This window comes from Ascidiella aspersa, chromosome 2 (genome assembly GCF_963924565.1).
Source record: "Ascidiella aspersa chromosome 2, kaAscAspe10.2, whole genome shotgun sequence".
Classification (NCBI taxonomy): domain Eukaryota; kingdom Metazoa; phylum Chordata; class Ascidiacea; order Phlebobranchia; family Ascidiidae; genus Ascidiella; species Ascidiella aspersa.
Window position 1 is genome coordinate 20,872,612 of NC_139448.1, and position 72,089 is coordinate 20,944,700.

The 72,089-nt window shown below is 36.1% G+C and overlaps 1 protein-coding gene across 1 annotated transcript; it reads left to right on the forward strand.

The window, feature by feature from the left end:
* The first annotated feature begins 5,179 nt into the window (after positions 1-5,179).
* Positions 5,180-36,605, forward strand: LOC146164292 (dynein axonemal assembly factor 11-like). The gene is made up of 9 exons (XM_083381728.1): positions 5,180-5,581; positions 14,633-14,718; positions 17,184-17,316; positions 18,148-18,256; positions 19,896-19,993; positions 22,693-22,846; positions 27,734-27,879; positions 35,948-36,131; positions 36,326-36,605. Exons 1-9 carry the CDS (start codon positions 5,413-5,415, stop codon positions 36,528-36,530), a joined length of 1,284 nt encoding a protein of 427 aa, XP_083237854.1. The 5' UTR covers positions 5,180-5,412; the 3' UTR covers positions 36,531-36,605.
* Positions 36,606-72,089: the final 35,484 nt, after the last annotated feature.

A 72,089-nucleotide genomic window follows, 5' to 3' on the forward strand; every position in this document is an offset into this window, starting at 1 on the left:
AATATCGGCGACACATTTATAATGCTTGCTTTAAATGCGGCGTCAGCATTTTTTGGGGCGACCAATTACTTCGCGATAAGCTTCGCCTAATAATTAAGTGTCAATAGGGTGTATTTACCGCCGCAAGTTTAAATGCGAAATCTTAAGGCAGTCTACGCCTCTCTGTTAGCACCTGTTGTGCATCTTGCTCCAACCAGCATACTACCAACATCAGGCCTAAACTTATCTAGCAAAACTTTCGATTTAATAGTTTGCGTATTAGGCACCTAATAGTGTTTTTCATATTGTTTGAAACGACAGATTTAAAGCCTGTTTTAACAGTGATTGCTCGGACCAAACTATGGTAAAAAATTACCTAGTGAAAGTTTGCAAAAGTATAGCAAACCATAGGCGTTAAACCATTTTTAGTCTTTAAGAGAATGATAATATTTGATTTTCAAACACGTAAGCTGGTCAAAATTTAATAAAATAGCCATATGCATTATCTAAGTAAATTCTATTTATCAAATATATGTTTCGATCATTCCCCAAATTCTACGCCATATTTGAACCCCTTTCGCATCAAAGGCATATTTTAAGTGGGAGAGTTTTCGGCCCATATCTGTTTTTGCTTGCAGAAACAAGTTAAGGAAAATGAAAAACAAAATATATAATATAAAGTACACAATACAAAATATTAAAAAAAAATTAAAAAAAAAAAAAATTAAAATAAAGTAAAAATTGAAAATAAACACTAAGCCCTGAAAATATATCCCCTGACAAAATATACAACAACCGCACCCCCGTCTAGTTCTTTTTTGGTTTCCTATGGTTTCCTATGGTATGTTTCAGACCGATTTTTGTCCGAAGCTTTATAGAAAAAGTAGACATCGTAGAATCTTCAAATTTTCAGACATGGCGTAGAGTGGTATGTAGGTGCTTTGTAAAAGTTTATGAGGCTGCACCCCCAGGGGCCTTTGCTTGGGGGGTAAAAACGTGAAATATTGCGTTTTAGCACTTTGTAGCTAACGACTGCCATCTAGCAGCAGAAAAACTTTCATATAGAATTCGTTCATATTCGCTTGCTTTGTCCAGCTTGTGAAGTGACGAAGCGACTTACCGCCTGCTGGGCTTTATTGTCCCGCGCGTGACACTTTCATTGTGCGAAGTGGCACGTCCTAAACTGGGCTAGTGCGACTTGCATTTTAAAACGAGGCTTCTCTTTAGTAAAATTACTTAATGCTGTTAGGAAAAAAATTATTTTACCGCCGCAAATTTAAATGCGAAATCTGGTGGCAACTCTAATCCAACATATCAACACCAGGCCTACACAACTTAAAATTGTGTGTTGATATGTTGGATTGGAGTAACATACTATACAGGTGCAAATAGCAAATATTATCCAAATACGATTTTTCCAATATTCTCCAAATCGTATTTCATCGTATTATCGCGGTAATACACAAAGAGGTAAGGCCGTGAATAAAGTTTCACCCACCGTACAATTAACGGAGGGAAGCATTGCGAGTAGGGATGTTCAAAGCAGAATATCGGCGACTCATTTATAATGCTTGCTTTCAATGCGGCGTTAGCTTTTTTTCGGGCGACCAATTACTTCGCGATAAGCTTAGCCTAATAATTAAGTGTCAATAGGGTGTCATTGGGTGAGCGAGCGTCTAGCGCTGGGTTGGGCATTTAGTTTGTTACCGCAGGGCGCATGAGAAACATAAAATGTTATGGTAGAGGGTGACTTGAGGGGCGGGTGGAGAATTTATTGGCAAATATGAAATATTTAGTCGCTGTAAACAAAAACCTTCAAATTTTATAATAATTTTTAATGTATAGTCTAAATTAAGTTTTAAGAGAAAGGTTACATTTGCTTTTGGAGTCCGCACCCTAGTCACCTCTAATTGGGGGACAAAAAACAATGACGTCATCGTGTTAGTCCTTTACAGCTATCTACTCTTATCTAGCGGCAAAAAAACTACAACAGAGAATGCGTTCATATCACTTGCTTTATTCAGCTCGCAAAGCGACGGCGGCTGGCATCTTGACGCGCTTTATTATCCCACACGTGCCACGTTCATTGTGCGAAGGGGCTGTCTTAGTAACAGTGGGCGCGTGCGACTTGCTTTTTAGAAAGAGGTTTCTCTTAGCAAAATAACGTATTGCTCTGACTAAACAGCATATTTTACTATCTCAAATTTAAATGCGAAACCTTAGGGTAGTGTACACCACTCCGTTTGCACCTGTTTCGTAACTTACTTCAATCAAACATATCAACACCAAGCCTACACGACTTAAATTGTACAAGGGCGCAGCGAGCAAAATATTCAAGTTTATTGCATTTTTAGCGACGACGTTACACAGTCACGTCAAAACATCGTGCCTTACAAAAATAAGTCATAAAAACACTGCGTTGCGCTTATTTGGTCTAAATTGGCAAAATGTTCGATTTAAAAGATGGCGTATCGGGCACATAAAATAGTTTTTCGTATTGCTCGAAACAACAGATTTAAAGACATGGTAGAAAATTTCCCGAGTAAAAGTTGGCAAAAGTATAGGAAACCATAGGCGCTAAACCATTTTAAGAGAATGATAATGTTTTCTTTTTGATCATGTTACCTGGCCAAAATGTAACAACATGGCCTTACGCATTATCTAGGTCAATTCTATTTATCTAATATATGTTTCGATCATTCCCCAAATATTATCACTGTTAAAAAATTTTACAGTAAAAAACACTGGCAGCAGTTTTTACGGACCCTAAAGTATTTTTTACATCACTTTGCCGTAAATGTTTTTACTGTTTTATTCAGTAAAATAACAGGTGAAAGCACTGTACATTTACTGGATTTAATCAGTTAATATTGACGTGTTTTTTACCGTACTATTTACGGTAAAAACCCTAGTTAATTTACGTAAGCCACTGGCAGCAGTTTTTACGATTCAAACGTATTTTTATTATACTGCGCAATAGACAGTAAAAGTCATACACCGTGAAAGTTGTACACAGTAACAAATGCGAAATACACAACACAACTGTCCACATAATGCTGCTTTGGTTACACAGTTTGATCACATGTCTTGCATCATGCGACCCAAAGTTAAAACTTTAGGATGTACTGCCATGGTTCTTCTCTTTTTACTTTCACCTTTTGTTTCCGGTATGTTGATTTTTGCAAAGTATCTGAAAATATTAGATGCCTATCAATCGAAGCAAAGATTTTTCTGAGTGTTTTTAGAAAAAAATCGTACCTTTGAATGATATCCGTTTTAATTGCCTTTGGAGGATACTCCATATTAAAAGTGCAATAAAGAAATCAGCACATGAGGCAATGTAGACCTTTTCCACTGTAACTTTATACTGTTTGGTAGCAGCTGATGTATCCCCTAAAAACAGATACAATTGTTACTTAAAAACAAAAACAAATAAAAAACTCTAAACTATTGGTGAGTTATCTAAAACAACATATTTATTATCTAAAACAACATATTTTTGCAGCAAAAAGTACAAAACCTCTAGTGGTTTGCCAAATTCATTAATGGTGACAATTAATTCACCGTACAAAAAAACCTTTAATCATCTTTTATAAAATATACATATTATATTGTGCTTACCTACCAATGATTATGATACATGGATTTGGGTTGATTTGAGTTTCTTCAAGAAGCTGCGGTCACCCTTTAAATACAAAAACAGGCAGCTCTTATGTTTATTTTTTTATTTTTTACAGTGGTCTATAAATATGGTACTGTTCTCATCCTTTTTGTCTTTGGGATCACACTATGTCTTTGTGATCATTTTAATTATATAAGCAAGCAGGCTAAAAAAGACAATAATAGGCACAAGAAACACCCCCTTATATTAAATAATAAGTTGTCTGGCCACGGTCATCTTTGCTCTATTTTGGGTCTGTGCAAACCTCTTTAAACAAGGGTCACATTGGCATGGGGGGGGAATGTTAAGAGAATCAATTGTTAGAAAATATCGTTCCAAGGAGTCTTAAGCAAAATTATGTATTATATATTAAACTGTAACCCATTTTGGTTGGTGTTTTTTGGCAAACTTTGTTGCACACGATTAACATTTTATGAAAATAATTGTGTGTGGATGGACAGAATTACTTGGTTGGCCACACACTGTACAACCAATGAATGAAGTTCTACTGTGGGTAATTTCAATAAGACAATTTTGAGATTGGTATTTTTTCAGCATTCTGTCTGTCATATATTTTCTATTGTTAAATCTTGCTCATACATAAATATTTTAGTCCTCACCTCATTTGTAAAAGCGTCCAGCATATTGGTGTTTTGAAGACATCGAGATAAGTGTGAAGAAAATGAAGAAAGGACTGTATATTGCTTGGTACAGTTTTGCATAGGACAGCGAATTTTATATCCTTTTCGAAGATGCTGCTTTAAGTGCTGAATAACTTGTTTCATTGAACCAAATTTTGCTTTACAAATTTCTAATGGACATTCAAAACTACCAATATCTGACATTTTTATAAGACTGCATAATGAAAAAACAAATAGCATTAACATCTTAGTATAATAGTAAATATCCTATTGTAATTTGAACTTCAATACTTACATTGTACTCTTTCAGTTCTAATTACTTAACCCAATACCTTGCTGCCAACACAAACCACCATGTTATGAATGTGAGTTTGTCAGCGGCTTACTAATGTCACAGCCACACCTACCTTATGTTGAATGGCAGTCATAATGTAATTAGCAGAAATAAATGTTAACTTTATTTTCATACGATAACAGCGCTATTAAATTAGACGCAAAAGCCTTTCCTAAACAAATGTAAAAACGGTCGCAGTTGACAGTTGACACTCTCTAAGTCGCACAAATCGTTAAGAGAAAAGAAAAAAATGATTTCGAGGCTTGTGATTGGTTGCCTGTCTGGATCGAGAAAAACATGCTCGATTAACGGGTAATATTAACGTAAATTGTGCTTACGGTTGAGCAAAGAGATTACCGGAACTTTTAAATTGCTCCGAATCGAAACCGGAACAGAACCGCATTCCGAAAAAATCCTTGAACCCGAACCGAACCTGAACCGGAAAAGTCAAACGGTTCGACTCCTTGCTATACAATGAAAAATATTGTGTAACTAAGGCGTAACCAAGGCTTTCTTTATATGCAGCGAACCGTATCGTACAACCAAACCAAAAATATTGGAAAAAGGATCACGTGACTATTGGGTTGTTACTCTTATTTTTTAAATCTTTTTGTTATATATTCATAAAATACTGTAATTAGTATTCTGTGATATAAGAAAGAGCTAGTTAGCTGCGCAACTTGTGATTTCTATAGACTTCGATCTTACCAAGCCGGATAACTTTTGATCGTTCAAAGTATTTTTCAAACGATTAAGGTACAATAAAAGTGTTTCAATTCTCTCCGTGGATTATAACCATGGTTAATATAACAGAGGAGCTTGTCCGTAAAAGAGCAGAGCATAATAACTGTGAAATTTTTTCACTTGAAGAACTTTCACTTCATCAGCAAGATTTAGAAAAAATTGAACATTTGGACAAATGGTGCAGAGACCTTAAAATTCTTTATCTTCAAAACAACTTAATTGGTGAGTTGTTTTGAATGTAATTAACTAATCATTAATATTTCTCATACAACTTTGAGTGTTAATTTAATTACATTGTAGAATAGATAAAAAATCGCTCTTGTGGTGTAAACAAAGTTATAAACCCCTATTTCAGCAGCAGATACTTCAGCTAACCTCACCAGGGTTAGTAATTCAAATGAGAATGTGTTAGCCAGCGTATATACTAAGTATAAAATAAAAATAGTATAGATTAGATAGATAGATTTAAATTTATTTCGGAACAACGGTACCATGCATGCAAAATTTGAAATAATAAAGAAGCGTCCGTAGTTCCCAGGGGTCAGCGAAAGACTGTTAAGTCATCTAGTCAGCTGCCCCCTATAGATTTATAGATTAAAAATATGGCGCTGGTCTAGAATCCTACCACAGTTCTAAAATCAACGCACAAAATTTGAGTTAGGATGCGGGTTAGCGTTTGGGTGTGGGTGGGTCAAGTATTATTATATTCCTAATTTAATAATAATACTTGACCCACCTTAACCCAAACGCTAACCTGTAGCCTAACTCAAATGATGTTTCGTTGTGGTAGGATTCTAGACCAGCGCCAAAAATATTAAATAGTATGTGATTAACTGTGACAAGTTGGGGGTCCATATCTTGACCACACTCACCCAAACACTAATCAACACCCTAACCTAAATAATTCGCAGTGCTTTAAAAATTATTTCAACACAGGATTCTAGACAAGCGCTGATTTTTGGCCTAAAGGCACCCTAGGTGTTTTAAGTGCCAAGATTGCAGAAATATATGTGTAATTTACTTCTTCAGGTGTGCGCACCAATTGCATAAAAAATTTAGCTTTAGGTGTAGTATATTTCATGCCCAATGTAGCAGGCCCTTAAAATACCTGTCCTTTTAAATTTTTTAATTCTATACAGAGTCGCTTCACTTCGTCGTGGATATTGCTTGCTGAGTATATTAACAGTTAAATCAGCAGAAACTGGTCGCTTCTCATATAAGTCACAGCTTAGTAGAAACCCAGATTGAAAATTTCATATGGCGAGGGGGTACGTTTATGCAGCTTAAATATGCGTGGCTGGAATAAACTTTGTAAACAAAATTTGCGCTTAAACGGTCACATAAATTAAGTCATCATACTAGACAGTGCAGTAATGCTAATATTAGGTAAGTATTACTTGTAGGTGCTCAGCTTTTTCCCTTCAAAATATCCCAAATGTTGGAAGGGTTGGAAGAAAAACAGATAGTTGATCATTATCTGGTCATGGCCGGGGACCCAACAATTTGTGGTACACAAAGAAACAATGTCATTCAAAATTGGCAAGCAAAATACTGCTGCAGCATACACAAGTGAAATTTATGTAGAACTCAAAAGAGAAACATTGAATTGGTGTTTTTTACTTTTTAATGAGCAAATTGTTAATTTTATTTCCTAAGATAAATATACACAAACAATTAAAAAATACATTACACAAAGCAATGGATTGTCGGCAGTGATCTCTGGTTATGCTCAAAAGGCTAGCCTAGGTCTGTCGTTATGTATACAAGAGTGGATGCCTATTTAACCCTTTATGTCACTATATTTTGTCAGCATTGCTGTAGATTGTGGTGTGTTAGTAGTAGGGATGTTCGAAGGAGAATCCCAGGGGAGTTTAGAACTTTAGGTTTAAAATCTAGAATAACGAGGTTTCGAATCTAGAATAAGGAATATCGAATCCTAGTATATTTTTATTAAATTATTTAAATTCGATTTTGTTTGGAGGAGGGATTAATCCTAATATACCCTACAGCAGTGGTTCTCAACCTGTGGTACGCGAACCACTAGTGGTATTTAAAGTCATTTTTGGTGGTACGTAGTATGTTTTTAATTAAAATTACAGTTTTACCAAAAGGTTAAGCATTTTTTTCTATTGTAATAAACTGTACATTCATTGTAATGATTGTATAGTTAAATATTTTATGCCCCATCAATGACAGAAATTATAATCTTTCCGGAAAATAGTTGTGCAAATTACTTTTATGACATTATAGCAAAACAACAAAGAATCACAAAACTTGACTACCGATATCTTGCAAAGTTAAAAATAGGAAACTTTTTGGAAAGTAGTGGGCCGCGTTTGTTTCTAAATTTCCGGGCTAACTAAAAACCTAATCCGCCCTTGTTAATAATCCTATCTATACAAGTTAAGTTTTTTGATAATTTGTTGGTACGCAACAAGACCATAAAACCTTGAGGTGGTACGCTGTGTTAAAAAGGTTGAGAACCACTGCCCTACAGGGCCCACAGTCCCGGCAATAAATCGCAAAGCAATTTGCTAACATGTGTATATTGTAATAAAAAAAAATAATCTCCCAAATGTTTAACATTCTTAACAACTGTCATTTGAAGCAGTTGCGTAAACTGACATACATGCCCAGGTTGTTGCCAAAACTTAGTATTTTGCCAATACAGTGAGTACAATGCAACAATACACCATGTACTTTTTTTTCAGTGATTAAGTCCTTATTTTTAAATCACTGTTGTGTGTCAGTTTTACTTTTTGGTGGCTAACATGATCTGTTATGCAGTCAAATATTGTACTGCAAATAATACAGGAAGGGACAGAGCAAAATATGCAAACGAGGCGTCACAATAATCCTAATTAATTTCTACCAGACATAAAAATGAGTCTCTTTATTTAAAGTATTGCACTCATTTGAGACGCTATTTTGCTTGGTAGTTTGTGTGATAGGACATAAGGTGTAGCATGATTGAACTGCCCAACGGTCAAGGCAATTATCGTGCCAACGCAGGTTTTAACAGTCAGCAATTTTCACTTTTAAACAAATTACATATTTTTCTTGTAACGTTGATAACTTTGAATAAATGAGATTTCGCCCTTGCGTCTTTCTTGTTTATAATGACATAAATTCAGGCTTGTCAGGACACAACCCACAACATTTTATGTAACAAGGACAAAATATTTTGGGAACTCTTTTGTCCACACGTAGCTCAAATAAACTGAACTGATTAAGGCACCCTTTTGGTCATATGTTGCTCGAATAAAACTATTTTGGGTACATTTTTGGTTGTATGTTGCTTGGAAACAACTAATTTAGGCACTTTTTTCTCCGTACATAGCTGAAATAAAACCAATTTGGGCAATTTTTTGATTGTACATAGTTAAAATAAAACCAATTTGGGCATTTTTTTGTCCGTGCATAGCTCACATACAACTAATTTGGGCACATTTTTGTCCATACATAGCTCAGATAAAACTAATTTGAGCAGTTTTTTTTGTAACCAAATAAATTTATTTCACACTTTATAAACTAATTTTGCACCGCATGTTTGCATATGAGTTCGCCCAAAAACAACTTACCTGTGTAACAGTGTTAGAGTAAGAAAAGCAGAAATGTGCACCCCTAGGCCCCAGGTTGTACTTTTGCATGCCCCTTCTGTATTTATTTGTCACAACATTTTTTTAACTTTTTGTCAACTGATTTACTTGTTTATCGCCTAGCAAGGTTGATACATTCGTTAGGCGAACACATTATTTAAGTTTTAAGGGCACGGTTCAAAAAAACGAAAAATTCAGGCCAAACTGCACCAGAAGGCTGGCAAGATACTGACAGCCTGGGTGCCAACAATGCTCAAAAAAGCCCCAGGAAAAAAATTGTGTCCACAGGGGCTATTGTTTTTAGCTAAAAATTAAAAAATTTTAACAAAAAATAATTTTGCGACAAAATTTAGATCTAGTACACCGAAAAGCCATCGCAGACTCGCCGAATCTGTCGATCTATGATGCAAGCAGAGCAAGCCAGAAAAACAACTGGCCTGCAGTGAGGTTCGAACTCACGACCTCCGGTCAAGCCGGGACCGTCGCTCTACCAACTGAGCTATGCAGGCTCAGAGAGGAGCGAGTCGAGAAACAACCATGCGCCAATACTTGCACATTTTGTTAGTACAAGCAACTTCACACTGGGGGATCATCAGTCCGTATTAATCAATGAAAGACACACACAAACATATGTGTTTAATAACATCTGTGATCTAGCCCCTCGGAAGTTGCTTTATGACCAACGATTACGGCTTCCGTATCAATAGTACACCGAAAAGCCATCGCAGACTCGCCGAATCTGTCGATCTATGATGCAAGCAGAGCAAGCCAGAAAAACAACTGGCCTGCAGTGAGGTTCGAACTCACGACCTCCGGTCAAGCCGGGACCGTCGCTCTACCAACTGAGCTATGCAGGCTCAGAGAGGAGCGAGTCGAGAAACAACCATGCGCCAATACTTGCACATTTTGTTAGTACAAGCAACTTCACACTGGGGGATCATCAGTCCGTATCAATCAATGAAAGACACACACAAACATATGTGTTTAATAACATCTGTGATCTAGCCCCTCGGAAGTTGCTTTATGACCAACGATTACGGCTTCCGTATCAATAGTACACCGAAAAGCCATCGCAGACTCGCCGAATCTGTCGATCTATGATGCAAGCAGAGCAAGCCAGAAAAACAACTGGCCTGCAGTGAGGTTCGAACTCACGACCTCCGGTCAAGCCGGGACCGTCGCTCTACCAACTGAGCTATGCAGGCTCAGAAAGGAGCGAGTCGAGAAACAACCATGCGCCAATACTTGCACATTTTGTTAGTACAAGCAACTTCACACTGGGGGATCACCAGTCCGTATCAATCAATGAAAGACACACACAAACATATGTGTTTAATAACATCTGTGATCTAGCCCCTCGGATTGTTTTTTTTTTCTGGCTTGCTCTGCTTGCATCATAGATCGACAGATTCGGCGAGTCTGCGATGGCTTTTCGGTGTACTATTGATACGGAAGCCGTAATCGTTGGTCATAAAGCAACTTCCGAGGGGCTAGATCACAGATGTTATTAAACACATATGTTTGTGTGTGTCTTTCATTAAAATTTAGATCTATTAGGAATAAAGGGGAGAAACTGATAAAAAAATGCCACGAAAAACAAGATGCTGTTTTTTTTAAGAAAATTGTTGAGTCAAAGTTTAAAAGAATTGCAAAAAATTATTATCAAAGACCTGGCAATATTAAACCAGGTCAAATGTCTTATTTCTTGCATAAACTTTTAGAAGTATTTCAAAGCAAGTTTGGCAAGCTGATTTCAAATCTGTTGTCAGATTTTCTTTATCACATTTAAGTTTTGGCGACATCCATATGTGCCATTTTTGCAAAATGCTATATTGCAACTACAATACAAACCTTTACTCTGACCGGACGTTATAAATTGATTTTAATTAATGGGCCTACGTTATACTACAGGCAGATAAGCTCAAAAGATTCTGTGTGGTTAAAGTGCAGTAGGGAAAGGGGGGTCGGAGTCATCACTTAAGCACCTCAAAAACGCAACATCGCCACCTTCATCCAGTGTGTGTATCTAGCATACTTCAAAGTCCCGGACCAGGACAAAAACAGGAGAGAACCTAGAAATCACGTAGATGACTTCTACCTTGCTTTGTTAATGTTATACATTTGGCTTAGAGCCCCATTCTTCATTGTTGTTATATACCCATCCCAGTATTTGCATGGATGCCTGGGATTAATGCAGAAGGTTTTTCTTTGTTCACAGGTTTATCTACTGATTCTGACAAAGAAGAAAATGTTCACCAGACACTGAATCTTTGTCAACATTTTCTGTATAGTTAATGATCTTGTCTGTTACTTCAATTTTCTTTTTTCAGAATGCTAAATTGTTAGTTTCCAGACTGCAAGAGAAAATTTTTCTGCAATGTGGTACAAGTTTCTTATTCCTGTGGGTCCCACCACTCAGTAATCACGAATGGTTGATTTGTGATATGTACACATAAAAAAAGTTAATTTTATTTTTGGCCAACAAGGAGACTTTCCAAATACTTATACTTCTTGTCGTACTGTGATAGTAGAATATATAAGGAGCACTACATGAAAAAATAATAGCCCTCAAAGATCAATTTGATACCCAAGGACAAGAACGTAATTAACGAACCACTTGACCACAATAACATCACTCTCCCACTAGTCCCAACTTTGCACATCAAACTCGGATTGATGAAACATGTTGTTAAATCTCTTCAATCTAGGATTAGCAAGACCAATTTAAAAAAAGCTAGATTTAGTTTTATTTGGGTCACTATATTTAATTTTACAGGAATAATGGCTTTGGGAGGAATTACAAAGGAAAGTAAATTTATTGTTCAGCCGCAAGTATCTCACGAATGCACGGATGAATAAATAATGTGTTTTAAAATATGTTGTGTTCTAAACCTACTTTACAGTTTTTTTTTTTAATCACGAATTAACACAGAAAGAGAAATGCGTGTGGCTATTTCAAAAATTCTCCCAAGATTCAATGAACTTTGTAAAATCAAACAAGCCCACATGCCACATTCAATAATATACATTGCTTTTTGTTGTTGTATCAATAAAACAACTTAAATAATAAGTTTTCTCATTAACTTTTATTTTCGGGTGCGTCGTAAGTCCAGAAAACTTTTTCAGAGGCGTCGCAACAAAAAAAGTTTGAGAACCACTGCTTTAAGGAAGCACTGATTGTATTGAGGGTAACTTTAAAATCGTCCATTTTTATAGAGATGTCCTTAGAGATGTTATTGTACTGCCACAAATGAATTGTATATCTAAACAATAAAAACAAATAGTGCTTTAGAGTTCAAGATTAGTATGAATTAAACTATACTGAGTTGTAGTCATTTGGCATTGCATTAAGTAGGTCTTGTGTATCCATCCGCTTTGACTTGCTTTTTGACGCGCTCATGTGGAGAGGTTATTTAAATAGAAATTTTGTTAGTGTTAATGTTTCCAGCAAGTCGAAGCGATTTTTTTTTGTTAAATTCGTGGATATCAGACAAACCTTACATATTCCCACAAATCTATCGACTTATTTTTTTAACCAAAATTGTAGTGTCTTGGATCATGCAGCCACAAATCACCGTTTACTCAAATATAGAAGTTACTGTTGTCGATAAATTGTGCAGGGGAGGTTGTTTCCCAAATTAATTGTTTTTTCGTTATGAGGCTTGGAGATTACTTGGCTCAATGACAAGTGAACATCTTAAGGAAACAACGATAACAAGCGGTGATTAGTAGGTGGCAGCAATAAACACCAACCTGACGGTTATGCTTATGCAAAGAGAAGTCGTGTTTTCAAAAACTGGTGGACACTATGCAGGCGCAACACCCAAACCAAATGCAATTTACTGTTAAAACAAATTAAAATTTATGTATTCGTTTGTGTGCTAAATTCAAACTCGTAATTTAAATAAAACCTAAATAAATCATTTTGGTGCACATATGTAGCCACAGTTCTCTCGAGATGTGTGTAACATGGCTATTTGTTCATGATATTTATATTCGCCATTATACAAATTATTTTTATTCCTATCTAAAAACAAAATGGGTCGGAACGTAAATTCTGATTTCATTTTAGTTAGATTGGGGTTGCTTATTAAAAAGGTTGGAGACCACTGGTCTAAAGTGATAAAGGACAACATATAGTGGCAATCTACTTTCATAACAAAGAAATGACCTAAGCGCTGTCTGTCAGTAAACAATATAATCTTCCGCGATATACGATTAATATTCACATTACTTAATTACAACGGCGTTTAAGTTAGACTTGCTGACAAAGTTGTAGCATGTACCTGAAGACATGGTGAGCAAAGCAAGCTTGGATTTTTGATGGCAAACCAGTATGTTTTTTCTTTTCTTGCAAATTTTTATCACATAGATCTTAACGTTAAGTACTATATGACAAATTTGTTTTATGCTGGTTACGATTAAAAAGAGGTAGGCTATACATGGCGCCTTCGGGGTGAAAAAATTCCTCAAACGATTCTTCCTGGATGCATAAATAAGATTCAGAAAAAAAAAATGCATTTACGTACCCACAACAGCTGGGGAACGGCCTTGTCTTTTGCCAAAATGCCAATTGCTGATATTAATAATTATATAATTTGCACTTTTTCCTAATAATTATTCATTGTTTTCAAATTACATAATAATTATGACCCATTTATTTTGTGTAAATAACTTTTTCAAACAATGGACCCTTAAATATATTCCTCGCGTGACGCCTGAAGACTGTTGACAGATGTTTAAAATGACTGTTACTTACAGATGTTTACAATGAAACAAGAGTTCATGTACACATTATAAAAAAGTTCAGTATTCACAACAATAAAACAATAAAAGTGTATTACATTTTTATCCTGATAATGTCAACCTCTTTTTCTGTGAATAATTGCACTTGACGTTGAACATTCAGTGCCGAAGTCATTCAGCCTTTCTTTACCAATCAGGTTTTAGGCAGTATGTTTTCTCTAAAAAAATGGGTTTACTTTGACTGACAAGCACATTTAGGGTCTCAATTGTTCTATGAAATGATGGTTACTGCAAAAATTCTCCTCTCTAAACATTTTTACTACCATGTGATTTATGTACAACTGATGCAATTCTTTTTACCCAACCTTAGCTCGGATAACTATATATATTTTTCCATTCACGAATGAGTGTATGTTCATATTTGGACATAGTCCTGTGTATTGATTGCATTGCATATACCCAGTTTGGCAGCCGATGACCTAATTAAAGAAAATTCTTGTTCTACAGTAGATCCACCCCAGGTAAAAAGAAGAGATAAATAATAGTGCTTTGCATTAGATTTTGGTTTAAACTAGCTTCAGACACTTACTTCAAAAAACAGTGAGGTAAATCCTGACAAAAATGATATTAATACTAAGAAAAAGCGAGTGGGGAGCTCTATTCCCTACATGAGTAACACAGAAAACACAAGACTGCTAACAACATGTTTTTTTATGGCCCTTAGCACGCATAAGTTATTCGTCTAGTTATTAAATTGAACTCATAATATTAAAAATTTGCAAACAGGTTTTGGTTTGAACATGTAACATTTATATTCAGGTTTAAGATATTTATTTATAAACAGAACTTTTATTATTTTGTATAATTGGGCATAATGAAATGCATTTTACATCTTCAAACATATAATCTTAATTTGTTTCAAACATAGGAAAGATTGAAAATGTCAACAAATTGAAGAAGTTGGAATATCTTAATCTTGCTCTAAACAACATTGAAAGAATCGAAAACTTACAAGTATGTTTACTTAATAATTATACGTTTATAGTTTCTGTATTGCTTTTTTAGAAAGGTTTTAAATACCTTGGGTTTAATTGAAAAAAAATTGCACCGATCAGTCTGGCAAATTTATAACAATTTACACTTACGCAGTCAACCTGCCATTTTTTTTTTTTGTTAAGATTGGATTTCGACACAAGATTTCCCAAAAACAAACACAGAAACATGGCTTGTAATAATTAAATTCAAATTTATTTTTGCTAATGTCTCCCTTGTGTCTTGTTCACTTACAAAAAGTTCAGTAAAGAGTAGGAGGTTGTCAAATCTTTGCCATTATACTTTTGCTTAGTATTTGGGTGGCCATGAAAAACAAGTTGAGAAGCACTACCTTATTATGTTTGATGCGATTCTCTGAAATATGGCAATATTTTTTGCAGAAAGGCTTTTATAGGACAATCATGTTTTATGGGAAAACCATGCAGAAATTCAGAAAATGGGACCGTATTAGCTGTGACAAACAGTTTTCATTTGCAAAAACATGTGGCGTCACACCACAACACTACTTTGTTGACAATCAAGTACATTTTTTAAATTGTTAAAGCATAGTACACCTGTAGTCTTTCAAGGGGCCAACTAAACTCAGTTGATTTATTAAGTATTTCTTCCAAGCAAAACCAGTGGTTCTCAAACTGGGGTTCGCGAGACAATTTTCTGGATCCACGAAGCACCTAACAAAAAATCATTACAAACAAAATTTTTTGTGCAATTACATTTTTAGGCAACTTACTTTTCCAACCCAAGCCTAACAAACACAATAATAATAAATATGCTGTATAGGCCCAATTTTGAGACAAAAGAAGGAAAGTCAAACTCCGGCTTGACCTATAATCGAAAAGTGACATTACGCTAAAGAATTCCAACATATTTGCGCTCATTATCAAAATCTACGATTAGGATGACTCCAGCCATAAGACTGAGATAAGAACAGCATCAACATCAGAATGAAACACGATTCGGAATATGGCAAAAATAGGCCGTACCATCTGATTCAGAATAAGACCTAATTGGTCAGAATCAGGCCTAAACAACACTTTAACTACATCACTAACTCTCCTAATAATTTCAACACTAACCCATTTTCTAACCCAACCCATTACCCATCAATAACTCCAAACAGGACCAAAAATCCGGTGCCAAAACCGCGGCGCCGGACTAGGGTGTCCAAATGTAGTCACCAAAACGGCTGATGCCGACCGACGGCCCCCAATCGTCCTATACCCTCTACATCAGTGGTTCTCAAAAATTTTTGAAGATTATGCAACGGTCCCCTAGCAATTTTTTTAAATTACTCACCGTCTCCTTGAAAATATACAAAGTAACACGTTGTTCATACTCAGTGGCGTATCCAGGGGGGTTGGGGGTTTGGACCTTCAATTTTTTTTGTTTTTTCTCCAGAAGTTCACGATTGCACCCATGGCGGTTTTGCAGCTGGTGCCTGGCAGGAATTTAGATGACGCATGTGTTTGGTTTGCGTCTAAAAGATGCTTTTGCTGGACGTTAATTCGCTGTTTCTGATGATTCTTTTATTACTTAGACTTATGACGTCATTACCATCGCCATTTTATGACGTCATATCCGTCACTATTTTTATGTTAGACGAATAAATGGGGAATTCTAAGTTATAAATTCGGGACCCCCCACCGGGAATGAACAACTAATGGTAGTCTCAGCTTGTGATGAGGATCGTAGATTTTGATAATGATCGCAAACATGTTGGAATTATTTTAGCTTAATGTCACTTCCGCGTATAGATCGTGCCTGAGTTTGGCTTTTTTTTTCTTACAACTAGGTCTATTTATGGCATTATAATTATTATTGTGTTTGTTAGGCTTTATTTGGAAGACTGAGTTGCCTGAAAATTTATTTGTACAAATTTTTTTTTTTTTCGCCAAGTTGATTTTTTGTTAGGTGCATTGAGTTCCCAGAAAATTGTCTTTCGGACCCCAGTTTGAGAACCTCTGCTCTACATATAGGTTTAGGCGTCGTTTTGACCATTTGGGTGTTATTCTGATGAGTTTAGGACTTATTCCGACAGATTTAGGTCTTATTCTGTACTGGATATTACTGCATAATTGGGCTGTATTGTGTCGTAGGTCTTAACACTATGGTTTTGTAGATTTTTCTGCTTTAGGTATTGTTGCTTTATAGGTCTTATTTTTTGCTTTGATGTGGCCTGTCTTGCACCAAAATCCTTAATAATTGATATCTGGTTGCCAATGGAGAAACACCTGTCCTACTAAGTTATCAAATTGATACTAAGTTATTAAATTCGTCCAGCCAAAAATTAAAAATATAAATATCTCAAAAAGTAGACCCAATTAAAAAAAAAATGAATGTTATTTTTAGACATATATTGCAATGACGAAAATCATACCTGTTTAAACCTGTTTTTATTGTTTCAATCGTATAACACTTTCTATTAGGAATGTGAATCTTTGAAGAAGCTGGACCTTACTGTTAACTTTATTGGGGAACTAACCAGTCTTGAAGTTTTAAAAAAAAACTTGTTTCTGGAGGATCTTTACCTCACTGGAAATCCTTGCACTCAATTTGAAGGTTTGAGGTGATTTTTACTCCAAAATTGTTGTAATTTTTTCCTGTTCAATAGGCCAATTATTTTTAAAACAGAAAATTTTTGGCACTGTTACATAGATAAGCTGTTTTCAGATGAACTTGCAGGGTCAAAACCACATTGAAAAGGTGAAAAAAATTTTTTTGGATAAATTTAGAGAAATTTTTAATTTATGTTGCTCGAAATAACAATATTTATAGTATATATAATTTAATAGATTGTTTTCCGAGGTTATTATCTGCTTAAATCAGAGAAACAATCCTATCAAAAGTAGGTCAAAGTTTGCCTGAGCGCGAAAATTTTTGCAGTTGTGTAATTAAAAAGCCAAAAATATAGTTTGAGCCTTGGGTGGAGAAGCATGGCTTTGAACATCCTCGATATGTTAATGATGTGAATGTGATACCTGTCTATTTAAAAGGAATGGCAACTATCAAAATTGCTTTTTTAACTTAATATAGGGGTACTTCCCAAATCAATGTAAAACTGCAAACACACAACAAGTCTATGCTTCGCACTTCTGTAAATTCATAACAAAAAGATGAATTTATTCACAGATATTTTGGTTTGCCAAATATAAGATATCACATTCGAAAAGTATTGTTTGTATATATTTTGGCAAATAATCCAAAGCTATTTGCTTACCCTATTATAATTTTTAGATAAACAAACACCTTTATGTTCTCTACCTTTTTTTTATTTAACACTGCAAATATTTGACTTTTTTGCATTTTAGTGCTTGAAAAAAATGTTCCGAAATGTATAAGTATTCTGATTTGTTTTGTAAAACATCTACGGTACTAAATCAATTTTTGCAGGTTATGAGCAGTATGTGATTGCATCTTTGCCACAACTTAAAAGAATTGATGGAACTGACATAGAAAAATCAGGACGAATCAAAGCTATTCAAAACCTGGACAAAAACAGGTAAATTGCCTAAAATGTAGAACAGACCTAGGCAAAATATGGCCAGTGGGTGAAATTCTGCACACCAAGGAATCTAATTTAGCCATGGCTAGTTTTTTTTTTAAAACGTTTCAAGTATTTTCTACAATATTTTAAAAACACATCAAGAGTTCAAGACTCTCTATCCTAACATTTAACCTGTCCCATGAAACACTATTTAATTTAGTAATGGCCAATTTTTGCATTTTGCTAATAAGGCACAGTGATTGTCTCCCATATATACACAGAAAACCTAAAGCATATACCAAAAAACTGGAAAATAAACTTTTCCCTAATTGTTTTTGATAGGGTGGTGTTATAATTTTAAACATTACAATTTACTATTTTGTTATTCTAATATGTATAAGGTGGAATGCTTTAGCTTTATTTTATTAGATGGTACCTTTTTTTACATCTCTCATCAAAACTTTTGATGTGTTCTAACCCTACCCAAAATAAACCAAATTTTGCCACAACCCCTCCACCTTTACTATCTGCCTTGTTTTGTTGGTTAACTTGTCCACATTAAGTAATAGTTAATGTTAGGGATGTTCAAAGTAGAATCCCAAGGTATTCTAGAATAATAGGTTTCGAATCTAGAATAACGAATCCAGAATAGCGAATCCTAGTAAATTTTTATTAAATTATTTAACCTCGATTTTGTTTGGGGGAAGGGATTAATCTTACTCTACCCCACAGGGCCCGCAATCACAGCAATAAATCGCCCAAACAATTTGCTGACATGTGTACATTATAATAAAAAAATCTCCCATATGTTTAACATTCTTAACAACTGTCATTTGAAGCAGTTGTGTAAACTGTAATATGTCAACTGTACAAGTTGTTGCCAAAACTTATATTTTTGCCAATAGTGAGTACAATGCAACACTGCGCACAGAACACTTTAACAATTCGGTCCTGGTTTTTAAAGCATTGTTGGGTCTTAGTGCTTCTTTTTTGCCTAACATGGTCTGTTATGCAGCCAAATAATGTACTGCAAAGAATACAAAGTTACTATTGGCATAAGGAATACTTGACAATCACGCTGTGAATAACTCCATAACCTCACTGAATATTGGCCTAAAGTTGACCTTAAGTAACCCCATAGCGCATTATGTCGACGGCCAGCACGTTTTGCAATGTATTGTTACTTTTGAAACTTAACGCATTTAGGGAAATTTGGAACCCCGCACCTGGCATTACACGTTAGTCGCTCGCCCAATAACGCTTGATTGACACTTAATTATTAGACGAACGTTATCGCGAGACGCGAAGTAATTGGTCGCCCGAAAAAACGCTGACACTGCACTACCAGGTTACATTTAAAGCAAGCACTATAAATGTGTTGCCACAGCGACTGGCCAACTTACCACACACGTTTGTACAATTAGGCGCAACAATCGGCGGTAAAACATTAAATTATATCGGTTCCAATTACCCGAAATAAACGGCAGAATTGGATTCGAATCCCATCTGGATTCGAATCCAAGGATTCGATATTCTACTTTGAACATCCCTAGTTAATGTCCAAAATATTTTAAAGATGTTTTTTTCCATTGAAACAGAACAATGCAAATATATGCCTGGCTTTAATACTTATATTGTACTTTTTTCATGAAAGAAAAAGTATTGTGCAACAACAAGAACAATATATGGAAAAAAGGAATCAACAAAAAAAAGAATCCCTAAAAAATGGTGTTGATCAATCACCTGACCAAAGTATGTAGAAATATTGTAATATATAAAAATAAAAACTAATATTCAGTATATTTGTTTGGTAAAAATCAGTTGTTATAAAACTTGGTTAGTTTGTTATAGTTCCAGGCAGGGCTGCAGTGTCGGTTAAAAATAATCCGAGACCGACTCCGGCCAAAAAATAAACCCGAGTACAACTCGCGAGTCCAACTCCGGTCAAATGTGCGATTTCAGCGAGTCCCGAGTCAAGCCCTGACTCTACAGTCTGTATTTTACCAATTTACATACCTAAAATGTTGTGAATATTCAGCAATCCACTTATAGTGGTGTCGCATAATTTATTCACTCACAATACATGGTTGCAAAATATTCCACTATATGCCACCAGTTGGCGGCTATATCAGTTTTAAAATTTGATACTGCGCATGTCTGACTCGGGACACGGGTAGTTTTCTTACTCGAGTCCAGACTTCCAACTACGCAGCCCTGGTTCTAGGGCTGGGCCCTTAGACAGGGCATGCCATACGTGGCCAGCAAATTAAGGTCTTGATCTTTGGACTGCGACACAACTTCTGGCCTGCGCCAAAAATATGATAACTGTTTACTGTCCCTTTAAATATTACATATTGTTAAGTTTCTCCTATTTTGGTATTTTTGTTAATTAAAGACTGCTCCTAGTGGTCGCCTTTGCCTCACGCAAAACATATGCCTTGTACGTCCTTTATTTCAAATATGACTCTGTGCTGTTAACTGTAGAGTTGTTTTATCTGATACTGTGTTGTATAGGATTGTTGTGTGCAACCTTCATGACGTATTCTTGTACCTGTATATAAGTGTGACTCTCGTAGTAGTGTGTTATTCATTACTTGTGTTTTAATACGTCGCGGTGTGTTATGTACCCTGCGGGTAAATACTACATTAACAACTTATTTTGTTGTTGTGTAAGTTGAAGTATTATAATTATGTTTTGTTGCTTATTATTAGTATTGGTAACCTTTATTTATTGATTTGTGTTCATCATTCAAATTAAGGAAAAGTTGTTGTAATCAACACTTGTATTTAATAACTTTTATCTGAAGACTTTAGGAAACTTAAATTTGTTAAGCTTTTTATCTGCATATCTACCAACGATAACAGTACTAATTTCTCTTTGATATGTTTTTCCTCACTTGAAATTTCTGCAGTAACTGGCCTTAGGAACTCTTGATAATGCCAATCAAGTGAATCAGTGCCGACCGATAAATGACCTGTTATCTGTCTTAATTTACCTAATAGTGATACAAGTACGCTTTTAAAATGAATATTTAACTAGCCTTAGCAACTCCCCGAGCAGTCTTTTCACAAATCCAACTCAAGATTTTTTATCCTTACATTAGACCATTATATAAGGAAAGGGTCGCCAATCTATGGCTGGCAAGTTAAATGCGATCCATGAAGTGTATATTCTGTTGACCTGCAGCATATTGCCTTAATTTGTATAAAATTCAATTGCAATTTTCAGACGAAGTTTCTAACTAATACTTATTGTAATAACCTGACTTGACAATTTCATATTGCTCACTATAAATTTTGTTTAGTCTTTTTTATCATTTCATTGTAAAACAGCCTGCTATTGTCAATCCTTAATTTACCCAACCCTTCATGAAAATCGTTTGGTAATCAATGGTCTAGGGCAGGAGTGTGCAACCTTTTTAACAAATAAACACTAATTTATAATTACAGCTTTTCTCATACGGATCGGCTCGGTACAATTTAATTACCAGCCTTTATTCAAAACATAACCTCTCTGTTAAACATAACATATCAGTCAATATGCATAGCAAAAGTCTGTTACACCTTGACCGTACTAGACAAGTGTAATTGTTGCAAACCAAATTTTTATCATAACACTTGTGCGGATCTGCATCACTCTGTTCAACAAAAATGGTGGTTTTAGAAAGGTGTCTAGATTAAGCTATAAATCAATAAATTCTGTGGATAAGTGAAAACATATTTTAGGGAGGCGCACACTCTACTACAATAAGTTTTTATTTTGTTTTTAATGATTCAATTGTTTGTTTAGTGGTAATATACTGTTATGCCGACACTTTGCGTCATAAGTACACATATGAAGTTAAGTAATTGGAATATGGTTCTTTATTCACAATTGGGCAAACAAACATACTAATCTTGATAGTTGTTCGGTGCTTTTATTTGTATTTCATACTATTTACTACTGATTTGAGATGTGTTAAGTCCAAACAATCTGGTACAGTTGATGGTGATCCAGGTTGTTCACAGGGGGTGGACACCAGGCCATGTCATAAGCAGTGAAGTTATCACGCTTCCCTCAAGTGTTTTCCTTACATATTTTTTATTTAGCAACTGGGTAGCACAGCAGACTTTTTTCCATTCGCTCAAATATTTATTGTTTTTGTGTGTAGCCCCTTTTGAAACAATTTATTTTTTTTTATTTTACAACTGAGTAGCACAGGGGACCTTTTTCTATTCACTCAAATCTGTATTCTTTCTGTGTGCAACCCCTTTTGATCTCTATTGTTTTTATGTGTAACCCCTTTGGAAACAAGCTCCGCACAATTTTTTAATGTGATTACCATGCACCTTACAGTTGTGCAATTTATGGTCCTCACACATGATTGTAAAAATTACCTTGATAAACACCTAATATACAGAGCAAGAGCAGTGTGCAATTTTTGTGTCCAATTTTTTTAATGGTTTTGCAGGTTTAAATGACAAAACTAAAGAAGAAATTGAAAAAGAATTCTGGAGTGAAAAAGTGGATTATACACCAGAAACAAGAACTTCTATTCAAAATAAGTTACAACAAAATCGTGAAATGTCAACAACAAATGCGCCCAAAACCATACAAAATGACAGGTGCAGTTAATTATTAATTTAACTTTATATACTGAAAACCTTTTTTTCACCATTTACACTACGATGCTTGTATTACTTTACTGTTCATTTTTTTTCAAAGATTGTATCAACTATTATTCAAGAAATTCCATATTTAAACAGCTTGAATAAGTGGAAAATAGTGCAATTCATAACACTCAAAGAAACTTTCTTAACACTAAGAAGGTTACTCAGAAATGCCAAGTATTGGCATAAATAAAACCCAGTAATATTGGTTACAGTAGAATAGAAAGCTAAAAAAAATTATTACTTAACTGCCTTTTTAAGTTTTAGTCTTTCCTTTTTGCCAAATTATCGGAAAATATATTAACATTCTTTTTTGTGGTAAAGAAAAAAACTAAACAAATTCCGTCATCTTGACCGATTGTCCATTGCCAAAAAACAGTACCAGATGAAGTCAAATTTACACAGCTGATGCCTGATTTTTCAAGCATCAGTGCATAAAGTTTCATCAATATGGTGTCCAAAGTTAACGATATTAACATAGACGAATATGTAATTTTTGATAGGCATCATGTGAATCCAATTGGAATGGTAAAAATATCCCTTGTAGCTGTAGTATTGAGAGATGCTGTTTCTGATGCAAAATTCTTTTGGCCCAGGAACAGTCCAAAGTGTTCATAGGTTCCTTGCAAAATCACCTAAACAGTTGTAAGTTCCTTTAAAAATGACTAAGCTTGTATGGTGAAATAATTGCTCAAACCTAAAAACTTTCCATGATCGGGGGAACTGCAAAAGTTTGCTTCTCTGCATGCTTTAGCATGGTGCATTGGCATGCATAAGGGCTCATTGCTGTCGCATCAGAAGGCACAATTACAACACTGTTATAAAATGTCCATGTAAGTTTGTTAGCCTAAGGTTATAGCAAATGATTGTAAAACATGAGTTTGATATTTCAGGGATGTTCCTAAGCAAAAATTTACAGTCGCCAGTCGGGTGAGCGCCTATCAATCAGCACTCGCCCGGACGAAATAACACAGGCCCAATTTGTTGGCATGCGGTCTGCGAATTTTCGTCCTAGCGCGGTCATTTCTTAGGTTATCGTTTACCTGTCTTATGGTTTCTGTACGTAAACATTAGTTTTTCTAAAAGTCTTGTCGTTAATTTCCATGCATGGATGACCAAATTATTGACCAAAAAAAATTTACGCTTAAAACAATGTTTTTTAGCCGAAATATTTTTTACAATCTTCAGTGAAAAAAGAACACTGACAATTTAGTAGCCACGGACTGCCTGTTTTCCTTTTTTCTAAAAATCCTCGCGCTCTCTTTTTTTCTTTATCTGGTTTTTCTGTGCTTAAAGGACGTTTCACCGCAGGTTACTTCGCGCCGCAAGCAAAATGCCACATTCGCCTAACACTATAGTTCTGGTTGAACAGCAAATAATGTTGTCTTGGTTGACCACTATGAACTTTTAAAAATCGCAACAACATAATTACGTAGACTAATCAGCTGTAGTTACACATTAGGCCATACTTTAAAATGCCGTAGTGTTAGTGGGACATTTCGCTCCCTCAAAACATCTTAAAAACACTGCTTACAAATATTTTTGTAAGACATTTGCAATCGAACTTATTATGTCCAAAAACTGCCGCAATTGCCTATAATTTTCTTATACAAACAATTAAATAAATACAGAAAAGAAAAATTCTTATCGCTCGGTACATCGCATGTCCAATAACATCTTTGATTGTTTGCCGGTAAACGATTTTTTAAAGCGGGACAAAGAGTCTTTATTACGATCATACAACGGGACAAAGAGTCTTTATTACGGGCTTCGAATGTGACTTCCATTAACCTTATTATTTGTGTAGTGTTCAATGTATTTGCGCCTAAATAACTGGCGCTAAGTAATATTTCGAAAGACACAGCCACTCACAGTGTAATAGAAATAAAACCAATTAAGCAGCAGCTTCTTAGTTACTAATATTTGTTGTACCGTCTTTTATTGCTAAAGCCACATGTTATAACCGATGATTTAGAAAAGATTTCGTTTTTTAACATGTGTAACCAAATTGAATCGAATATTTTTTACTTGTCAAAAAATCAAAATATTGTCAAAATTTACATGCTGTAGCAAAATTTTTTCAAGTTAAAATCAATTAAAAATGCACAAAAATCATTGCCGCGAGGGTCTAAAAGTCAGACTCTCCTGTCCTTGGATGCCCTAATTGTTGTAGATCTTTTTGCTTAGAACTGCACTAATTTCTGACGCATCAGGTGAAACACATGCATGTAATTTCAAAGTAAAGCATAAGACACTGAATATAGGCAGTAATCATGCCAGGCGTTACATGTAATCATAAAAAATACTGCACAAAATATAAAATATTTATAGCAGTGCTTGCAACGCCCTTTTTAGGGGGGAGCGCATCCACTAGTTAAGAACCACTTTTTTTGCACTTTTATCTCAAAGCAAACTAATTAGGACACATTTTGGTCGTACGTAGCTCCATTAAAACTAATTTGGGCACTTTTTTGTTCGTACGTAGCTTAAATAAAACTGATTCGGGCAGTTTTTGTTCCGTACAAAGCTTGAATAAAACTAATTTTTGGCACTTTTTTGTCCGTACGTAGCTTGAATAAAACTAATTTGGGCACTTTTTTGGTCGTACGTAGCTCGAATAAAATTAATTTGGGCACTTTATTTGTCTGTACATAGCTCAGATAAGACTAATTTGGGCACTTTTTGTTCTGTTGGCATAGCTCGGATAAAACTAATTTGGGCACTTTTTCAAACTTTCGTGAAGTAAAAATGGGGTACATTAGGTATTATATGTAATAATCTTTGCCAAATAGTGATAATGTGGACTTCAGGAGACGACTGGAGGTCGAATTAAAGTAATAAAACAACTTTTAATTTTTTTTTGCTTGCACACTTCCGTGAAAAAAAGTGCGCAAGTGCCCAACAAATTCGCTTGGTGGGAACACTGTATTGGATCAATATATGGTAAACACCAGCTTGCAGAATTAACCAACCAGGCCTAGTTTATCGCATTAGGCTCAGCTCGAACTTCGTTTTTGCATTATTTAGTTGTTTATCTCTGATTTGGACAAATGTATTGAACAGTATCTGCTGTCTTATTTCGCTTGTGATTTGCAATTATTCTATTTCCTTTCACTGGTAGTCAGTAAAACATCTCAAACGTATGGTTGACGATGCTAAAACACTAATGCTAGGCTTGCCATACGTCCCGGTTTTAAAGCCTTGTCCCGGTGTCCCACCCTGTTAACGAATTCGTCCACGATTTTTCCATTTTAGATTTACGAAAAAATTAAAAAAATGTAAATCTCTTAAATTAGCCATTTCTTTCTCAAAACTTAATAATAGTTTTTTACTTCTCATTTTTTGGTGGTAAGGCTGTCAAGCAAATTTTTTTTAACATAAACTAATGATTTTGCAGCGGGTGTTAAGAAATTTTTTTCTGGTTTGAGGTTGCTGGGGCTAGTTCCTTTTTTGTGTGTGGTGAGTAAAAAAAATTAAATGGATATTATCCGGCGGGTGCTGGGAGATATCTTGTTGAGGAAGGTAAAGATCGCCGTCCCAAACCGGTCACCGCTAAGCAATTTTCAAGGATTTTTTCATGTGTGATACAGTTTGGTGCCGGTAATATTTGCTTGAATATTACGCAAGTCTAAACAATTACTGTTACAACTTGAAGTTTAACGTTTGTTAGTAATTCTAGATCGATAAACATTGTGGGTTTTCAGCATTACAAATCAAATTGAAGTCATAACATACTGATTGCCTTAATAGAAATAAGTTTTAATGTTTCCAACTTAAGACTTATATGTTTGAAAACTTCTTGATGTCTGTTACCGGGCAAATATTAGGTAGAGTTCGCAAAACATCGCATTTAACAGGGCGGTTTTAATCATAACCAATCTTCAGTTTCAAACGAGATTTTATTTACGTATGATGTATGGTACCAGGATGTATTTGCTGAACATCATGCAATGCGAACAATGGCTGCTATACAACCTAAGGTTTTACATTAGTGAGTAGTTCCCTATCGATATATGTTACTGGTTTTCGTTTTGTAAAAGATGTTTGACGTGGTTAGCCGTTGGGTATTTAGTCACTTCAAATTTTAGTTTGCGAAGACGAACAATTAGATGTGACACAATCAGGCATACAGTAAATGCAATAATTTATAACATGCCATCTGATTAAATGCTGCTTCCACACAGACTAAAGAATGTGACTCCATTTGTGGGGATTCATTTATTTAACCCATTTCAGGCACAATAGGCAAAAAAATGACTTAAGTCAAGTCAAGTCGTTTGAAAACAGTGACTTAAGTCAAGTCATTGACTTAAGTCATTACAACACTGTTAGGTCTACATTAAATTTCTCATTTTGTAGGTCAAAAAATAATGGCCCTACTAGTGACACAATTATCAGATGAAGAAACTTTAAAAAAAGTATATTTTAATACTCGTTGGGCAATAGGTAATGTATTCTATACTAGGCTATAATAACAAAGATAACCAAAAAAATTCGCATTTTGTGGAAATCTTCTCAGCCTAAAAACATACAATTAAACTCTTAACAAAGACAGTTTCACCAACTTAGTCTATATATAAATGTATTATATCGCACTTTGTACAAATACATTGTGTCTTTTAAAAACGGCATAAAATAGAATGTATACCAGCCGTATTTAAAATACATCAAAATACGGAGAGACAATTACATTTATGCACTTCCCATTTATGTTTATCTTTGTGTTCAGATCTTGGTGAACTAAAATATTTTAAACAATGCAATTTCTGCAAAATAGTAGCAGCAGTTAATGTAATTTTAATGCCTAACCCATAAAAAAAAACTCTTACTTTTAATTTACAGAGGCCGCAGACGACTATTTAATAATGACGGACAACCAATGAATGTAAATGAAGCTAAAGTTGATTTTAAACTTACTGAAAGTGAAGACGAGGCAGCTTTTATTCTTGATGTTGGTTGCTGGAAGTACCTGGATACATCACTTATAGGTATCTAGTAATTAGGAAACCTGTGATAATATTATCTCTGCCAAAATGGTGTTGAACAAAATATTGTTGTTCTATAAGTAAAATATTTTTAAAATATTTCACAGTGTTTTGTAAAATACTTCGAGGAACCTAAAGGGTCTGTTGAGTTTCCTAAACACTCTCTCAAAACAAACCCACATCTGTTACTACTAATTTGATGTTCTCAGCATGCCCTTCAATCTACATTTCAGTTAATGGTTATGATTTGAGATCATTTTTGCTTTTAAGCATTATTTTTCCTGACTAGCAGAACATTTAATTCTTTACCGCTTTAACACATCCATCAGCTGACGAAGACATACTCTTTTGTGTGAAGTCTATTAATTTATCACCCGATCCGTCAGAAATCAGTGCATATCTAAGCAAAAAGGTCTATGACAATCAGCGCATCCTAAGGCAGAAAAGTCTAGACTTTTAGACCTTGAGGTCTTGGACAATGCACTAATTTGCATTAACAAATGTGCATAAGAAGATTAAGTTTAACAATACTTGACCCAACCAAACCCAAACGCTAACCAGCGCCCTAACCCAAATAATGTGCGATAATTTAATAATTATAACGCTTCAGGCCCCAATACCTCAATTTGTGACGTAATAATCTTAAATACAATGGACGAGAAACCATCCGAGTTTGGGCTTTTTTCCCCAGCATTTAAAGAATTATTAAAATAACGCACATTATTTGGGTTAGGATTCGGGTTAGCGTTAGGGTTTAGGTGGGTCAAGTGTTATTAATCCTAACTCATACTTTTTGTTATCTTTTCTGAACTTTTAATGAATATTTTTAACTTATCTACGCCGGGAGTTTACCTAAAGGTCCAAATCAGTGCATTGCCAGGACCTCAAGGTCTAAAAGTCTAGACTTTTCTGCCATTGGATGCCCTGATTGTCGTAGACCTTTTTGCTTAGAAATGCACTGATTTCTAACGGATCGGGTGAATTTATGTATGGCTGCAGTACGATGGGTCATATTAACTAGGGCGATTATTTTTTGACTTGACAAAAAAGTAAAAAAAAACTAGACGGGGGTGCGGTTGTTTTATATTTTGTCAAGGGGTATATTTTCAAGGCTTGGTGTATTTTTTTTAATTTCAAATTTTTAATTTTTTTTAAATTTTTTTTTTATTTTTTGATATTTTGTATTTTGTATTGTTAATTTTATATTATATATTTTATATTTTTTTCCTTAACTTGTTTCTGCAAGCAAAAACAGATATGGGCCGAAAACTTCCCCACTTAACTTCTGGCGTTGATGCGAAAGGGGTTCAAATATGGCGTCCTAGTATTTGGGAAATAATCGAAACATATATCTGATAAATGGAATTTAAGTAGATAATGCGTACAAGCATGTTATTACACTTTGGCCAGCTAACATGTTTAAAAAGCAAATATTATCATTCTCTTAAAATGGTTTAACGCCCATGGTTTGCTATACTTTTGCCAACTTTTACTGGGTAATTTTTTACCATGGCTTGGTCCGAGCAATCAAAGTTATAACAGAGTTTAAATCTGTAGTTTCGATCAATATATAAAACAAGTTTATGTGCCTAATACAGGGGTCCGCAAATACTTTTGGGTGCGACCCAAAATTGCTAGTACCGAGGTCTCGCGACCCAAATACTTCGAATTTTTTTAATAAAATAGCTTTGCTAAAAATACACAGTAATTTATTGTGTTTCCATTCATTAAGACAGATCTACATGTTATGCGTTTTAAAAAAAAAAGGATTCTGTAACACAACTGAAAAGACGACTTGCGTTTTACTACTTTTGATGTCTCATTCGGATGACAAATATGATTTAGCAACCAATATGGGGCTTGCAGCCCCCACCAATTCCCCGCCATAACCCTTTCAACAAGCGTCCGCTATTGCGCTTTCTTAGTGAAATAATTACTGGCAAGGTGTGTAATGTTTTTTTGGCGCGAATCACTAAAAAATGTCTGACGTCTCATCGCAATCGTTTGAGGAAACTCAATATTATACGGCTCACATCTAAGGATTTTTCAGAGGGCAATATTAATTTTAAGACAGAGGTCAACAACCTTTCGCGGACCAGACCAAACTCAGCAAGTTGTCGGCGGGCCGTATTAAATTTCCGCTAACAATTTTTTTATAAAAACGTATGGTCTCTAAGCACTTTAATGTAATAACTCTTTATATTAAAAGGAACAAACCCAAAATGTTTGACGCAGTGAAAATGAGTCTAGTTACACTACAACAAGGAAGCAACGGGCGTAGCGCGAAACAAATGTTTAAATTGGCAAACCTTCAAATTTACAAGGAGACCTGACGCATTTTCCACACACGAAATAAAATACGAACATATTTCTTATGCTCTTTTTGTTAATGTTTATCATTAAATAATACATCAGCGAATTAATTTGGAAAAAAATTGGTTGTAGAGAGTTTCATGCTACGAAAATTTCCTACTTATAGTTGTCATGCGCACGTCACCTTTGGTCTGAGAAGACTACATCAAAACGCCAATGTAATTCAAAGTCAAATTTGATACGCGCGGGAAAAAGTTTGTGCAATTTCGTATAGTTAAAACAGTTAAAAATATTGAGCACATGCTGACCTTGTGTACAGTTTGTAAAAGAGATTGCGGGCAGGATGATTTTCATTGGAGGGCCGGATCCGGCCTGCGGGCCGAAGGTTGTCGACCCCTGTTTTAAGACACGGTGTAACAAAGAGAACAGCGTGCTTACAACGCTTTGGTTACAGAAACGGGATAAAAAATGAAAGAGGGTTTCTTTATAAACATATACCAAGAAGTGAACCCAGATTGCGGTAAGCAGATCAGTTTGGTGTGGTAATGACCAAAATAGTGGTGGATTGCAAGGGCTCTTTGCCATCACCTGGATCGAACGAACACTCACGACTTTTTACTGGGCTTAGTGTATATATTTTGCGTGACAATTTTAGTCGCGCTCCAAGTAAGACGGCTATCTTGTATACAATTCAGTGTACTAATGGAAACAATTAGAAAACTTAAAATATAGGCCTCTATTGACAAGCCCTCTATTAATAAGGGTTTCGCGAAACAAACTGAATGGTCCCACGGCCCAAATTGGGGTCGCGGCCCCGTATTTTCGGACCCCTGGCCTAATAAACCACCTTTTAAATTGTAAGTTTTGCCAATTGAAATCCAATTAACGCAGTGTTCTGACAATTTTTAGTATGACGCCATGTTATAATGTAGCTTTGTAACGTACTCCCTAATAATGCAAACAGCTTAATGTTTTGCTTGCTGCGCCCTTGTACAATTTTAATTTGTTAAGGCCTGGTGTTGATATGTTTGATTGGAGTAAAATGCGCAACAGGTGCAAATAGAGAGGCGTACACTGCCACCAGATTTCGCATTTAAATTTGCGGCGGTAAAATATCTTGTTTCTTAAGAGCTGTAAGTAATTTTACTAAAAAGAAGCCTCTTTTCAAAATGCAAGTCGCACGAGCCCAGTTTTGGACGAGCCACTTTGCACAATGAAAGTCTCACGCGCGGGACAATAAAGCAGTCGTTAGCTACAGAGAGATAAAACGCAATATTTTAGGTTTTTGCCCCCCAAGCAAAGACCCCTGGGGGTGCAGCCTTATAAACTTCTACAAAGCACCTACATACCACTCTACGCCATGTCTGAAAATTTGAAGGTTCTGCGATGTATACTTTTTCTATAAAGCTTCGGACAAAAATCGGTCTGAAACATGCCATAGGAAACCATAGGAAACCAAAAAAGAATAGCGGCAAAAACAAGATATGTCCCGAAAATAAATTTTCGGCCCATATAATTTGTCAAAAATTTACACGGTAGGTCAAAATTATTTAAAGTCAAAATCATTAAAAAGTGGTATAGTCGGCTTTTTTTTTAAATTGTCATTCAGTTAAAATTTTATTAAAATAATTTAGTCTGGAATTAAATTCAATGACATTTTACCTGTAAATAAATAATATTATTTCTTTATTAAAGCAGTATACAGCTTGCAGAATTAACAACCCGACCATCCAGGCCTAGTTTAACGCAGTATGTTCAGCTCAAACATACTTTTTGCATTATATAGTAAAGTTGTTTATTTCTGATTTGGACAAATGTATTGAACATTATTGCTTATATTTGCAATTATCCCATTTACATATTTTGATTACTAGGTCATTGTTTATTTTCTGCAATTGATTTTGCGTTGTATTTCAACTATTTACTACACATGTTTGTAAAATATCCAGTGTCATGTTTTCTTTGGCATTTTTATAGTGGTTTGTGAAAAAATAATCATTTGTGTGTCGACAGGTAGTCAGTAAATCATCAAAAACTTGTGGTTGACGATGCCAAATCACTAAAGCAGTACTTCAAACAACAATATGTTGTTTAAATCATTGTATTTCTAATAGGTCAAAATTTTATCAAAAAAATATATTTTAAGGTACAAATATGTAAAAATTTCAAGTTTTTACGTCAAAATTTGTGTGCTTGCAATTTATCTTAACAGGCTGCCAAAATTTTATACGGTTAGCCACTTTTTTTACCATAAGAATCAAATATGTTTAAAAAAAAAGCAAACAAATTAAATTAACTGCTGCCCTACATTTTAAAACGCTGCTCAAGATTTTTATTTTACTAGGTCAAGTTTTTCAACGGAAGCTCTTGTCCATGTAGCGAACTTGTAACGAAGTCACACGTATATAGCAAAATTTGTCAATTAAACTCTATTTTAGGGTTTACAATATGACTTCAGAGACGTCTTGCATTTTCATAAAATGTGAACAGGGTTGCCAACAATTAGGAGCCTATGGAAAGAGGCCTTTGCTGCACCTTCTAAATTTAAAAGCCGTGTTGACCTAACAAATGTAGGAACTTACCATATTTATATTTATGCAATAAACAAGGGAAAGAAAAAAGGTCTCTAATAATTAAATTTATTGAATGCATAACCAGAGAAATTGTCATGTTGGAGTTTTGTGACATAAACCAAAATACACAAAGGCTTGCGCAAGTCTAACCTGCAGATGTCCATGTCTAATTTGTTTTACTTTCTGGATATTGTAAGGGAAGTTGTTTTAAACTTGACTGATATATTTGGAAATGCAAACCTACAGAATACGAATGTTGTGAAACAGTACAAACACATGATTAGAAGCAGATTGGTTTAAAAAGGGAACCACTATAAACACGCAATTCCAATAGTTGCACAAAGTAACGAAAAACATGCACGGTAACCGGTTATATCGGGCGCAGAATGCAATCACCATTCCAAAATAAAGCAATAATTACTCCGTCTTAGGGACGCTAGCTAAATACCAACGCGTGCATAAGGCGTGCATGCTGGAGGGCAGTAGACTCGTAGATTGTGACAACAAATCATAGGATGCGAAATTAGTACAAAGGTCCATGACACCTCCCCATTAAGCCTAAAAAACAAATGTTTTGGTGAAAGGGTTTAGCAACCAAAGAGATGCCGCGGTTTACATGCTCTCTTTGGTCGTAACTCGTTCAAGACTGCTTTCTTGGATTTGATGGGGCTATGACCGCTGTTATGTCTCTGGTTTGTGAGGAAGTGATGTTCTCGGGGACTGCATCACCGGTCGAGGAAGATAAGGAATCAGAAACCGCCGGTGGAGGTTCGCCAGGTCTTCATCTTCGGCCATGGCATGAGGTGAGCGTTATTGCTCCACATGGCGTCGCCATACGGTTCCCCTTGGAACTAGTCGTACGTTGAAATTACACTGCCGTGCCTCTTGATAACAATATCTGGAACCCAGCGAGGTTGTTAGGTTTGTTTTATGCATTTTCTCCTTCTCCCGTGTTGCGATTTGGAAGCCTCTATGGCTTGTTTGCCCTGGACCATGTGAGCCAGAGAAAAGTAAGGCATCCATTTTTGTGCGTATCTGCCAATTGTTTAGGAGTGCACTGGGAAGAGTATCCGCTTCCTGTTGGGGTCCAATGAAATTGATTTGCATGGTCCACATGCAAGCGACTCCATGGTTTTTCGGGCATCATCCATGGATGGACAGCCACCTTAGAAGGAGCGTTTTGGTGCTCGGCACTGGTGTGACTTTTTTCGGGCTAACAGCTTAATTCGCTGCATACCAAAATGATATTTGTGTAGTAGGGCCAGGACGTTTGCGCGCAGACCTATTTGCACCATTATTCATGAGCCGTATAGTAAACAGCCATGATGTACTTAGGGAGTCTTTCGACCTTTTAACGAGTCTTCGACTTTCGGAAACTTTTCGACTGGATTATTCATTGACTTTATTTTTAGCTGGCCAGCCTTTAAAAGTAAAATGCATTACTTTAGCCATCTGTATCATGCTAAGTTTTTTTGAATTGTTGCCGATGCATACGGCTGTACTTACAAACTGAGTGTTTCAATTGCGCATGCAACATCTATATCCTGGGCACTCTTCTTTCTCATCAAAAATTGTTACCAACGGGTAACTGGCTCAATGCATTTGCATTTTGATGTCCAGAAGTCGGTGTTGTATCTCGTACCTGATTTGTTTACATTACGTAAGAAATTGTGTAAACGAGAATATCCAATTTGTCCTTGCAGAGAATCTCGTCCATTCAGCGTTTTGATACCGTCTCGGCTATGGAAATTTAAATTCCGAACTTTAGTTATCAGAAAAAGTGCAGTAGATTTATTTTCGCTGCTCCGATACCTCACAGTTGCAGTCTACACCTGGGTATGCGAGCACTCTTTTACATCTGCATGTCATGTAGGCGTCTCCATGTTTGAGGTGATTATGCGGCTCTGGTTGTTTTCCTTGTTTGGCCTCTTCTGGTCATTTCCTTTCGGTGCGAATCTCATAAACTTCGATTTATAAGTAGTTAGTTTTGCAGTTTTTTTAATTTGCATCGCTCTTTGTGCAATGACGTTTTTTAGGTTAGTTTTGGCAGGCAACTGCTAATCAAATCAATAACAAATCGAGTCGTCCGCCACGTAAAATTCCTTAAAAAGTTTAAACCTCTGATGAGATTCTGTTCTTTAGCCTACACATCAGAGTATGGAACGATTTGGCGCCGTCGGCCTGGCTTTGGCCGTTTGGTATCGACTTTCGGGCGCTGTTTTGACACTGACTGTTTGCCCTTGTTTGAGGTTAGGATTTCCAATCGGCAGGGTTTAGAACAGGGGTCGGCAACCTACGGCCCGTGGCCCGCCAATGTAATTCATCCGGCCCGCTGCCTATTTGACAAACTAGACACGAGTCAATTTCACATACTTTTTGTCTATTTTAACTACGCAAGTGCAAAAAATTTCCTCGCTTCGCGTAATCATCTTTATACTTCCGGTTTGTTTGTTTGTTTTGATGCTTTCTTTTGATCTATAAATCAGCGCTTTTCAACCTTTGCTACGTGAAAGGCTGACATTTCATTATATTCAGCAGTGTCTTAAAAACTTGCTAGAAATTTAAAAGATATGCCGGTATACCAAAAAAATTGTTTAAAGTTATCGCCAGTCTTCTAGGGTAGTTTTATTACACTTTTCATTAGTAGTATGGATGACGACGTGTAAACTCGAATTTTAAACCAAACGAACGCTTTTTTTGTGCTTTGTGTCGACAATTTACTGCCTTCTTAAATGTAATCAAACACGTCTTTAAGTGCAAAAAAATCCGATGCCCGCCTGATTCAGAGTTATTCTTCTAACATTTTAATAACCCAATTCTTAGTTAAAATTTTGTGCGGCCTGCAGAGACTTTACTGAGTTTGGTTTTGGCCCGCGACTAGAAAAATGTTGCCGAACCCTGGTTTAGAATCTGGGTAAGGTTTGAAATTATTGAGGAAGTCTGTGATTGACGAAGGGGTAAGAGGTTGTTTAAATGTGCTTGACGTTCAGGTTTCATACTGAAGAATTTTTGTCGTATTTCGACGTTAATGTTATTCAAATTTCGGTCTTAATGCTGGAGGTTGTTTCTAGAGCCAAGTTTCATGTTGTTTTTTGACTTGTGACAAATTCAAAGCTATTTGGTTGTTTGCCATTCAGGTGCTACTAATTTGTTATTTGACATAAATGAAAGCGTTTTTTTTACAGATACAGATGTTCAACCTTGGTATGTACGTGTCACAATGAAGGGTGCCGTACTTCAGTTGTCGTTAGGTGATGAAGTCAAGCCGGACAGTTGTGTTGCCCAACGGTCGCAAGCAACTGGCCACCTTGTTATTACTATGCCCAAACTAATTACGCCTCAGACAGCCACAGGCCGTGCTAAAGAGTTGTGAGTTTTTGTTAAATTTATCGTGTTGCTTTACTAGTATTCAGTGATTTGGCCTACAAAGTCATACCTAAACATCTTTTTAGTAGGCTACCGTAAATATATTAAAATATTCCCCTTCGCCTAAACACCTAAACAGTCATAAATGTATTTTTTTACTATGACCTCATTTTGCTATCTGTTATGTATATATTAAGGTCGAGGAAGAGCGTAAGTAAAAATCCAAGGATTGGGCATGAATTTCTGGACGTGAAAGAGAAGTGCAGTTTAATGGAAGAGCTAGGCAATATCCGTGCCGCCAAGTCTACGACAGCTATTCCTCGCCATCGTTTACAAAAAGATATAACAGAGGATTGTCCCGACTTTATTGACGATCCAGAGGTTCCACCGTTAACGTGGTAGCTAACATTTATATGCACTTGAACTGATTTTTATGCTTTTGTAATGTATATGACACTATCTAATAAAATTCTTCTAAATTCAAACATGTATTTTTTATGTTTTACGTCTTTGAAATATAAACGTAACGTAGTAGTAAATGCCTAATTCAAATCACAATTTCGTCTAAGACTATATGAGCGATAAAAGTGATGACGGTCCTGAACGTTAACACGTTTTCATGTGACCGTAGGATAGACGCATGGACTCCAAACTCACGAAACTGCAGTTTGCGCTCAAATAGTATAACAAACTTTGCTTTGCTACGTGAAACCATTTTTGTTTATTGGGTTGTAGGTAGGGGCATATATGGTTTTACCCTAAAAAATTGCAACAAAAGGTTTTTTTAACTGATTTGGGCAGTACTAGGTGTCTATCATCACATATTAAAAATCTTAAGGATTCCAACTTCCGGAAAGTGGTTATTTTAAAGAGTTCTTCCAAGATGGCTGCCAAACCATTAAAATAACCGATCAGACCATTCTTAGAATTGTTCAATTATCTGATAGCCTATAAATATAATATGGCTGCCAAAACAATTTAAAACTAGACGGGGTTGCGGTTGTTGTATATTTTGTCATGGGGTATTTTTCAGGGCCTTATTTTCATGGGTGATTCAATAATTGGGTCTTTATAAATAGAGTTCTCTACCAGGTTAGTTTTTGTAGTATTACGTATTATACTTTGGTTTATTCGTTTTACGCTTTACATTTAGTTGTATTTTCTCTTGTCTTGTTTCTGCAAGCAAAAACAAATACGGGCCGAAAATTTCCTGCCTTCACTTTTGACGAAGATGCAAATATTTTTACAAAACAAAAATGCCTATTGATTTAACACCCTCCCCCTAAACCAGATAAAACTTATTTCCCCCTATTCATAAAAAAACCTGCAATCCATTAAAAATATGTTTGATTCCCCCGAAACCAAAGATAAACGATAAACAAAACTAACATCCTCCACCCGGAAGTAAATATTTCATTAACAAAACAATATTCTTAATTTTTTTTTTCAAACGCCCTTCAAAAAATGCTACCCCAACCCTTGGGCCAAAACCACAAAAATCTACAATCTTCTTCATCCTCTTTTTTTATCTAAATTCAAATTAACTTTTTGTATTAATTTTCCCCAAAGGCACCCGATTGTTGGGTTGTTTAGGCCTGAAAAACAAACAAGTGATTCGTAGTATCACTTTTATGGTTCATTAGCGGTTTGATTTGCATAAATAGCATATTGGCGAACACTACAAAAAGGAGATATATTGCTAGATATTACTGTCGCTAGGTAGGCGTAGAGAGCTTCAAATAACTTAACGTCACACAATTTTATTGCGAAAAAATAGGACCCGCTCATAATTTTGAACCTATAAACCAAAATTACATAATAAACATAAATTTTAAAGATGAAAGCCGAATATGTCTAGTTTTAAAGGTTAACTTTATGAGTACCAGATTATAGACCCTCAAAACTTTTGAGGCACAATTAACAAAATCCGTTTTTCCGTTTTTAACTTCAGCTGCTTGTTTGCGGTCTGTTTCGCGTGACAACAGCAAGTTTCTTAAAGTTTAAAAACCTTATGACGTTTCCGGCCTTTTTATGCCCCTTAAACCATCATGTTGTTTAGCAGAGATTATGTAAAAATATGGCAACCCTAGTAAATAGTATTCCCCAACAGATTTTGTTTTGTTTACTTGTGAATATAAAATCATTATATCATCTTCGTTGTATAAATAGATGACTGCTTTTAACAACATAGACAAAAAAAAATTACATTTCATTCTTAAAACTGTGAGATTTTTGTCTAGAATTCATTAGACTGTTTCTTACCGTATTCCGTATTTGTTTATTAAGATAAAAATTTAAAATGCGCACACAATATTAAGATGACGTTATACATTTCGATGAACTGGTTATACTGCGAAATATAAATGCTTATGGTAACATACTAAACAGTTTCCATCAATGGATATAACATCCGATGGCCAGGGAGACTTTTAGGTTTTGTCTGTATTTGTTTGGCACACTGGCTTCTGGCGTTTTAAAGCAAAATACAACGCTTTGACGTAATCTGTTTCGATGCAATCAAAGTGCCCATTTTTCATTTATTAGCGCGAAACAGCCTCCACAACATTTTCCTTTCAATCTATTATGGCAATCGAAATTATAGTCCAAACAGCTGTACCAAATATTAAAGTTGTGCCACACTTATAATGGATCTTGCCCAATATTCGACTTTTAACATAACTTTTGCCAGCCTTTGCGTTTTAAATGATAATCCTGGTAATGCAGATTGTAACATTTCTTTAAAGTGTGTGTTTTGGCTAAAAGTGAAAATATTTTGATCTATGCCCTAAAAAAACAATTAGTGCATTTTCCACTTAATAGATTGCGGCAAACTCGTTTAGTTCTTTTAAAACTGGAAACGAAATTTCCAAAACCACAAAAAAAAAACTGATTTCGTTTTATAATTGCCCATTATATTCTACCATTGCAAGCGAAAAGTTTGCAGTTTTTGTGTAATAATTTTTCCAGTTAAAATTCAAAATTGTAATTCTTCCTAATCCTTGCGAATAATTATATTTTTATGGTAGTGAAGCATTAAATAAACGTTGTTGGGTAATCGCAAGCGCGTAAAAGGTCCCGGTTCTGATTAAGCGAAGCCTAATTCGGTTTGATTATTATGTTTCGCTATTCATTACGTATTTTCGTTCCCATGAGGTGCGTTGGAGGTCACTAGAACCACATTACTGCAGTTTGTACGCGACAATAAACATAAATTATATTGCGTTACGCGGTGTCTGTTTAGGGCGGTCAGGTATCAGTTTCAAGATAATGCAGCCAACCAAAGATCATTTCACAACAGAGCAGTAGAAACTCTTCCCCCAAAACTCCCCCAGACTACAGCTGCGATCTACACGTCAAACGTTTGTGCGCCCAACTGTGACATAATAGATGAAAGACACTGATAAATTGTATTTTTGTTTTAAAAAGGATTTTCCTAAAATCCTAAGACTGCAATTGACATATTATTGTGACATTAAATTTGAAAAAATAATTTTTCAATTGAAAAGTTTTTTACAAAGAGCTGCATGAGATACAAAGTTTACTTTTGTAAATCTTATAGAATTTGCGCAACGATTCCCTTAATACGAGCTAAATCATACTAGAGCTACAAGGTTATACAATGTTATATTTTAGTGTAGATCCATAACATACCGTGGCCACTACATTCCGTAGTACAGGTTTTTAGAGTAACATCATACATTTCAAAGAATTGATTATATTGTGGTTTGCCTAATGCATTAATGAATAAAAATACACAAATCTATAGGCTTATAAAAACATAATGGATAGTTTTCGTAATTGCAGATAACAGCCGATGGCAGAGAAGATGTTTAGGTTTCGGCTGTAAGTATTGACATACTTGTGTCTGACGTTTCAAAGCAGAATGTACTCCCTTGGCGGAATCTGTTTTGCTGATTTAACAGTGCCCCTTTGTCGCGTAACGCGAGACAGTCTGCCGGTTTCGTTTTAACCATATCCTTTTCGGGAAATATTGCTACCGCTAAGTTGGAGTACAGAGCTAAAACCAATTTTGCGATGACGTCATATTTTGTTTGCAATTTGTACCCTCAGCTTAAGGCCCCTAGACTTCTAAACCCTTAAAGGCTCATCTACATATACGCCTCCATCTTGTATGGACATTTGAAGTCTCTCCAAATTATAGTTTTCCTGTAAAACTCTGGACAAAAAACGGTCTGAAACAAACCAAAAAAAACATAAAAGATTTCGAGCAAAAACAAGATATGTCCCGAAAATAAATTTTCGGCCCATATAAAGAACAATATTAATGTATTGGTGATTAAAAAAAACGGTTAATTTCTATATATAGTTGGGCAAACTAAGCAGACATAAAGATTTCATACAATGGGGCCATGTGTATTTCTGACCTAATCAGCGTAAAGAAAGCACATGGATCAATATTTTTTTTTTCTTGTGTCATCATGTATTAGGTTTAAGGTGTCGTTCGTGACCCCCGTAATATGAAAGGTTCTTCATTTCTAAACTAGGCTGTAACAAACTAGTTTCTGGAAATGATTAGCTTTTGTTGGTGGCTCTGTGGGGCACGAGTTTAATAGTTGAACTCCTGACTTCAGTTTTTAAGTTGACTTGAAGGTTGCGTGCGTATAACTCGTTAGCTAACCACAATGCTTCTAGTGATTAATAATTGTATTATCTGATAAGCGAACACCCAGTTTAAACTATAGTCAGCGGACAAGTTAGCATAAAGAAGATGTTACTTGCAAATATCAAAGTTGCGAACAGCAAGACGTTTAACAAAGAAGAAGAAAGCGGAAAGAGGTCTTAAATACACAAAACCCTGTGTTGACCGCATGAGAGAATGCAAGCCAGTAAGCACTTTACACTTTGGTGCGAGTAGACAATAAATCTGGGGCATAAGCCGTTACAGCGTAAATTGCACCGTAAACACCAAAAGCTCTTAGTCGGTAATTATAGTCGTGCGCTCTACAGTTTTCATTACATTTTATTTAACCTAATAATCTACAAGGCTAAACAGGTCCAAAAAGTGTGCACTGTTGGCCACACTGATGCCTGCTCTGAAAATTATGTAAATCCAAATATCTACTACAAAATCTCCCAGTAACGTTTATAGAATGACACAGAAATATAACATCAATAAATTATATTGCGAGTTTATTATTAGCCTCACTAAATCAGCTAAATAAAACTAAAACAGCCTGCGGTGATGTAAACATACTGACGTAGGCCTTTTGGAGTTTTTTTCAAATAAATAATTGTAATACTGCGTCTTGAAAAAATTACTCAACGTTGCAGTAATGTAAAAGATGGCAGAAAACATCATAACGCAGGATGTATTCGCAAAAAAGCAAAAGAGCGTAGCGACACTGTACTGTAGGTCAGTTTAAAACGTCAATCGCTTTCTTCTTGTGTCTGCTTTTATGCCCTGTATCTACTCTCCTTGTCGGAGACCGGGCTTGTCTCTCGTCAAGGCCCACTTTCTCTGGTTTCCCTTGCTTCTCCTCTACATGACCTTCTGTGATGGAATAAACTAAGCAAGCTAACAGTACACCCAGTAGTCTGTAACATACATTATGATATGCCCTACACTGGTGACCTAGTACGTGATCTGAACACGCAGAACGCAATGGGAACATCAAATGGAACAAGAGAACTATGTACAAAAACTGGTACTTTTGAAGTCTAGATCACAAAGAAACACTTCGAACAGAAACATTTTAACGGAAATTCTAAAATCCTTTAGGATTATTACTATTTCTTAAGATAAAGCTGGAAGTCATGCACATTTGTAAAAAGAAAACCAAAGAAAAAAACCTAAGCCCATCTTAACGATGTTTAATTTTCAACATTACTAATTGTATGTCTTTGTCTTTCTTTCGCTTTACCTTCTGTCTGACAAATATGTTTGAATAGCCACGCAAGACCCTCATGTGAAGGCATAATTTAATGCTAACACGCCACCACTTAGTGTGATATTAGGCTATTTGTCACGTTTAAATATTCTGGATTCTATTGGCCTGCTGTTTTGTATCTTATTTTAACCCATGAGAAGAAGGTCAAACCCAGCGTATGCTTTATCCAGTTCAGGTGTGACACAACTGCTATTCATATATTCGTGACAACCCATCGCGAATTTTAGCGAGAAATATCCCAGAATAATTAGGCTACTCCTCACAAACGAAGTGTGGTTTTTAAAGCATTTCATAAAGCTTCTCTTAAGGCATATGTCTTTTGCTTAAAACTATTTTTGTACTCTTTCGTTGGCCAGAAGAAAGGCAACTTCGTATTGGCCGAAACCGGTTAACGTTTTGAATGCCCGAGGGCCTGGGACACACGATATCAGTTGAGACTTTGTCATCGTGCAAAGAGTAGGAAATTTTCCAAAGCGAACGTTCTGCCTAAATCCGGTCATACAAAATGCCCTCGTGGTTTAAGCCTGCATTTTTGCGGCAGAAAATTTTTTAGCTTCGAGTTCTTCTACTTTTTTTCTATTTCTATTTACTTTGATACAATACCATATTTGTGAACAACTCGCTGCTCAATCTCTCTTTAATTGTTCAGAATGACGAATATGCTTATCTGAACTTCTTAACTAAGGAAGTGCAACAGCAAAACACAGCGGCACTACAACGATTTTTGTATCAACCACATTTCAAGTCCAGTCATTACAACACTACTAAATACGGCTTGAAAACAAAGACCTAGCTCAGGGGCCGGGAAACTATGGCTCGCGAGCCATATGTGGCTCTTTTTTTGACGCCGTATGGGTCTTTTGATGAAAGAATCTTGCTTGCAGAAAAAAAGCTATTATTTCTCAGCCTGATCTTAAATAAAACTGCACGCGACGCGGCCATGGCCGCTTTCCTAACTTTATATTTCCCTTTTTGTTAAACATACTATAAAATTTTTGGCGCTTCGCGCGACTCCTATTTGTTTTTTGAGACTCTTATCCCGTTTTAAGCCCTGTTCGTTCAATGGAACTCCTTTGCCTAATTACCGTTGTGCAAACTTAGCTAATTCATTTTCGGTGCATAGCATGTTCTGCCCATTAAATGTGTACAGAATAAAACAGCCCTGCTCAAATTACTACTTTTTGCCAGCCTATGACTAGATTAAAAAAGTAGGCTATTATATGGCTCTCATGGAAATACAACCAAGAAAATTTGGCATTTATGGCTCCCTTAGCTAAGAAGGTCCCCGACCCCTGACCTAGCCTATTGATTGTATGACCATAGCATATGAAATACAGATGTTTTGCTTACCTTGTAATTTACACCTCCGCTAGGTATAGAGACTGTGTATTTTCGCCAAGTTTGTGCGGTATTACTATTTAAAATATGTTGACCTTAAGGCTAGCATTAGGTACAGTCATCACCAGTAAGTCTAGTTTGTATCTATAAATTTCTTTACACCAGGGGTCGGCAATCTAGGCCGGATCCGGCCCGCCAATGCAATTCATGTGGCCCGCTGCCTATTTCACAAACTAGACACGAGTCCATTTCAAATAGTTTTTGACTATTTTAACTACCTAAGTGCGAAAAATTTTCGCGCTTCGCGCTCATGGTATTTCTACGTCCGGTTTGTTTAGTGTTGATGCAGTCTTTTTCGCTTCTTTACCGTTGCGCCGTGGAAGGCTGATAAGTGTGTCGCGGACTAACAAAAATATTGGATATATATTTTTTAACATTTTTTATGTTATTATTTTCGGTAATGTAATAAAAACTTGCAAGAAGTTTTAAACGAATGCCGGTATATCGAAAAAAGGACTAAACTGGATTAACTATCAAGGTTTTATTGCGTTTCTTCAAAGTAGTTTTATTACATTTTTCATTAGTAGTGTGGTGTGTTGAATTTTAAACCAAAGAAACGCTTTGTTTCGTCGCTTTGCGCCAACACTTACCGAACCGCCTCCTTAAATATAATTAAAGTTGTTCTAACATTTTGATAACCAAATTCTGATTTAACACTTTGTACGGCCCGCAGAGATTTTTCTGAGTTAGGTTTTGGCTTGCAACTCGAAAAAGGTTGCCGATCCCTGCTTTACGCTATGTTTGCCAACACTTGCTAAAAGAGTCGTATATGCACACGATTTTTGTCCAAGGGCGGTTGGGGCCGCTACGAAAGGCGAGACTGGACTTCAAATTACTGTGCGCACAGAATGAAACAAAGCTACCTCACTGTTAGACGTAAATAATATGGTTTTACAACCGTTAAGAACATGAGTTACTGTATGAAGCAGACTAGCCTACATTATTATCCTGCAGTTAGAAAGAACGGCTAGTCAGAACTCCATCAAAAGTTTTTTTACGTCCGCTATAGGATATCCCTGCACACGAAAGTGAGACTGTCCTGACTGAAAGTACATTTTCATAATCTGCTGAAAAGTTATTTCCACCAGCTAGCCTACTGTAAGTAGAAGTAATGTTGAAAACGAAATTTTCAAATTTCTTGGAATCAGATATTCGTGGATTGTGAGCACGAGGAAAGTGTAGACTTGGTTAACTGCAGTATGTATAAGTGGAGGGCTGGATTAACATAGTAGCAGATGAAGCAGCTGCTACGTACGGGCCACCCGCTTCACAAAGCTCCGTGCTTGGTTAGCCAAACAAAACATAGTTGGTAAGTAATTTTTGACTTGCAAACTGGAATGGCATAGGAGAATATTATAGGTTTCATGCTAACGATGTGTTTGTCTAAAACTACATATAACTTCACTTATTGCTGGTTTATCGCCAGTGTTCCCTCTAAGGCAGGGGCGGGCAACATACGGCCCGCGGGCCGGATCGCGACGGGATTTTGAACGGCCCGCAGACAGTTTCCCGTTTTACATAAAAATGTGGCCCGCGGCAACAGTCTGCCGCAATCCCCCACTACTTGCTATTACTACGTCAAATAATAGTGATTGTTAGTTATTCTTTAGGTCTTTGTCTTGGGTTAAAATAATAGGACTGCAGCCATAATATCGAAATAAGACCAACTTTAACGTCGGAATAGCACACAGTTCGGAATAAGACCAAAATAGGACTAATGCCGGATTAAGTCATAAACCCGTCGGAATACGACCTAAATGGCCACAATTAGGCATATAAAACATTTTAACTAACCCTAAACCCCACCCATAAGTAATTCACAAACTCCCCTAATAGTTTCAACTCCACCCATTACACACCAATAACCCCAAAGAGGGCCAGAAAATCAGGTGCCAAAACAGCGGCGCCCAAAATTCGACACCAAAACGGACAATGCCATTATACCTATGGCCTCCGATCGTCCCATACCTCTCTCTCCCTACAGTTTCAGGCGTTGTTTGGGGCATTTAGGCCTTATTCCTAAGAGTTCAGGACTTATTCCGACAGATTTATGTCTTATTTAGACGACGCAGTTCTTATTCTGTCGTAGATGTTACTGCGTGTTTGGCTTTATCATGTCGTTGGTCTTAACACTATGGTTTTATTGATTGTTCTGCTTCAGGTCTTGGTCCTTTTTAGGTCTTTTTAGGACCAAATTATATTTAGAATTTACAATCAATATCTTCACTTGGATTTTGCCAAGAAGCGTAAAGTTGCAAATTCAACAAGGATTGGATGCCTAAGTAAGCGTACGCCGTACAGCATTAGCCGCCAGTATGTGGCAAAACATGTATGCTATGGCACTACAATTAATTTATAGATTCGAAATCCGGCTCACCAAGTACTTTATTTTCCCATGTCAGACCCGCCGACTGGAGAAGTTGCCCGCCCCTGCTCTAAGGACGTGGAGTTTTTTTGCACAATGTGCGCAAAAATGTGCACGAGGAAATGTGCGCACTCTTTTGAAAATGTGCACACTCTTTTTAGAATGTGCGCACTTTTTTTAAAAATGTGCGCATTTTTTTCTCAGAATGTCCTCATGGCAAAATAGACTTATAAGAATTGAGCTAGTGGAGACGGGGATGCGAAATTTTTTTGCACAATGTGCGCAAAAATGTGCACCCCAAAATGTGAAAAAAGGTGGGCACATTTCAAATTGCCTTCAAAAATGTGCGCACTTTTTTTAACAATGTGCGCACATTTCAAATTGCCTTTAAAAATGAGTGACTTTTTTTAACAATGTGCGCACATTTTTAACTGACTTCAAGACTGTGCGCACGTTTTTCACAATGTGCGCACATTTTAAACTGCCTTAAAAATGTGCGCACTTTTCTTTCAAAATGTGCGCACATTTTAAAGTGCCTTCAAAATAGTGCGTACTTTTTTTCAGAATGTGCGCACATTTTAAACTGCCTTTAAAGAATGTGCGCACCTTTCTTTAAAATAAAAAAAGTGCGCACTTTTTTTAGAATGTGCGCACATTTTAAAGTGCCTTAAAAAAACTGCACAAAGTGCACACTTTTTTTTAAGAATATGCGCACATTTTGAAATGCCTTTAAAGAATGTGCGCACTTATTTTAGAATGTGGCAATGTGCGCATTTTTTCAAATGTTTATATATATATGTTTTATATATATGTACACCCTTTGGAGAAGTACATGATAATCATTAATAATTTCAACTAAAGTTGTAACATTGTACAGCTAACTCAAACCTTTTTAATCTTGTTTTCTGTTAATTTTTTTAGTAACTGATATGATCTCCGTATTTTTGTAAAAACAAACTAAATACAATTCTATCCTAGTTAAAATACAACTATTGCCTTTTAAAATCCTTTTCATACGTTTATTGTCGACAAAAACGATACAACAAAAGCTTGAAAAGAGGGGAGTCAAAGCTAGCTTGAGCCCTACATACCAGCATCAAAACTGCGCCATAATACTAATATCACGCTTTCAACAGTGTGACAGAAACACATTTTCTTTAATACTAACAACATAGGAACGGCGTACCCAATTTACAAAAGCTTACAAATAAACTCCAAAATGTGTCAGTCTTGCAGAAAAAGGTTAGAGCAGCTAAAATAGACTAAACAATCAAAGTAAAAATCATGCATAAACCAGACAAACAGTCTTGACTTGGCAAATCCTGTCACCAATTCTGAAATACAAAATTTTAAATGTGAAGTTAGGTGATAACATTTAAATATACAAATACAAGTATAAAAATAGATGCGAAAATACCTTAAAGTTTCATTATGTCTCAAATGACACAAACTGGACACTTCCAATCTTCTTCATAGACGGGGGAGGATTTTTGCTCCCAAATTTCCATGCAGCGAAAATGGCAACATATTTTACACTTACCACAGAGGACCTGTTAGTAATTGTGTAAAACATTAATTTTGTTAAACTACAATAATAAATTCTTGGCAATTACCGAATGCCTAAATGAGACTGTCCCACCACAAGCTCTACATATGTCGTCCAGATTGTCTACAAATAAAAAACTAGAATGCCACAATGAAAAAAAATATTTACATGTAAGAAAAGTACATAAATATATATAAACATTACAGGGCTACACACAAGCCATACCAGAATAGCATAAAATTCGATGTGCAAAAAATTGCCTCATTTTCTTTATGTTAGAGCTTGATGTATCAAATTCCACCTTTTGTTCAACGATTTTTAAAAGACACTCTGCAATCTATTGAGATGAAAATAATTTAACTATGTTATATATGAACTTTCTGCAACAATATTAACCTGTAAAACAAAAATTCCACAACTGTAACTATCTGTTTAATTGTTTGGGGTGGCAAATTTGTCCTCGTTTCCAATTTTCTGTTTTTTATAACAAATTAAACTAAAATAGTTGTTCATTCAGTTTTTTTCATAAACGACTGACGCTAAAACGCACGACCTAAATATTAAAATATTAAACTTCCAAATTGTCACTAAAATATGGTCTCAAAATGTGCACATTTCCACCAAAGGGAAGCAAGAAGCTCGAAATTTAATCGTGTAATATCTTCGGAAGTAAACAAGATTTCGAATCTAACTTAGCCATCAGCAATCAGACTTTTATTAAAAAAATAATAAAATATTAATATGCACATTTATTTTCCATGCTTTTAAATATGTACACTTTGCGTTAGAAAAATTGTATTAACTTTAACTACGGCGGATGCGCACTAGCTCAATTCTTATAAGTCTATATTTTTTCTGATTAATCATTTTGTACATTTTTGTGCAAGTTAAATGATGGAAAACCCTAAACCAGTGCTCTTCAACCGGTGAGCACGATGCACCATAGGGTGCATCAAAACATGCATGGGGTGCACCAGTACGAAAGGGTATACAAGCGTGCATCACAAAATTTTAATAAACTATTATTGTTACATCGTATTTGCCAGTATTTACCGATTTACATGGTGATATTGATATACGTCATTTAAGGGTTCAACAAAATAAAAAGGTTGAAGAGCACTGCCCTAACAAGCAAGATTATATATGTTTCTTTATCAAACATGTTGCAGGCGAACATCATTTGCCTACCGCTAAACCTACTGTGAAAACACACTTGTTTTGAGTTGTCTAAAGTGTAATTATTTGGTTAAACACATTTTTTTGCCTGGTCAAGCTGCTGTTTATTCTAAAGCCGAATTGCTATATAATAAACATAATGTCTTTTAAAGATTCGAGCTGATGTTGTTAAGATCTTAAATTTGTTTCTTAAAGAAAATTTAAATTCACGAGTGAAATACAAGTAAAACATCCATGCTTCAGAAAAGATAGAATTTAAATAGAAAGCACAATGTTTAGTTTTTAACCCAGGCATATATTATAGACCAGGGGTGTTCAAATGATTTCTGCCATGATCCACCACAGCCAAACCTGACAACATGATGATCCACCAAATACGAATAGTAAACATATTGGACACGCTTTAATTTTTATGGTGCTTTATTTATGTAAAATTAAGGTACCCTCTACAACATAATGATAACTTTGTAAAAGTCAAAAGTGAAGTGTGCTACAGCACCAGGATTGTTTCAATAAGAAAAGTGATAAGTTGGTTAAGACCAGGGGTCGGCAACCTTTTTCTAGTCGCGGGCCAACACCAAACTCAGAAAGGTCTTTGTGGGCCGCAAAATGTTAACTGAGAATTGTGTTACTAAAATATTAGAACAACTTTTAATCAGGCGGACCTCGGATATTTTTTTTCACTTAAAAACGATAATTACATTTAAGGAGGCAGTAAAGTGTTGGCGCAAAGGAAGAGAAAAGGCGTTGTTTGGTTGAAAATTCGAGCCCAAACTTCGTCATCCATACTACTCAGGGGCGGATTAAGGCGGGGGCTGCAGCCCCAGGCCCACCAAAAAAATAGGCCCACCGCAACAACTTAAGACCAACCGACGTTATCTTTGTAAAATAACTGTAAAGCTATATTCTAATGATATCGCTACTGGTGCCAGGTAGCTTTATTCTTTTTAGTTAAAATGGGGATGACCTTGTGTCCAGCTTGTAAAACAGGTCGCGGACCGGATGATTTTCATGGTCGGGCAAGATCCGGCCCGCGGGCCGTAGGTTGCCGACCCCTGGTTTAAAGTAAAATATCCATCATGTTTATTTTGAGGCTTTTATAAGACGACTAGCTTTTGACGTCTATGCGTGTTTGTTACTTCACAAAATGAAGCTACTATAAGAAGACTTCGCTAAAACAAATCACAACAAGCTACATTGACGTACGTTTAAAGACACTGCATTAGCTCAGCCAGATTGTCACAATATCTAAAATTCGTGAATGTTTCGATAAATAATTGCGCAGCTGTGTCAGCAAAAGGTATAGCAAGCATTGATAGCCTATACGTTCCAAGAAGAATACAAAAAAACATGTAAGAATGAGATGTAGTATAAAAGTTGGACTGATTTTAGATACCATGTCAAAACCATTAAATAAAGTGCTGAAACCTTGTTCAAGTATTCCCCAGATGAACTGGAAGAATCACTGCCTGAAGAGATCTGCTAAAATAACACCATTTTAACGTAAAAAGCAGCAAAGACGCTAAGCCGTTTAGATTTAATAATGAAAATGAGGTATCTTTTGTATGAATAATGTATCTGTGTCTGATGCTTGAATCTAATGCGTTAGTCCAGTGTTTGTGAACCCTTTGTTACTTGGGGGCACCTAGAGACATACAAAAACGTGGCGGCGCACCTTGCGAGCGAAGCGAGCGCGAAATTTTTGAGGTGTACCGATATTTGTTTTAAATTGGCGTCAATTTTCATTATATAGGCCCTATAATTGCAAATCTTTAAAGGATCTCCAGTCTTGAGACCAAAATTGGAACAACATCAACTTCGGAACAAAATACAGTTAGGAATAAGGCGTAAATAGGACTAATACCTAATAGTAGTAATGACGAAATCGGAATCAGACCTAAATGGCATAAATACGGCCTATGTCACCTTTTATCTAACCCCAAACCTCATTCATAACTGTCACTAACTTCCCTGATAATTTCAGCCCTAACCCAATTGAAGCCAAAACAGGGGTAAAAATAGCGGCGCCCAAATGGCAAATACAAACGGCCAATGCCAGACAAGTGACCCCCAAACATCCCATACCCTTTCCCTACAGTCTCTTCTTAGCGTTGTTTTGTCTATTTAAGTCTTATTTAGATTAATTAGGGACTTATTTTGACATGTTTAGGCCTTATCTAGACTATTTTAGATCTTATTCTGATTACTGCGAATTTGGCGTTATTATGTCGGTGGTCTTAATACTATGGTGTTATAGATTATCTAATTAAGATGTTGCTACTTGATATTTGCTACCGTCGGGTCTTGTTACGTTTTCTACCTGGAAGTACTATGAAAATCAATGAGCTAAGCTTAATGGGAAAGTAATATTTATACATATATGTTAAACATATTAATTTTTCTTCTTTTTGCTCGCGGCGCACCGGTTGAGAAGCGCTGCGTTAGTCTATGGACCAAAATAGGTTGCATTCCTTAGCTCTATACTTTTGTATAAAAAACGAGATTTTGGAGAAAAAATATACAGCGATGACGTTATAAACAGCTGGAAAACACGTTAATTGGATCAGTTTGATAAGTGAATAAAGCAATGTTATTTTATGCTAATTGTGAAAAAAAAAAGTTTATCAACTGCCGTAACGAACCCAAATTACAATGCTAGGAAACCGTTTCGAGCGGCAACTGTTAACGCAATACTCAAAAATTATTCAAAGAGCAAAAACTGACTTAAAACTATATAAATGTATAACAAACGTAATAATAACTACATCATTTATGACGTAACAGTGCATGACAATTAAAGGTGTGGCATGTCTGTGATCGACTGTTGTGGTACTGCTCATAAATCCTACAAAACAAATTATTAGGAGTAAAATATTTATAAATTTTGGGGGGGACATGGCCCCTGTGCCCCCTGGCTACGCCTATGAATTGTGGTTGGAACAATAAACAAAATGAAAATAGACCAATAGGCCTCTGGCTACCATACAGCCCCAGGTCCATGAAAACCTTAATCCGGCCCTGATACTACTAATGAAAAATGTAATAAAACTACTTTGAAGGATCGCGATAACTTTAATAGTTAATCTTTGTTTAGTGTTTGTTAACCTTTAAGTTAGGGCGCACGTGTCGAGCGAAGTGAGCGCGATTTTTTTTTCGGTATACTGACATTTCTTTTAAATTTCTTGAAGTTTTTATTACATTGCCGAAAATACAAAATGTTAAAAAATATATGTCCAATATTTTTGTATGCGTTTTACATTAACGGTAACGAAGCGCTGATCTAGTTCAAAAAACCGCATAAAAACGTAAACAAGCCGGACGTAGAAAGATGATTCGCGCGAAGCGGGGAAATTTTTCATACTTACGTAGTTAAAATAGTTAAAAAGTTTTTGAAATGGACTCGTATCTAGTTTGTCAAAGAGTCGGCGGGATTACATTGAATTACATGCGGGGCGCATCCGGCCGGGGGGCTGTAGGTTGCCGACCCATGTTTTAAACCTGAGGTCAGGGGCGTGCAACCCGCGGGCCAAATGCGGCCCGCGGAACCAAAATATGTGGCCCGCGGTGTGCTTTGGTTTTTGGCCCGCACCACTAAACATTCAGGTAACTGTTAAAATATTGAAACTTCCTGACTATTCCTTAGTCTAGGTCGCCTTATATAGCATGTAAATTTACTTTTGTGAAAAACAACTTTGTGTGAAAGTGAATTGCACTGAGCGCTGCAATTTTTTTGTTCTTGAAATGCTTTCGAATAGCTACTTTTATTGCCATGTAAAGAAATCTTATTAAAAATGTCCGTTTGATTTTTTTTGCTGATTTGAAATGTAATTGTTTTATATTCAATTTCAATGTTCATGTGAGTTGTAAAAAAAAGAAACAAATTTCTCTGCGCAGCGCAGCTAAAAAGTAGTTTTTTACCGCGAACATCTCGATCTAAATAAGTTTTCACAGCTGAGAAAATTAGTCGCTTTTAAGGTGGCATTGTTCGGTTCAACGTACGTGTGTGAGCATTTTTTTTTGTGGTAGTCACTAACACAGTGGTGGGCCAACTGTGGACCACGATTTATTTTTGAATAGCTTGGTGTTATCATGTACCGTAGTTGTTGGCCGCATGATAGCCGTACATTCATTGGACTTTATTTTAACAATTGGTGTGGCATATATTGTTTTAAATTGGCTCAGCTTGGAAAGACCCATGTGCCAAATGTGGTCTTGTGAGCCTGTAAAACTATATTTTTTGCCAACTTTAACTCTATGTATACGCAAAATTTAAAATTTTTTCGCGCTTCGCGCGTATATGTAGAAAATTTCACCTTAAAACCAAATATCCTCCTGAATCCGCCACTGTTTTCGTAGTAATTTTACGTAGTGGGCCTTCAAGTAGCTCTGAAAAGACTACTTTGGGCCGCAACAAAACGTTTGTCGACCATTGCACTAACAGGTAGACGACGAGATATGCAAGTGGCCCGTGGTCTAATCCGAATACACATATTTGGCCCGGCAGTATGAAAGGTTGCACGCCCCTGCTTTAGGTCTTACAATAGCATCAAATTGGCGCTTTCTGTCGCTGACTCATATCCTCAAACGCTCACATATAGATTATAGCATTTGGGAGTCTCGTTCTATGCCTGATTTTTTTACAAAATTCATCAACACTGACAATGGTATTCACATAAGACACTGTAGAAAGTTTATTTTTTCAAGACTACATTAGAAGATCCGCACAAAACGTTGAAAATATCCGGAACTGGGTCGCGATCCGCCATTCGAACATGACCGTTATAGCCTATCTGAGTTTCATACAAATGTAGCGCAACTATAAAATCGCATAGCAGTTCTGATAAACATAGTAAAACATGTGTAATGGAAAAAAAGGTATGTCTGGTCCGATTTGTTGAAATCTAGATTTTGGGGCAACTTAAACTCTGTACAAAGGCATTTTCACGCAGCACGCCATTGTTTTCCATCTTTTAATAAAAAAATACGTCACGTTTTAACATAACTTTTGACGTCATTTATTACTTTTTTAGATCCCTGATCTGGACTTGGCCAGTATAACCGCGGTAAATTGGCCAGGGATTCGCGTTTTAAAATATGGCAACCCTAGGCTAAACAAAATAAAAGGTAGCATTAATATACAAAAAATGGTATAGGCCTACTGCCCCGAATCAAGTAGCATTTGCGTGTCTTTTTCTTATCATTATTTTACGCAAATACATATTTTCTTTTCTTTTACAGATTTTGTGCCGTTTTGCATTGCCGCGTCTCTCAACCTGAGTTTGTTGTTTATTGTCAGAGGTTCTTAATTGAATGTTACTATAATTTTATGTTATATGTATTATATTTTACTTTATTTTATTTATCTTTTAATGTACTGTTGCGTTTGTTTAATTAGATATACTGACGATGCCCTTACTGGCGAATATATATATATATATATATATATATATATATATATATATATGTCTGGACTCCAGCCATAAGATCGAAATAAGAATAACCTTAACGTGGGAATCAAACACAGTTCGGAATAAGACCAAAATATGACTAATACCTAATTCCTATAGTACCGTCCAAATCCTAATAAGTTCTAAATACAACACTTAACCCCACCCCCATAAGTAGCCTTCATCACTAACTCACCTAATAATTTAACCCTAACCCTTTTTCTAACTCCATTACCCAACAATAACCCCAAAAAGGGTCAAAAATCTGGTGCCAAAACACCGGCGCGGCGCAATTTAAATTAAGGCACCCAAACGTCGACGCCAAAACGGTTGATGCCGGACCCATGGCCCCCGATCGTACCATACCCTCTACCTACTGTTTAAGGCATTATTTTGGCCACTTAGGCCTTATTACGATGACGAAATATCCGGCGTTGCCTAGGTTAAATAGAATATTTACCAGTCATTCTAACTGGTTAAAAATTAATTACACCTACAATAACCACGATAATGTACAAAGGCTACCTAACAAAATGATTTTAACAAAATGAAACAATCCATCATACTGTGGACGCTTTATCATATTATTGCGCATTACATTGTAACATATGTTAAACTGCTATAGCTTTATGTTATAGGCTAGCCCACGATTATGAAAGATAAATGCGGTAATCAGCATATACCCAAATAGTAATGTTACGGATAGCGTAAGATCTTCGTAAGAGGTAAAAATAATGCAAATATATTTTTTCAAATGTCATAACAAATTTGCTCATGCCAAAACGTTTGCACAGCTTGTCACTATATAAAAATTTCAAGTCATGTCATTTCGTGTGTCAAAAATCAGTTAATTCCTAATGTCTCCCCACAATCAGAGTAACACCCCACAGCCTGTGTGAAAGCGGCATTAAATGGAATGGCGTGTTTAATTATGTGAGTTATCTGCGTAACTCTAAAAATCTAATTCTTGGTCTCCGTTAATTATCAATAATTTTTGCTTTTGGTTAAAACAGTGTAAATAAGATGAAAATTTAACGTATAACCTAAAAAGCAGTTTTGGTTCTGAATAGTCACTAAAGCATTGGGTTTCAACCCGTGGGATGGTACGCACTTGTGCGGATGAAAAAATTATAATGCGGATGACAAACGTCGTGCGGATGAATGTGTGGATTAAAATGGTGCATATTATTATTTTTCATTATCTGTAATACAGTAATGAAATAAGCTGGTACGCCCACTTATGCTTTACAGCTACAGTAATATAGTCTCTCAGTGGTTTATAAGCTTAAGCTAAGTGTTTTACATCGGTTAAGGCTCGCGGTTTTAACACACAAACCATTTTATTGTTATTTCACAAATAAAACTAAAGGTTGCAAACTTACTGTGCTTGTTTCGTGCGGATGAAAATTTTTCGAAATAAAAAAGTGCAAACGGGTACTTTAAAAAGGTTAAAAAAAGTACTGCACTAAAGAAAAGGCGCGAAAGCGCTGTGACCATTTAATCACTAATTCACGTGTTACCAACATTGTATAAGCTTGCTGAAGCCGCATGTTATGGCCGATGATGTTAAAAAATATTGTGGTATTTAACATCAAACCAAACGTTGTGTGTGTTTTTTTAAATGGAGCTACTAAACACACAACCTTGGCTAAACACGTCTCGCATCGTTTACGTAACCAAAACTCGTGACATATATCAATCTAAAATCACTAACAAACGTAAAATCGTAGCAGCAATTGTTCAAATTGCGCGAAATTCAAGCGAATACGTAATCCCGGTAGGTACCATACAGCATCCAACGACAAAAAATCCCGTTAAAAAAGTAAATTTGCTTATTGTCCAAACCGCTGCAATAAACGCGATATTTTGCAACTCAGTCAAAATGTTGCGTAGTTTATACTCGGTTATAGGGTTGCTGTACGTTGTCTGTGTAAGTGTCTTAATGCCTCATGATAGTATGCTAAGGAAAACGCTGCAATAAACGCAATATTTTGCTAACTTAGATCTTAGGCTATCTTTTACGTGGTTATACAAACTGCAAAAAGCTATTAAACATGTTATTGCTCTATAAATGTTTGAAAAGTTTTACCCTTGTAGGTTACGTCAAGAGGTTTTGCGAGAAGTCGCCCGTGCGCCCCTTGGATTTAACATGCGACCAAAGTGCAATGCTGCGTGATGTTTTTTAAATGGTACGACTAAATAAAACTATACCACACCACAGTTGGCTAAGCATGTCATACATATTTCAAGTAACGAAAACCCGTGACATTTGTCAATTAAGAATAACTCACAGACGTAAAACTTTAGGTTGTAGCTGAAATTGTTTAGACTTGCTTGATTTTAGACTTGCCCCGCGCGATATTTAAGCAAATACGTAATCCCGGTGCTAAACTGCATCAACATTAGAAAAATCCCCATTGAAAAAAGTGCTTACTGTTAAAAACCGCTGCAATAAACGCCATATTTTGCGCACGCTGCCCAAATTTGTGTGATTAAACATACTGGAATAAGTTTTAAACTTAAGTGTTTACTTGAAACATTGCGCACGTTTGGTAACAATGATTTTTAAAACATGTGATGTGCTTTTAATCCCGGTCTCACTGCTTCCAGCGTAAGAAAAATTTAGTTTGAAACTGAAAATTGGTTACTATTAAAACCGCTGAAAGGACTAAATACCCAAGGGCTAAGCACGTCAAACATATTTTAGGTTAAAAACATTAAAATTTATTTTTAATTAACATACCTAATTTGATTTTTTTATATCCACGCAGGTAATCGCGCCTAAAAAAAAGTTTTGCGCGGTTACGTTAAGAGTTTTACGATGGGATGTGGCCGGTCTTTTTATTAGGCGACGACGACATTGTTCTGCTAGCGACCGACTGGGCGAAAAAATGGCATCCGACAATCCTACAACCCGACAATCGTCCGTTCAAATCACACTTTTTTATTTATGTAGTATATAGATTTAGTCGATTAAGATTTTATTCTGTCGTCGATATTATTGCGATTTTGGTTTTAGGATGTCAGCGATCTTAATACTATGGTTTTAAACATTTTTCTGCTTTAAGTATTGTTGCTTTTTAAGTCTTATTGTGTGTTAACATATATATTTTAAGATCATTGTTGGACCTGAATTGCTAACTTTGCTATAGTATTCTGTGTACAGTAGCCTACATTCTTGGAGAGATTTATCCGGCAGGGGTTTATGAATCATTTCTTGGTTTGGTTAATCTTCCATCTGCCGATGGTGCTACAATAGTCCAAACAATTACCGTCCCAGCAAACAATTTACCGTTGCGAAAACGATTTTTATTGGGCTATTTAAGCTACCAATAACGTTGTTCCGGACCGTTGTTTTGCCGTATGTGTAGACTCCCAGCATCGTTTTTAAAACGACATATATTACGTCAATTCTGACTTTCCTATAACGTTGCACAGAAATGTCGTATGGACGTTATTGTTTAGACCAGTGTTTCTTAACCTTTTTTACTTGGGGGCGCACCTAGAGACGCGAAATTTTTTAGGTGTACCCATATTTCTCTTAAATTGCCTATAGTTTTCATTAAATGGGTTTTATAGTTGCAACACTTAAAGGGACTTCCAGTCTTTGAGACTGAAAACGTTATTTTGTCGATTAAAGTCTTAATCCGATTAATTTTGCACTTATTTCGTCATGTTTTTCCTTTCGCTCGCGGCGCACCTAGCAACCTTCCATGGCGCACCGGTTGAGAAACGCTGCGTTATAAATTAGTGCATTTCTAAGCAAAAAGGTCTACGACAATTAGTGCATCAAAAGGATCAAAAAGTCCAACTTTTAGACTTCGAGGTCTCGGACAATGCACTAATTTGACTTAACAATTAATAATTACATAAACGCTTTAGGCTCCAATACCTCAATTTGTGACGTAACAATCCTATGGTACCATAGACGAGAAACTATCTTATGCCCACCCGAGTTTGGGCTTTTTCACCAGCATTCAAATAATTATTACATTAACGCACATTATTTGGGTTAGGGTTCGGGTTAGCGTTTGGGTTAGGGTAGGTCAAGTGTTTTTTAATGCCATCTCACACTTTTTGTAATCTGTTGTGAATGTTCAACGAATATTTTCAATTTATCTACGCCGGGAGTTTACCTAAAGGTCCAAATTAGTGCATTGCCAAGACCTCAAGGTCTAAAAGTCTAGACTTTTCTGCCATTGGATGCCCTAATTGTCGTAGACCTTTTTGCTTAGAAATGCACTAATTTCTAACGGATCGGGTGATTGTTGCGCCCCCGCCGCGACCTGCGCACTGGGGCCTGGCCCCATACAGTTGCCCGGCGGGTCGCAACCGCGTGAGTTCTTGTTGTTTGCAAAGGTTTCTGGTCAGATATGCTACCTGTCATAACCACAACTAAAATTCCATTCAAAAGTATATTGTTACAACGAATTAAAACGTTATCAAATAGCATTAGTGAACGTTATTTTCAAGTTAATGTGAGACAGACAGCCACCGCCTATTGCAGCGACTGTCGGCTAAAACTTCGCAAAAGACTTCTCTAGAGAAAAGCCCAAAGCCGTTAAGAAACGACATGTATATAGCCAATACGTAGGAAGGAAAAGAACACGAAAGTTACGTCATATTTGGCCAATAAGACTGGCCGGCACTCTAAAACATGGCTAGGCATTACAGCGGCCATTCTAAGGCTAAATTGCAGCGGGAGTAAGAGGCCAGCAAAACAAGTGGCTTGTTTTGCAGAACGTGAGAATATCGCCCACAAGACTGACAGTTATAGATTACGAGATTAAAGGTTACATGTCAAGTTTCAAACGAGGCGAACTGAAGCAGGAAAAACTTAGGAATTTTACACACAACAATACGGAAAACTTTACATCATCAAATATGATATTATGTAACTGAAGAACATATTTGGCAAACGAAAGCTGAAACGCGTAATCTAAAACCCTATTTATCACATCGTAAAATCACTTAATGAACTCTAAGATTTGGCTTATGGCAATTAATTAATTTAGGTGTTTTAGTGTTGATGAACACGTAACAGTGATAAACGCGTGTTTGTGCTTATGCTACATTTTACTTAACTTAACCATGTCGCAGCTGAGCAGTAAAGCACCAACCGCTTTACTGGTGACCCCGCGTCTTCAAAACGTTTTTTGAAGGTCAGAAGAATAAATTGAACAACTGGAGTCTAAGCAAAGTTAGTTGAATGACTATCGCCTGTTCTACAAAGCTTCCCATCCTCTGGGAAACACAGCTAGGATTTTGGCTACTCGGCTCAACCCAACGCAATCGAAGAGCGCTTGCTTTCGGCATCTGCGTTTTCCAATAGGAAAGCGCAACGCAGCAGCTAATCAGCATGCCTTCACTTTGGGACAACCAAGACGCAATGCTCTTCGCTTTAGTTGTTTATTCTTTCCCGGCAGGACCGGCAGCGCAACTATTCAACTTCACTAACTGGACAATCAAGAGGCAGCGTTCATGTCTTCCATTTTCTACCCGTTCCCGGTAGGAACTTAAAGCGCGACTTTTTGTTTATAAACACGTTTTCTCGGGTGAACAGAAACACCTGTTTCACGAGAGTAGATGCCCGCTCTACTCGAGACGTTTTCTCGTTGGCACACTCGTCCCTGGTGGCTACAACACATGCCGGAGGATATTCGATTGGCAAGGCCGCTGAAGAAAGCTGCTGCTTTCACGCTTGTCTTGAACGTCGCACCAATCCACAGGGTTCCGTTCTTAAGACCGCTTGTGGAAGCTAGTCTACCTGCGTTTGGTACTAGCTCTTCTTCGCTCGTCTCGAACGTCGCACAAACCCTTCATCCGTTCCCAAGACAGCTTATGCAAGCTCGCCAACTATTTTCGCCGTCGATGCAACCCGCATTATTCACTGCGTCACCGACGTGGCGTACTTGAGAGCGAATTGAACTCGCCCACATGCATACAGTCGCTTGACCATGGCCACTGTTCTCAAGTGACTAACGAAGCAACCCGACGAACTTCCCTGCAACCTTCGCAACTTCACACATGCCCGCTTCTGGAGGGGAGTTCTGTAGCGAACCTACCGATGTGCATCCACGTTCATCGAAGCGTGCAGGTCGCCTTTTTTCCTATTTCGCAATTGTACATTATAAACGCGTGTTTGTGCTTGTGCTACCTTTTTACTTAACTTAACCATGTTGCAGCTGAGCAATAAAGCACCAACCGCTTTAGTGCAGTATATAGGCCTATATAAAACCATAATTATTTGTATGAACAACTTTTAGTTTAAAGTGTTTTAAAACTATTTTTTTTTTCTTTCTGCGAAACCAGTAAAAATCAACTATTTGCGATTGAAAAAGAGAACATTCAACCCAAATATATTCCATAAGGTAAACTATACACAGTTGTCAATGTTTTTGTGCGAAATGGTGTACGCAATTCCAATGTAATCAAATATTTGCAAGCTTTTAGTATTGCGTTTATTTAAACAATTTATTACTTAAGCCAGGAAAATGACGCCACGTTATGACGTCAATAATATTCTACTGGCGGCCGCGAGAAAATAAAGACTATCAATAGAGCCGTTACAGCTAAAAGGTGAAATGCAAGCAAATAAATCGTAATCATATAGAAATGTATATCTAACACAGGGTTTCCCAAACTTTTTTGGACCGCGGACCACTATTTGTGAAACATTTTTTCGCGGACCGAAATACAAAGCAAAAAATTAACAAAAATCGAATCTTATTTATTTACAAAACTGACAACATCAAGGAGACGTATGCGTTTGCTTCTTTCGGCATAAATCATAAATTCTAGGAGTTATTTGTGAAAGGCAAACTCATAAGTCAGAATCCACGGAAAACCTAGACCTGTATTTTATGATCATGTTGGTAAGAGCTGAAAATGCTCTTTTACACAATATTATATTATTACGTCATAAACGAGAAATACGAGAATTTTTCATAAACAACTTTTTGACTACAACGAAGGTGCAACAAGTAAAATTTACGATATTGGATAGCAAAAGCTTTCGAAATCATTGTAAACAACTGCGGCAATTTATTTAAAAGGGTACGAACTGTACAACGTATCTGTGTGGCTTTTTAATTTCTTGTCATATCGCCACGGACCACCTGTGCAGTCCTCGCGGACCACCAACGGTCCGCGGACCACAGTTTGGGAAACCCTGATCTAACAGATATATATTTCTGAATTTCGTTATTTTATTTGCATTATAACACAGAGTTATTTTTAGGAACATCGAGATGCCAGTATACAGCAGCGACATGTCCTTATCCTGCACTGCAGTTCCCCCTACGTTGGATGAATCCGATTGAAAATGCCATTGATGAAGATTCGTTGGGCGAGACTAATATTTTTTTAGTTTACGTCAGATGTCACCTAATATGCCATCCAAACACGAATAATACCTCGGGTTCTGCTGTTTCGTTACTTTTCTCAACTTTGATTTGTAATAAAATTTTAAAGCAAACACAACGCTGTGACTTGTGAGTACATTTCTGGTAGTCTACACATTTACATCCTTATAACATTTTCGTACAACGTTATTGGAAAGTCAGTAATAGACGTTTGCGTTTTACGTTTGTAATATTTATCGTTTTACAAACGGTAGTTAGAGTTACTCTAATCTAACGGATCGGGTGCGTTTATAATGTACAATTGCGAAATAGGAAAAAAGGCGATCTGCACGCTTCGATGAACGTGGATGCACATCGGTAGGTTCGCTACAGCACATTGAACGTAATGTCGATTACAATTAGCCAAAACTTTCTTTTTTATTACAATCCATATTTTAAAACATTTTACCTTTTTATAAATTTAATAAAGTAATCTTGATTGTTTGAAAAAAAGTAAAAAAGTATTATAGGGTCAATACTCAATATAGAATAAATTATAAAAAAACTAAAATGCAGTTTTAAGCTATTTCATATGATAAATACACAAAAAAATAACCAGGTATTGTCAAATATATTTTTTTCCTATGAAGAAAGTGCCACACAACACAATAAACACATTTTTTTGTTTAAGCCTTTTGTGTTGCTTGGTAAGAAACGTAATCTGTGATATACTTGGTTATAAACGTAATCTGTTAAGCAGTCCTGTAAATCTGCCTTAAATTTTAGTTAAAATCTATAATATATACTGCAATACAAAATTGCTTTTGATGTGTATATTTTTCAATATTTAAAGTTTAAACTGCATGTAAATATAATATTAAAAAATCCTAATGTTTACTTGTGGGTAAAAGTTGAACAAATGTGGCATTCTTTACGCTTACATTAAAAAATATTTTAAATGAAGTAACTTGTCAGAGTTTGTGAAGGCATCCCATGATTTCTATCCTGGTGACATTTTGTGCCTGTTACTAAAAATTGGAGCTTGGATCCGCCAAATAAAGAAAAATAAATGCAGTAGGGATGCTGTGTGGGTAAAAATTTTGGACGTGCGAAATTCTGAAAGGGGCAATGAACATGTGTCTTATAATAGCGGTTTGGGCACAACTCAAATATAAGAAAAAGTCTTAAAAGTGTTAAAATTCTGTTGCCCATATAAAATGAATAAAAATCATACATTTTATGTAATAAATTTATTAAGTATGCTATTTAGGTAAATGAAGATAAAAAAATATTACAACGTTACCTTGATTAGCAGCCGACTTAATTAGGAACATGTAAAATGTTCAGGATTATTCAAATTCCACAATATAGTCTCTATTTTAATAAAACTTGTTTCAAACGTTAGATCTAGTTGCAATATTTTCATAAACATCACAAAATCATTATATTCAATAAACACTGCACCATTTTACCTAGAAAACCTGTAAAGGAAGCTAGGAAATACAACTTAGCCTATTAACCTAAACACATATTTGATAATAAAGTCTAAGTTTTGGGCAAATAAGATAAACTGCTGACAGCAAACTCCAGCGCGAAGCTGCCCTAACTTGCATGTTCGCGCAAAACACGTTCAAACTCGATTGTGATGATGTCATCCGCATATCGGCCAATCGGACGTCGTGTGGAGTAAAATTATATGCGCGGTAGCGAAGCGGGACGGGGTGGGAGGTCGTTGCGAGCCAGCAGGAGGCCATTCATGCCAATAGCGCTGTTTCCCGCGGGGCACAACAAAATTACGATTTGTTTGATGTCAAGGCAAGGTTAACGAATATCATATCTTTAAATACAGCAACATATATCTATTGTCAGAATATATGCAATATGCTTCATAAACTTACCAAATAAGTGTTTGTTTGACAAATCACTTGAATAAGAAAAATACAAATAATCTTATATGGCACGTTTATTTTTTTATACAATCGATTTGGTAATGTTTTTTTCGCACCTTAAATGTCAAATTAACTCGATTCCAACTGTTAGGATTCTAAACGTAATTGCCCCAATATTAAAGTGAGCTACATATCTAAATGTTACTTCGGAACAAATAGATTTAAAGTTGGCTTACAGTCTTTGTTGAAACGCTTTAAATAACCCATTTTTTTCAAAACCTATAGGATCATAAGCAAATAGTTTTTAAGAGTTTATCATACGTTAAAATGAAGCTAATGTATTTAAATGTTTCTTAGGAAGGTTTAAATAACGTTTTTTTTTTGTCAAAACTCCAACGTTTATTAATATCCGTAAAATAAGTCCAAGTAAAACGTTATATAAAAGTGACTTTATTTTATACCTTTATAAATTTCATGTAAACGTTTAGCTAACGGTATTTTATTCACAACTTAAACGTTTAAATAACTCCGTTGAAAGAGTACGGATTTTAAACGTTATTTATAATTAAAATAATGTTATATTTTATAGCATTACTCAGCAAGGTTTACATGAAGTCCGTTTTTTTCAAAACTTTAACGTTGAACGATATACGTAAAATAAGGTCATAAGTAAAACGTTATACAAGCGTGACTTTTATTTTATAAATGTATAAGTTACAAAACGTTTAAGTAACGGTATTTTATTCACAACTCACTCAGACGTTTAAATAACTCTGTTAAAGAGCTACGGATTTTAAAGGTTTTTTACGATTAAAACAAAGCTCTATTCATTTAAAGTTACTTATTGAGGTTTACATAACGTTTTTTATAACATTAACGTCTAATCACATACGTTAAACGTTTTTTATAACATTAACGTCTAATCACATACGTTAAATGGAATCTTTAGGAAAACCTATAGTGTGTTACGTTTCTTAACGTAATATAAAATAAAAATAAAAACTACTGTTTATCTGTTGCGTTATAGCGTTGACATAACGTAATTAAATTCTTATCGTTAAAAGTTTAAAACTACTGGAACAGGCCAAGTTTCTATTTTTTTAGGGAGATGCCAGGCTTAACATTAGCAGTTATAAGACTGTTAAATACTCTATGTCCCCAGGGAAACGCCTGGTATTATATGGGCCGAAAATTTATTTTCGGGACATATCTTGTTTTTGCCGCTATTTATATGGGCCGAAAATTTATTTTCGGGACATATCTTGTTTTTGCCGTTATTATATGGGCCGAAAATTTATTTTCGGGACATATCTTGTTTTTGCCGTTATTCTTTTTTGGTTTCCTATGGTTTCCTATGGTTTCCTATGGTTTCCTATGGTTTCCTATGGTTTCCTATGGTTTCCTATGGTTTCCTATGGTTTCCTATGGTTTCCTATGGTTTCCTATGGTTTCCTATGGTTTCCTATGGTTTCCTATGGTATGTTTCAGACCGATTATTGTCCGAAGCTTTATAGAAAAAGTAGACATCGTAGAACCTTCAAATTTTCAGACATGGCGTAGAGTGGTATGTAGGTGCTTTGTAAAAGTTTATGAGGCTGCACCCCCAGGGGCCTTTGCTTGGGGGGTAAAAACCTGAAATATTGCGTTTTAGCACTTTGTAGCTAACGACTGCCATCTAGCAGCAGAAAAACTTTCATACAGAATTCGTTCATATTCGCTTGCTTTGTTCAGCTTGCGAAGGGACGAAGCGACTTGCCGCCTGCTGGGCTATATTGTCCCGCGCGTGAGACTTTCATTGTGCGAAGTGGCACGTCCTAAACTGGGCTCGTGCGACTTGCATTTTAAAACGAGGCTTCTCTTTAGTAAAATTGCTTAATGCTGTTAAGAAACAACTTATTTTACCGCCGCAAATTTAAATGCGAAATCTGGTGGCAACTCTAATCCAACATATCAACACCAGGCCTACACAACTTAAAATTGTGTGTTGATATGTTGGATTGGAGTAACATACTATACAGGTGGAAATAGCAAATATTCTCCAAATACGATTTTTCCAATATTCTCCAAATCGTATTACATCGTATTGTCGCGGTAATACACAAAGAGGTAAGGCCGTGAATAAAGTTTCACCCACCGTACAATTAACGGAGGGAAGCATTGCGAGTAGAGATGTTCAAAGCAGAATATCGGCGAATCATTTATAATGCTTGCTTTCAAGGCGGCGTTAGTTTTTTTTCGGGCGACCAATTACTTCGCGATAATCTTCGCCTAATAATGAAGTGTCAATAGGGTGTATTTACCGCAGCAAGTTTAAATGCGAAATCTTAAGGCAGTCTACGCCTCTCTGTTAGCACCTGTCGTGCATCTTGCTCCAACCAGCATACTACCAACATCAGGCCTAAACATCTAGCAAAACTTTCGATTTAATAGTTTGCGTATTGAGAACATAATAGTGTTTTTCATATTGTTTAAAACTACAGTTTTAAAGCCTGTTTTAACAGTGATGGCTCGGACCAAGCCATGGTAAAAAATTACCGAGTAAAATTTTGCAAAAGTAGAGCAAACCATAGGCGTTAAACCATTTTTAGTCTTTAAGAGAATGATAATATTTGATTTTCAAACACGTAAGCTGGTCAAAATGTAATAAAATGGCCATACGCATTATCTACGTAAATTATATTTATCAAATATATGTTTCGATCATTCCCCAAAATCTACGTCATATTGGAACCCCTTTCGCATCAAAGGCATAAGTTAAGTGAGGAAGTTTTCGGCCCATATCTGTTTTTGCTTGCAGAAACAAGTTAAGGAAAATGAAACACAAAATATATAATATAAAGTACGCAACACAAATATTAAAAAAAAAATTAAAAAAATTAAAATAAAGTAAAAATTTAAAATAAACACTGAGCCCTGAAAGTATACCCCCTGACAAAATATACAACAACCGCACCCCCGTCTAGTTCTTTTTTGGTTTCCTATGGTTTCCTATGGTTTCCTATGGTATGTTTCAGACCGATTTTTGTCCGAAGCTTTATAGAAAAAGTATACATCGTAGAACCTTCAAATTTTCAGACATGGCGTAGAGTGGTATGTAGGTGCTTTGTAGAAGTTTATGAGGCTTCACCCCCAGAGGCCTTTGCTTGGGGGGCAAAAACCTGAAATATTGCGTTTTAGCTCTTTCTAGCTAACGACTGCCATCTAGCAACAGAAAAACTTTCATACAGAATTCGTTCACATTCGCTTGCTTTGTCCAGCTTGTGAAGTGACGAAGCGACTCACCACCTGCTGTGCTTTATTGTCCCGCGCGTGAGACTTTCATTGTGTGAAGTGGCACGTTCAACACTGGGCTCGCGCGACTTGCATTTTAAAAAGAGGCTTCTCTTTAGTAAAATTACTTAATGCTCTTAAGAAATAACTTATTTTACCGCTGCAAATTTAAATGCGAAATCTGGTGGCAACTCTAATCCAACATATCAACACCAGGCCTACACAACTTAAAATTGTGTGTTGATATGTTGGATTGGAGTAACATACTATACAGGTGCAAATAGCAAATATTCTCCAAATACGATTTTTTCAAATATTCTCCAAAACGTATTTCATCGTATTGTCGTGGTAATACACAAAGAGGTAAGGCCGTGAATAAAGTTTCACCCAGCGTACAATTAACGGAGGGAAGCATTGCGAGTAGAGATGTTCAAAGCAGAATATCGGCGACACATTTATAATGCTTGCTTTAAATGCAGCGTCAGCATTTTTTCGGGCGACCAATTACTTTGCGATAAGCTTCGCCTAATAATCAAGTGTCCGCTGCAAATTTAAATGCGAAATCTTAAGGCAGTGTACGCCTCTCTGTTAGCACCTGTTGTGCATGTTGCTCCAACCAACCTACCAACATCAGGTCTAAACAACTAGCAAAACTTTCGATTTAATAGTTTGCGTATTGGGCACATAATAGAGTGTTTCATATTGTTTAAAACTACAGATTTAAAGTCTGTTTTAACAGTGATTGCTCGGACCAAGCCATGGTAAAAATTTACCGAGTAAAAGTTTGCAAAAGTATAGCAAACCATAGGCGTTAAACCATTTTAAGTCTTTGGGAGAATGATAATATTTGTTTTTCAAACACGTAAGCTGGCCAAAATGTAATAAAATGGCCATACACACTATCTACGTAAATTCTATTTATCAAATATATGTTTCGATCATTTGCCAAAATCTACGCCATATTTGAACCCCTTTCGCATCAAAGTTAAGTGGGGAATTTTTCGGCCCATATCTGTTTTTGCTTGCAGAAACAAGTTAAGGAAAATAAAAAACAAAATATATAATATAAAATACACAACACAAAATATTAAAAAATAAAAAGTATTAAATAAAAAAAAAATGAAAATAAAAATAAAAATAAAACATAAAAAATGAAAAATAAAAAATAAATAAATTAAAAATCAAAACAAAAATGAAAAAAAAACTAAATAAAAAAAATAAATAATAAAAATAAAAACATTAAAAAATAAAAATAAATAATTAAGTCAATCAAAAAAATTAAAAAAAAAAATTGAAAAAAAAAAAAATTAAAAATTAAAAAAAAATAACACTAAACCTTGAAAGTATACCCCCTGACAAAATAAACAACAATCGCACCCCCGTCTAGTCTTTTTTGGTTTCCTATGGTATGTTTCAGACCGATTTTTGTCCGAAGCTTTATAGAAAAAGTAGACATCGTAGAACCTTCAAATTTTCAGACATGGCGTAGAGTGGTATGTAGGTGCTTTGTAGAAGTTTATGAGGCTGCACCCCCAGGGGCCTTTGCTTGGGGGGCAAAAACCTGAAATATTGCGTTTTAGCTCTTTGTAGATAACGACTGCCATCTAGCAGCAGAAAAACTTTCATACAGAATTCGTTCATATTCGCTTGCTTTGTCCAGCTTGGGAAGTGACGAAGCGACTTACCGCCTGCTGCGCTTTATTGTCCCGCGCGTGAGACTTTCATTGTGCGAAGTGGCAGGTCCAAAACTGGGCTCGTGCGACTTGCATTTTAAAACGAGGCTTCTCTTTAGTAAAATTACTTAATGGTCTTAAGAAACAACTTATTTTACCGCCGCAAATTTAAATGCGAAATCTGGTGGCAACTCCAATCCAACATATCAACACCAGGCCTGCACAACTTAAAATTGTGTACAAACTGTTGCTACCAGGCATGGTAATGTAAATCAAAAAACAGCTCCTCTGGTAAGTGTAATTGTTAACCAACGTTTAACGTTCAATAATAGCACGAGAATCAGACTACAGGAAAATATTATTTTTGGAATCGTGGAATATTTGTAAGAAGGGTAACACCATGAACGTCAAAACTGACGTGATGCTTTCTGCATGCTACAAGCACCTGCTGAAGGCCTAGAGGCAGTCGCTAATTATTTTCTTATCGTTTTGTTGCTCGCGTTTATTTCGAGCGTTCAGTGTCAATCACCCTGACGAAGGCGGCTTGTATAGGTTGCCGAAACGTTGGTTAACAATTACACTTACCAGAGGAGCTGTTTTTTGATTTATATTAAAATTGTGTGTTGATATGTTGGATTGGAGTAACATACTATACAGGTGCAAATAGCAAATATTCTCCAAATACGATTTTTTCAAATTGTATTTCATCGTATTGTCGCGGTAATACAAAAAGAGGTAAGGCCGTGAATAAAGTTTCACCCACCGTACAATTAAAGCAGGGAAGCATTTCGAGTAAGGATGTTCAAGGCAGAATATCGGCGACACATTTATAATGAAAAGCTTCGCCTAATAATCAAGTGTCAATAGGGTGTATTTACAGCCGCAAATTTAAATGCGAAATCTTAAGGCAGTGTACGCCTCTCTGTTAGCACCTGTTGTGCATGTTGCTCCAACCAACATGCCAATATCAGGCATAAACAACTAGCAAAACTTTCGATTTAATAGTTTGCGTATTAGGCATATAATAGTGTGTTTCATATTGTTTGAAACTACAGATTTAAATCTGTTTCAACAGTAATTGCTCGGACCAAGCCATGGTAAAAATTTACCGAGTAAAAGTTTGCAAAAGTATTGCAAACCATAGGCGTTAAACCATTTTAAGTCTTTAGGAGAATGATAATATTTGCTTTTCAAACACGTAAGCTGGCCAAAATGTAATAAAATGGCCATACACATTATCTACGTAAATTCTATTTATCAAATATATGTTTCGATCATTCCCCAAGTACTAGGCCATATTTGAACCCCTTTCGCATCAAAGTGGGGAAGTTTTCGGCCCATATCTGTTTTTGCCTGCAGAAACAAGTTAAGGAAAATGAAAAACAAAATATGAAATATATAATATAAAATACACAATACAAAATCTTAAAAAATAAAAAGTATAAAATAAAAAATAAAAAATAAAAATTTTAAAATGAATATGAAAAAAAATAAATTGAAAAAAAAAATAAAAAAAATAAAATCAATTTAAAAAAAAATTAAAACAAAATAAAAATAAACACTAAGCCCTGAAAATATACCCCCCGACAAAATATACAACAACCGCACCCCCGTCTAGTTTCGTCTTGTCTTTGGCAATATCGATCTTACGTCGTTACGTGCCACAACACAACAGTGAAAAGGAGCAATGAAGCGCATGCGGATTTTTAATGAATATGCGACCGAAATCTTAGTTTAAATAAATTTTAGGGGCTGCGAACAAAAGATTAAAAGGAGACGTAGAAATGTTTTTTTAGCCGTCCAGCGTACCGTTAATAGATTTTTTTTAATCCTTTTCCGGCTTATCTTCACCACTGCTTTGAAAAAAAACGAACTTGAACGAAATATGGCTGAATAGCCCAATTATGGTGACGCCGTTAGTTCCTATGTTGTTTGCTCACCTATGGATTATTAATATATTTAAATCAGTGTTGTAAACAAGTCATTTTAAAATGATTTAAGTCCCAGTCAAGTCATTTGTGATATAACTTAAGTCCAAGTCAAGTCTTTAAAAAAAAGGAAGTTACCTCCCAGTCCAAGTCATCAGTTTCTAAACTCAAGTCCCAGTCAAGTCATAATTAGAGAAAGTCATCTCCAAGTCAAACCACTAATAGAATAAAAAAACGATAAACCATTAATATTGGTAATCTGTTCCGATTATAAGCAATAACTCAACTAAAAATAACGAAAAAACAATGTAGCAATCTAATCGTTTTAAGCAGGAAGTCGAACCGGAACCGAACCGGAACTTTATGAACCGGTTTTGGGTCAATTTTATCCGAACCGTAACCGAACCTGAACCGGTTTTTACAAGATTTTAAGGAGCCGAACCGGAACTGAACCGAATAATTTAAAAGTACCTGAACCTTAACCGAACCCGAACCTGTAAATAAAAGCGGTTCGCTCCTGTATGACATCACAACTTCTATTTTACAGAGTCAAGTTACATCATATTCGAAATTTTATGAAAAAATCGTTAATTTTTTTATTTTTTAAGATATTTCAATAATGAGTTGCTGTTTTCTTAATAAGTTACGTAACTTAGATTAAATGACTTACAATTAAAACATTATTCTCTACATTTATCGACCCACATTTTGAGATTTAACGAAAATTATATTGCATCTGAACCGGAACTTTATGAACCGGTTTTGAAATAGCGATGGTCGAACCGGAGCTGAACCGGAACTTTTAAATTCCTCCAACCCGAAACCGGAACTGAACCAGATTCCGAAAAAATCCTTGAACCCGAACCGAACCTGAACCGGAAAAGTCAAACGGTTCGACTCCCTGGTTTTAAGTGCAAAATTTGCGATAAATGTCTCAATTTTATAATAGAATGTTAAATGAAAACATAAAAAGTCAAGTCAAGTCGTTTAAAAACAGTGACTTAAGTCAAGTCATTGACGTAAGTCATTACAACACTGATAGAAACTATACTTTACCGTGGTTTGGCTTCAATTTTCCACATTCCGAAATATTTGCTGACCAATGTTTTATGTAATTTTTAATGCTTGATTACTCAATGTTTCATGGCTGACTAGTTTCTAATAGTTGTGCTGAATCATAGTGACTGGAACGCGTGTTTATGACGTTCTTGCTCTAGTCAGCAGTGCTAAGTTTTAAAATCCTGCTCAATAATTAGACCATTTATGACTTATCACGCTTAGCAAGTGTTTATTGTGACGGCTAGAAATAAGGATGCTTTTTTAGCACTGGTCTGGAATTCTACCACAACGCACATTATTTTGGAAATTGTTTTAGGGTACGGGTGTGGGTGGATTAAGCATATTATTATCAAATAATAATACTTTGACCCAACCAAATAATTGTTTGAATGCTGTATTAGAACTCTAGACCAGCGCCTAATTTTGTTATCAGCTTTGCAAGAATTCCTTAATCACTGCACAATTTTTTGAGTGAAGTTGTGGGTTAGCTTTATCCCACTGCCGGCACTGCCTGAATGGAATGTTCGGTCAGGGTAGGAGCCCACTGTGGAAAGTATGCCAAGTGCACCCGCGAGTTTTGTTCAACCTTTTAAAAGTGCACCCTGAAAAAAATCTGAACTGCACCCCAAATATGTAAAGCGCTTGTGCAGCATACGTTTACAGTGCTATGTGTGCCATACAGAGTGCATCAGAAAATCATAAAGTGCACCCGAGGACCACTTTTTTTACCTTTGTTGCACCCGGTCACCCGGATTTTTTCGCCTGTACACTCGCAAGATCTCGTCGAAATCTGCCATACTTTCCAGCAGTGGAAGGAGCTATCTCCCGCAGTTGCATTTTTAGCCCAGTCTGCATTTCATGGCAATTTTCTCCTAATATATTGCTGTGCATTTCCAAATACTCTGGTTTGTTTCGTGTGTATATGATAGGTGTGCTATAAAGGTCACCTGAATTTCCG

Excerpts from the sequence above, each read along its gene's own strand:
- LOC146164292 (XM_083381728.1), top strand. The coding sequence starts at position 5,413 with ATGGTTAATATAACAGAGGAGCTTGTCCGTAAAAGAGCAGAGCATAAT. Across the intron at positions 14,719-17,183 it reads AAAGAATCGAAAACTTACAA|GAATGTGAATCTTTGAAGAA; the intron begins GTATGTTTACTT and ends ACTTTCTATTAG. Across the intron at positions 19,994-22,692 it reads TGATCAATCACCTGACCAAA|GTTTAAATGACAAAACTAAA; the intron begins GTATGTAGAAAT and ends ATGGTTTTGCAG.